At 40.3% G+C, this 70903-nt stretch overlaps 5 protein-coding genes across 10 annotated transcripts in view; 3 read left to right on the top strand and 2 right to left on the bottom strand.

The window, feature by feature from the left end:
• gmeb2 (glucocorticoid modulatory element binding protein 2) overlaps positions 1–9005 on the bottom strand; it is a 10187-nt gene extending 1182 nt beyond the window's left edge. Inside the window, exons 1-9 of one of the 3 annotated variants that reach the window (XM_022213274.2) lie at positions 8683–9005; positions 6926–7120; positions 4721–4806; positions 4042–4169; positions 3822–3925; positions 1333–1490; positions 711–779; positions 480–590; positions 79–201 (exon numbers count right to left, since the gene is read on the bottom strand). In XM_022213274.2, coding sequence (XP_022068966.1) covers positions 79–201; positions 480–590; positions 711–779; positions 1333–1490; positions 3822–3925; positions 4042–4169; positions 4721–4806; positions 6926–7068 — 922 coding nt within the window. In that variant the 5' untranslated portion in view covers positions 7069–7120; positions 8683–9005. Of the gene's footprint in view, positions 1–78; positions 202–479; positions 618–710; positions 780–1332; positions 1491–3821; positions 3926–4041; positions 4170–4720; positions 4807–6925; positions 7121–8682 lie in introns of all 3 variants that reach the window. The other 2 variants (XM_022213272.2, XM_022213273.2) reach the window with 2 other exon arrangements.
• Positions 9006–9828: 823 nt separating this feature from the next.
• On the top strand, positions 9829–23014 carry tpk2 (thiamin pyrophosphokinase 2). Its single transcript, XM_022213276.2, has 9 exons — positions 9829–10131; positions 10209–10450; positions 16346–16409; positions 16490–16620; positions 16770–16888; positions 18034–18166; positions 18292–18388; positions 18497–18568; positions 19285–23014. Exons 1-8 carry the CDS (start codon positions 9843–9845, stop codon positions 18541–18543), a joined length of 1122 nt encoding a protein of 373 aa, XP_022068968.2. The 5' UTR covers positions 9829–9842; the 3' UTR covers positions 18544–18568; positions 19285–23014.
• A 1286-nt stretch (positions 23015–24300) lies between these two features.
• LOC110964518 (rho-related GTP-binding protein RhoA-C) lies at positions 24301–43283 on the bottom strand. 2 transcript variants are annotated; one of them, XM_022213282.2, is made up of 5 exons: positions 43159–43283; positions 36570–36725; positions 28819–28939; positions 28598–28728; positions 24301–28232 (listed from the first exon to the last, which is right to left on the bottom strand). In XM_022213282.2, the coding sequence occupies exons 2-5, from the start codon at positions 36723–36725 to the stop codon at positions 28059–28061; spliced, it is 582 nt and encodes a 193-aa protein (XP_022068974.1). In that variant the 5' UTR covers positions 43159–43283; the 3' UTR covers positions 24301–28058. The 2 variants fall into 2 exon arrangements, with proteins under 2 accessions (XP_022068974.1, XP_022068975.1); XM_022213283.2 differs by lacking the exons at positions 36570–36725; positions 43159–43283 and adding exons at positions 34537–34602; positions 34924–34981.
• Positions 43284–48303: 5020 nt separating this feature from the next.
• Positions 48304–64510, top strand: tpx2 (TPX2 microtubule nucleation factor). Its single transcript, XM_051949363.1, has 17 exons — positions 48304–48421; positions 48882–49012; positions 50888–51007; positions 51419–51539; positions 54981–55046; positions 55311–55403; positions 55952–56061; positions 56193–56341; positions 58441–58612; positions 58735–58870; positions 61097–61313; positions 61464–61559; positions 61674–61847; positions 61939–62085; positions 62176–62287; positions 62768–62934; positions 64166–64510. Exons 2-17 carry the CDS (start codon positions 48913–48915, stop codon positions 64274–64276), a joined length of 2091 nt encoding a protein of 696 aa, XP_051805323.1. The 5' UTR covers positions 48304–48421; positions 48882–48912; the 3' UTR covers positions 64277–64510.
• Positions 64511–70191: 5681 nt separating this feature from the next.
• LOC110964510 (uncharacterized) overlaps positions 70192–70903 on the top strand; it is a 21852-nt gene continuing 21140 nt past the window's right edge. For 2 of the 3 annotated variants that reach the window (XM_051949402.1, XM_051949401.1), the window contains exon 1: positions 70193–70259. In XM_051949402.1, the coding sequence (XP_051805362.1) occupies positions 70242–70259 (18 nt within the window). In that variant the 5' untranslated portion in view covers positions 70193–70241. Of the gene's footprint in view, positions 70355–70903 lie in introns of all 3 variants that reach the window. The other variant, XM_022213268.2, reaches the window with a different exon arrangement.

Here is a 70903-nt window from a genome sequence, read left to right as displayed (position 1 = left end):
TTGTAGCCTCAAAACACAAGATTTCATCCTGAGTACAGGAACTCTAATGAAAATACTGTTCAAGATTCTTGTACTGACTGGCAAGGCTGCGAGTGTACTGCTCTCTGTAACGGTCCATCTGGCATTTGTGACTGGCCAGAACCTTCTTCACCAAGTCCAGCATTCCAAAGTTCTGCACTATATTGTTGAGCAAAACAGCATCTGAAAATAAAAAAATATTTCATACTTAGGGAAACACTGTCAGATTGAATATTAAAGAGAAATGCATCAGATTGTACACACCATTGCATTTCCAAGTGTTGAGGAATACTCCAGTGGTGCAAGCTACTGGCTAGTAGGATATCACACATATTCCTGTCTAGATTGCTAGTGGTCCACTTGCATTTTAGGTGAATTGTTTTTTGTATTATTTTTAATATCATATTATTCTCTTTGTGATAGGAATCGGACCAAAACCCACCTCCGTGTCTGGTACTAACCTTGGACCTGTAGCGGTGGATCACACACTCTGTCCTGTAGTCCCTTCAGCACCTCCTGCAGCTCCTTCTGGAAGTCCTTCACAACTTCTTCCAGCAGCCCCGCCTCTTTCACTGCATGCCAGAACGTCACAGAATCCTCTGGATTTACACATCCAAATTATAAAAATTACAATAGTCCACTCTATTTGTTTCCACATGATGTTGAATGTGTGAATGCAGGTTGCTCATCACCTCCAATGGCTGTGACCCACTCTGAAGCTTCCTCTGTTGACTCAGGAAACACTGTTGCTGTTCCATTCACTACAATGCAAAACGGTGGTGCTTTACTCATCATCCTTTCTGAATCTTTTCTTCAGTGTGGCTTAATTTTGGGCACCATTTTGTTATCAGCCTAAAAAAATCATGTTTATTATTATCCAGCATTTCTTAATCTGGACTGAAATCGCACACCCTCTGTCAAGGCCAATGTTTTATGAGATGCTATGTGTTTCCATGGAGATGAACTGAAATTTTGGACACTTGAACTAATGGTTTTTCTTTCCTCAAGGTGTTGATATCATGCAACTCATGCATGGTATTTGGGAGACCATTGGCAGGAAATATAAAATATGTATATTGTTGACTACAGGCTAAAATCTTGAGGCACCTGATAACAGCAACATTCTAGAGTTGAGCATTTTGTTCCACTTTTAATTACTTTTGAACCTCTAAACCTTGTCACTTACACTGGACTGAAAATAGTTCAATGCATATGAAAATTAAAATGCAGTTTCTACAATGCATCCTGAAACAAACTCAGCTTTGGGATCAGAATGCCCCAAACTAGAACAATGGCTTAGTCTACATAACTTACAATCAGCCGATGAAGGGGTGGCTGGGACTAGATCAGCAGACTGATCACTGCAGATGGACACTTTTGTTCCCACCAGATCTATCTTGGTGCTGCGGCAGGTATTGGAACAGACCTTTGTGTGCTGGTAGAAGTCCAGTTCACCTGAGTCCATGATCTTCCTGTGAAATTAAATATGATGAATAACATTTAGGCGTTTAGTGTTTACTGACCACCATGTCTGAGGGAACAGTGACACCCTCAGGCAAATCTGTGAATTGCACAACAACCACTAAACAGAAGGAGGGAATGGAATCCCATTTCCATCCATCCATTATCTGTACACCGCTTAATCTTCATTAGGGTCGTGGAGGGGCTGAAGTCTATCCCAGCTGCTTTAGGGTGAAGGCAGAGGGCACCCTGGACAGGTCACCAGTCTATCTATATATCTCTCTATATATTTATATTTAAATTTTTATATACATATACACAAACACACACAAACACACACACACACACACACACACACACACACACACACACACACACACACACACACACACACACACACACACACACACACACACACACACACACACACACACACACACACATATATATATGTCTCTCTATATAGAGAGAGACAAACAAGCACACTCACATTCACACCTACAGGCAATTTAGAATTATCAATTAACGTCAGCATGTTTTTGGACTGTGGGAAGAAGCCAGAGATCCCGGTAGAAACACAGGGCACAGGGTGAACATGCAAACTCCACACAGAAAGAACCCCAGAAATCTTCCAACTGTGAGGTGACAGTGGTAACCACTGACACAGTCAAGATATATTTCCATAGGGCTGTACAGTGGTGTACAGCCCTATGGAAATATATCTTGACTCAAATATAAAATAAGTGATTTGAAGAATTCTGTTCAGTTTTCATTTATTTGCTGTGAAACATGAGATGCCAAACCACATCATTTATCAGACCAAAAAACAAGAGGAATCATCAGATTTTCAGCTTCCCAATAGTCCTGAAACCTATCAGACAGGACTCTCAATTTCATAAAGAAACTGAGACAAAATTCAGTTTAAATTGTGGCATTTCAGCAAAATCACTGTATTCTGCAAGTCTCGTTTAAAATTTCACCAAAATAAATTGTTTGCACTAGATGTAAAAAAATAAATAAATCCTGCACTCCTTAGCACAATCCAGAAGCCATGACAAACTCAGCTGTGGACAACAGTCATGACAAACATTCTGAGAGTTTCTGTTTGAACTGAGCTGAAATGTAAGTTGTGTTTGCACAGATCTTAAGTATAAAGAATCACAATTTATTTTTAATATTGGAAACAGCAGTGGGCACATGTACTTGTTGAATCCACTTCTTCCATTTTGTAGATAAAATAATCACAGACATTTACCTCTTGTCTTTTCTTTTCTTCTTTTTTTTTTTTTTATAAATATGGCATTATAATTTTGCTTGACTTCATACAAGACATTTCTGAATTTTTTCTTCTTCTAGTTGTGGTTGGGGCTGCACAGTGGTGTAGTGGTTAGCACTTTCATCTTGCAGCAAGAAGATCTCCGGTTCAAATCCCGGGGTGGGCCTGGGATCTTTCTGCATGGAGTTTGCATGTTCTCCCTGTACATGCGTGGGTTTTGTCCGGGCACTCCGGCTTCCTCCCACAGTCCAAAAATATGCTGAGGTTAATAATTGATGACTCTAAATTGCCTGTAGGTGTGTATGTGAGTGTGATTGTCTGTCTGTATATGTAGCCCTGCGACAGACTGGAGACCTGTCCAGGATGTCCCCTGCCTTCGCCCGAGTCAGCTGGGATAGGCTCCAGCTCCCTCCGCGACCTTTGTGAGAATAAAGCAGTGTACAGAGAATGGATGGATGGATAGTTGAGGTTGTGCTGCTTCCATAGAAGTGTAGGACTTTAAGTGAAAAATAAAAGCACAGTGAGGCAAAACATGATAAAAGCAAAGAAACAGCCATTTACTATTTGGAGTTCAGTAGGTTGACTTAGTGCTGACATATTTCCTCCAGCCATCTCATCAGTCTAAATCACAATATGATGGTATAAAACAGGAGAGGGTTCCATCTCACTGAGGAGTTGGCCATTCAGCCTGTTGTCCTCAGAAAGTAGTTGGCTACTTATACCGCCCTACTTGTTTCTAGTGGATTGATAAAGTGTGAAATCTACACTTAGATTGTTTTCTCCAAAACTCTTCTTTACGTAGCTTACGGTGTTAATGTTGGCAACATTCACACAGCATTAGCATAACTATTAGCATGAAAATACAGCATAGATTCAGAAATGTACTCATTGTGAACTGTTCCCTTCATAGAGCTAAATCATCAACGCATTACTTCAGTGTTCAAAATCCCATTCATCAATACATACTGTAAGCAACCATGTCTGCATTATTTATGATCTAATAATGAGCCTATCAAATTCCTGCAATATATGTATATCAAAGGAAGCAAAGGGTTAGACCCCAGACCTGAGCATGGTGCCGTTGAGGCGAATGGCTCTCTTCCAGTCCTTCAGAGTGGATTTCCCTGCCAAACATACAAACTCCTTTGGACTGATGAGCTGCTCATTGAACTGATCAAAGACGAAAGAAAACAAGTCATGTACTGCTACTGATCCACATTATCTTAAACTTAATTTATATTACTTTCATTGTACTGAGATTTAGATTTTGAGATGAAGCAGTGTACCTGGACACATTTCACATTAATCCCAGGGCAGACAAACTTCTTCCAAACCAGAGTGGCTTTAGCATCTCCACAAGTGATTGGGTAGAAGACATCAGCTTCCACGTCCACCTCTTCCGTTAACTTTACTGCTGAAACAAAGTTACAAATACCTTTGTACAACCATAAAGTAAAAGAAAGGCATAAAAAATATTGGCAAGATTTAAAAAAAAAAAGAGATTTCTTTTAGGTATTTTGCTTAATTATAAAGGACAGCAGAGGCAGGACTGGAAATGTGTAGAAAGAGAGCAGGGGAATGACATGCAGTAAAAGTATGGGGACCAGGTTGTCGCTGCTGACAGCATTTGCTAGGTACAAAAGTGATATGCACCCTCACATGGCTCTTGAGTCTCCCCACGTATATACAGCATTATAAAAATGATTATGTAATTTGAATTATAGAGATAGGAGCGACTGTGTTGAATGAAACATACAGCCATATGTCACTGAGTAAAACTCTAAACAAGTGAACACCACAGATAAACTGAGACATACAGAATTCAAAAAGACTGGAGTAAAAATGTGACAATCATCTTGAAAACAGTAGTTTCACCAAAGGGAAATGCCACAGCAATGGCAACAAAAGAAATCCATCTGCATTTTTACTCTCAAAAGCATATTAATGTGCTGCAAGGTACATTACCAATGACTGCTTCTTCCTTTGACAGTGAATCTGCTCTGCTGGCCTCTCCTTCTGCTTCCACTGGTGCAACTGCAAGGATATCCTCCCTGGAAGACCACCAGTTTTCAATTTAGCAAATTCTGTACTTGTTTTGCATCTCTGGGGGCATTTTGTATCTCTCTGTACTAGTTTTTTACTGGATTTTTTGCTCATGCTACTTGTAAGTAACTGGTGTAAAGTTACTGAAATTGATAGATCATGCACTTATATTGTGTATTTATGTTTCAAGCAAGGGCAGATAATGTAAAATAAGAATATCTGTTATTGGAGTGTCCACAGTGAAAGTTCTATTATGTTTATGAATCACACCTTGTCCTGAGGCTGTACATATATATATGAACAGAAGTTTAGATATACTTTAAAAGACTGTATGTATCATGGCAGTCTTGAGATTCCAATGACTTCTATAATTCAGAATGTTCTATGATGAAACCATTGAAACATTAGGTATTGTATTCTATGGGTTAAGGCCTTGTCTTTGCCACAGAAAAAAACAATCATGCATTTTCATTCTTTTATAGAGATATTAAAAGTCTTCTGGAAATATGATAAACTCTGCTGGGTAAAAGATATATATACTTTGACCATCTTTACCTCAACATGACACTTTTGGTAGCTGTCTGAGAGCTTTTACTCGTGTCTTTGACCGTTTCTAACAAAATTAGTACAGTTATTCTAATTTTTTTGGCTTTCTGACACAGACTTGTTTCTTCATTACAGTCTACAGATTTTTGATGGGGTTTAAGTCAGGACTTTTGAGAAACCAATCTAAACTCTTAATTCTGGCCTAATTCAATCATTTATTTACCATATCTGATATGTTTTTGGAGTCATTGTTTTGCTGGAACACCCAACTGTGTCCAAGACCCAACTTTCTGGTAAATGATTTTAGGTTTTCCTGAAGAATGTAGAGGTAATCCTCCTCCTTCCTTATTCAATGTACTTTGTGTAAGGCACCAGTCCCACTGGCACCAAAACAACCCCATAGCATAGTACCACCACCGTGTTTGACAGTAGGTGTTGTGTTCTATGGGTTAAGGCCTTGCCGTCTCTCCCCAAAATAATTTCTGGTCATTGTGGCCAAATAGCTCAATTTATGTTTCATCTGACTCCAGAACTTTCCTCCAGAAGACCTTTCCTTTGTCCATGTGATCAGCAGCAAATTTCAGTCAAACCTTAATGTGCTGCCTCCAGAGGAAGAACTTACTTTTTACATGGCAGCCTCCAAGCTTATGGTGATATAAAACACGCTTCACTGTGGACACTTACACCTGTTTTCCAGCAGCTTCTATTTCATTGCAGAACTGCTTTTTTTTTTTTTTTACTCTTGACCATCCTGACCAATTTTTTTCTCAGTAACAGGTGATAGGTTGTAGTTCAACACATGCCAAGATAATTTGATTAACACAGCTTTCTATATCAACAGAACTGATAATGAAGTTGCTGTGTGTATTTTTGACCAAGCGGATTTTGTCATATTTCCAAAAGACCTACAATAAATCTATGAAAGAACCAAAACTCATGATTGTGGCTGGGCTGAAGATGATCTGTTTCAGTGATTCCATCAAATAAAGTTCAGATTTATAGGAGTCCTTGGAAACTCAAGATTGCTACAGTATACATGGTCTATACAAGTGTATGGAACCTTTTGTTCATGCCTGTAAATTCATCCATTTTCTATGCAGTGTTATATTCTGTGGAGGGTGCACGGGGGCTGGCGGGAAAAAGGTAGGCTACATCCTGGAGAGGACCAGCAAGGGGAAACACACAATCATATACTGTCAATTTAGAATCACCAATTCACCCAGTATGCATGGACTGTGGGAAGAAGTCGGAGAACCTGAGGATTTCAACCAGGACCTTCAAGTAGTGAGGTGACAGTGGTAGCCAATTCACCACAATGCCGCCCTATGTAGATTCAGACGTGAGTCCCTTTTTGTGGTCATTTTGCATCTCTTTGAGTTCCTTTATGCCATTTTTGTAACTCCCTGTAGTCTTTAAACACATCTAGTATTGTCATTTTTGATCTTTTTGTGGTTGTTTTTAGTCTCTTTGTAGTCATTTTGTGTTTCTGAACAACTGAACAATCTCCTGAGAAGCTTGCTCTTCTGCTCAGTGTATCTTTGCTGATGATCACAAAGCATATGGGCAGTGTATATAAGTTACCCAGGTTGAGGGTTGAGCTCTGCAGTCACCAGCACTGCTTTATCCTCTTCCACCACAGAGGGGAGGTCCTCACCCATTGATTCTGGTATGGTGACGATAACAACTTCACTCATTTCCTGCATGCTGACCTCTGATGAAGCCATGGAGGACAGACAGAGCTTCACAAAAAGGAATATGCCAGCAGTGAGTGGACACCTGTTAATATGATAAGAAAGAATAATATTGGAAATTGTTGAGCAATTACAACCAAAGATTTCTTATAAATATTAAGTCTCAAAATAAATAAAGGCATTGTCTGTTAAGCAAATGAAATTCTGTGTGGAGTGCAATGGGCAGGAATGTGCAATACAAAGCAACTACAGATAGGGGGTACCTATAAAACTCATATTTAACAAAAAATATGAATGCAGTATGCAATATTTTATTAAATTATATCCATTCTTTTTAACATAGGAGAATAAGCATTTGACCATGAACATTTCCTATTCCAACAGACGGCAACTGCATTATATTGGAAATGATAAGAGTCAGAACAAGAGTGGGGTCACAGATGAGAACTCACAAGTCAGTAACAAGTCGCCCATGTGGACACTGAAGTGCCAGACTAAGGCCCTGACTGACATGCCAGCATCCAGCAAGCCTGTTATATGCATTTTAAGGTGGCCGTTAATATTCACGGTGCAAAGGAATGTCTATGTATCAGTCATGCTGTCTGATCAGTCCTTTAAAGCCACACCTGACTAGGTTGTGGATTAACTCAGTGAAGAATTTGTCACCAACTGAACATCTCAAAAACCATTCATATTCAACTGGCTAAATATAAAAAGCAAGCTCAATATACCCAGCACATATATTTGTTTTCTGCCATCACTTGACCTAACAACTGCAGTTGAGAAAAGCGGTCTTACAAAGCTGGTAATCAACTTAATCAACCCAAAGTTTCTCAACATTGCTGGGCACGTGTTCCCATGAAAAAAGCAGAGTGGGTAACTGATGAAAAATCAAACATTGACAGGTGTACTGCCACCAGAGTGACATATTCTATAAATGAAGAGAAACTTATACCAAGATTTTAAACACGTATTGCAGACAAGCAACACAGACACAGCAGCAAAGGCAGGTAGGAAAGCTGCAGAAAGTGTAAAGACAAGGTTAACAAACTTATCAACACCAACATAAATTTGTTAAGACACGAGCAGATTTAACCTCAATTGTGATTTCTACTAAATTAATGTATTATTTATGTGTGTAAGACAGTTTTAACCTTATTCTTTAAGCTGCAAACACGGTGGTGTTTAACATAATTCAAAGTGCCAATCAGGCTGAATCATACTGTATAGAAAGTTACAAGTTAGTGTATAAATTTATCATATCAGAAAAGTAACCTTTGTCCGAAAGACTACAATGTAGTCACTTTAATGGGTTGATAAAGCCATGTCTTAAGCCTGAAAAGGGCTTAAGATTATGAAAACAGTGCGCAGGGTGGGCATTCAGACACTGACAGGTCCAGTTACTGTCAGGTTAATGGAATGGGATGTATGTCTTAAAGGGGTTCAAGTTACCCTGGTTATCTAGCAGGTGTCACATTTTTCTAAAATCATCCCTGCCTTGCATCATTTGCAGTAGCAGCTTTATTTTTTTTACCGTCATATATTTTTATATTCCTCATTGCTTTCCTCCTATTTAGCAAATACTGAATGGGACGTGGTGAAGTTACGCATGAGAGTCAGGTCTTTTAGATACGGAATAAATCTCACCTTTTGCACTTTACAGTGTAAACAGTAGCTAACGTCTTCGTCGTATGTTGATAATCTGAGGGTTTGTTGTCCCGACAGCCAGGTTGCTAGCTAGCTCGCTGTATTCTTCACTGTTTCAGCAAGCTATACCGTAAAAGAAAATGCGCTAACAAATCCATTTATCTGACAGGTGCCTCTTTTATATTTTTTTAACAACACAGCCGTCCTATTCTAAAAGATTTTGGTGCCTACATAGGGTGACACAAACATTCAATCTCATACTTCCAAGACTTCAAACTTGTAGCTTGCCTAGCATTCTTCTTCGCTATGTATACGTAGGGGTCGTAAAGCGACGTAGCATGTGCGAGTGGCCACCTGCTGGAGAGAGAGAGCGAGTTCAGCTGTCATCAAATACATGATAACACGATTTCCACACATGCTGTAGGTTACTGTGATGCTGAGACCGTATTTTTTACTTTTAAAAGTTCTGAATTTATATGTAAATATAGACCTTTTTTGTTGCATATTTTCATACATTTAAAACCAAATGGCTTCAGTCCTTTTCTACTTTTGTATTATGTCAAAATCTTTTTTTCTGTTTGGCAAGTGGTTATTCATCTGCGCATGTTACTGTATTTAAAGGTTAGATTTGGTCCCTTCAAATCCACCAATTCGCATATCAGGCAAAGGATCCTATGGTATGTTTCCTTCTAACTGAAGTACAATACAATACAATAACTTTATCAATTCCCGAAGCAAAATTCAATTGTCTGGGTTCTCATCTGTTGACTTTGGAATTAAATAGTCTAATTGCTGATGCTAACAAAGATTTTCTGAATCTTTCTGTCCTGATAGGAGGAGCCGTGCACCACTGATGTTTCCTTGTTCATTGAGGCAGATATGAAGTGGATGATCCATGTTTGTCAGAATGGCTTCCATCTTGCTCAATGCACTTCTCTCCACCTCATCCTCCAATGTGTTCAATCTTATGTATGTATATGTGTGTGTGTGTGTCACACACAGAGACACACACACACACACACACACACACATATATATATATATATATATATATATATATATATATATATATATATATATATATATATATGAGAGAGAGAGAGAGAGAGAGAGAGACGGAGAGACGGAGACGGAGACAGAGTATTAGACAAACCAATTCGATGGAGAGGATTTCAGTGCTTTCTGTCTCTTTGGAGAAAGCTGTGAATACATCCGGTACGTACTCCTCACCAGGGCTAGGCGGTAATGCACCGACTCTAACCAGAAGTAGCAGTAGAAGAAGAGCTACAGCCGTCTCGTTAAAAAACAGGGACTTTTCCAACCGGTTGTTTTCAAAACATATTTTTTGTAGTGCTGATAACATACTGGAATTTAAAATGGCTAATCGGCTAGCCTGGTCAGAAAAAATACTCCAGCTCCTCCGGCGAATGAACAACTTTTATTCCGCAGGTAGGCGACTCTCAGTGTCACAAAGCACATAATATGAATGCAGTATTTAAAGTAATTTTTTCATTTTGTTCCCACAGAGTCCTGTCGAGCTAGCTGCTATAGGTTCGTAATAGACGGAGCACAAGTTGGTTGGATTCTTCCTCACGTAGCTTCTCTGTTGACCCGGTATCCAGAGGTGTTCAACCCGCCACACGGTGGCGTAGTGTCCCTTTGTCACAATTTGGACTCGTACCATAGCAGGTCTGAGGCTGTAGATGCTGTTCTGAAGGATCTTAGACAGGAGGCTGCTCTGACCTGTCTGACAGGATGGAGAGATGAGGTGAGGCACAAATCCAACACTGTACTTCTATATCACCTTGACCTTCACCTACAGCTAATTATTTCCTCTGATATAGAAACAGGTGGGTTTGTTTCAAAACTATGACTGCCTGAATCTGTGTCTTGAAGGTGGTCATTGATACACGGAGGTTTCAGGATCAAAATGCACAGCCATGACTTTGACTCCCTATTTTTTTCACATAATGTTTCTTCCAGCATATAAAATATACCATATAGACATGTTTTGGACAATGGAATTATTGTAACAAAACTGTCTGAGGACATCAGACAAGTTTGTTATTAAATTACTAAAAACCAAAAGCTAATGCTCAGTGGACCTAAGCTTTTTGTGTCCCCTGTGAGTATGGGGGCCCATCTCAGTTTGCCTAGTTAGCTTAGCCAGGGCTAAGCTAACTAGGGCTCTGAACTTGATTTAGTAAATAATTAACTGTGCTAATATTTATGTGGACTGTTTTGATATCATTAGTGTTTGTGATATTGTTCATTATGTTGGTTGGGGTCATGATTTAGAAAGTGGGGTTTGATAGCTAGTTCAGCGACACCCATAGGTCTTGTTATGTGTTTACGGGGAGGGAGAGTGTGAGTGACTAGCCATATTTTTTATTGACCATAACATCAAACCACTTCAGTTTCCTTTCATTTTTTTATATCATTTGTGCACTTTCTACTTCAGGTGTTTTTTTTTTTATTAAAAACTTGCTTAAAATACATTTTTGATGTCAGTAAATAAAACCTGGCCTAACCTCAGGTTCTCAGTGACTTTCAGTTTGTTTCCTGAAGTACAGTAGCTACACTTGGGTTTAATGGTCCTTAGGTCCAAACAGTGCCAAATTAGGGCAAGAGACCCAGAAAATCAGTGTTGTACATAAATTCATCGTCCATAGCAGCTGATTCTGAGTTATACTGGTGAGTAGTTAATCCCTTCTCAAGTGCCACTATCAAGCCAAAGGTTTCTGTTAAATAATCTTGTGGTCCTGGCACGTGTCTATAAAATTTATAGACAAGAAGACTGCATGACATTTTCAGGTTGTTTCAGTTGAATGTCAGTTTTTCATTATTAGTTTAAGTCTCACACAACTATAATTCATTCATTTTGCTTTGTAAACAAGAAATACTGCATTATGGGTGTGTATGCCTTACGCAATATCTAGTGTGTAGGTTAAACAGCAAATACACACGTGGACAAAATTGTTGGTACCCCTCAGATAAAGAAGGAAAAACCCACAATTCTCACTGAAATCACTTGAAACTCACAAAAGTAACAATAAATAAAAATTTATTGAAAATTAAATAATCAAAAACAGCCATTACTTTTGAATTGTTGATTAACATAATTATTTAAAAAAACAAACTAATGAAACAGGCCTGGACAAAAATGATGGTACCTCTATAAAAGATTGAAAACTATTTGACCAGAGTGACATGATTAACTCAGGTGTGTCATTTAATTGACATCACAGGTGTTTCCAAACTCATAATCAGTCAGTCTGCCTATTTAAAGGGAGACAAGTAGTCACCCTGCTGTTTGGTGAAAAGGTGTGTACCACACTGAACATGGACAACAGAAAGCGAAGGAGAGAATTGTCCCAGGACATCCGAAAAAAAATTATAGACAAACATCTTAAAGGTAAAGGCTATAAGACCATCTCTAAACAGCTTGAAGTTCCTGTGACAACAGTGGCTCATATTATTCAGAAGTTCAAGACCCACGGGACAGTAGCCAACCTCCCTGGACGTGGCCGCAAGAGGAAAATTGATGACAAATTGAAGAGACGGATCGTTGGAATTGTATCCAAAGAGCCCAGAGCAACCTCCAAAGAAATTAAAAGTGAACTCCAAGGCCAAGGTACATCAGTGTCAGATCGCACCATTCGTCGTTGTTTGAGCCAAAGTGGACTTCATGGGAGACGACCAAGGAGGACACCACTGCTGAAAAAAACTCATAAAAAAGCCAGACTGGAATTTGCAAAAATGCATGTTGACAAGCCACAAAGCTTCTGGGAGAATGTCCTTTGGACAGATGAGACCAAACTGGAGCTTTTTGGTAAGGCACATCAACTCTATGTTCATAGACTCAAAAACCAAGCATACGAAGAAAAGAACACTGTCCCTACGGTGAAACATGGAGGAGGCTCAGTAATGTTTTGGGGCTGCTTTGCTGCATCTGGCACAGGGTGTCTTGAAAGTGTGCAAGGTACGATGAAATCTGAAGACTATCAAGGCATTCTGGAGAGAAATGTGCTGCCTAGTGTCAGAAAGCTTGGTCTCAGTCGCAGGTCATGGGTCTTCCAACAGGACAACCAAACCATCCAAAACACACAGCCAAAAACACCCAAGAATGGCTGAGAGAAAAGCGTTGGACTATTCTAAAGTGGCCTTCTATGAGCCCAGATCTGAATCCCATTGAACATATGTGGAAGGAGCTGAAACATGCCATTTGGAGAAGACACCCATCAAACCTGAGACAACTGGAGCTGTTTGCTCATGAGGAGTGGGCCAAAATACCTGTTGACAGCTGCAGAACGCTCATTGACAAATACAGAAATCGTTTAATTGCAGTGATTGCCTCAAAAGGTTGTGCAACAAAATATTAAGTTATGGGTACCATCATTTTTGTCCAGCCCTATTTCATTAGTTTGTTTTTTTAAATAATTATGTTAATCAACAATTCAAAAGTGATGGCTGATTTTGATTATTTAATTTTCAATAAATTTTTATTTATTGTTACTTTTGTGAGTTTCAAGTGATTTCAGTGAGAATTGTGGGTTTTTCCTTCTTTAACTGAGGGGTACCAACAATTTTGTCCACGTGTGTACAATCTCAAGAATAAAGAATGCTGGCATGCAGAATAGATGCTCCCTCTAAAGTGGGCATGGTTTGAAATTCTCTGGCACTGTACTAAAATTTCAGTGTGAGGCCGTTTCAGATTAAAAACAGATTTTAAAAAAATATGTCAATGGAAAATACTTTTGCATATGTTTATTAACTGTCACATAGCAGTGGCTGATTTTGACAATGAAGTAGACCTGTTTTATTAATAAAAATCTTCATTGACCCTTTGGCTAAGTGAAGTGTTTGTTACTCTGCCAAGGAACGCAGCACAGTTATGACGATCGGTGTACGTTTGTCGGTATGTTAATCTGTCTTTCTGTGTGCAACATTACTGGAAAACGGACTAACGGATTTGGATGAAATATTCAGGGAAGGTCAGAAATTCAATTCAATTTTACTTATATAGCGCCAATTACAGTCAAATTGTCTCAAGACGCTTTCCAGAACCCATATGCCTGACCCTCAGAGCAAGCCCAAATGCGACAGTGGCAAGCAAAACCTTGAGCAGAACCCGACTCTTTATGTGGTGGGACCCATCTGCCTGCTGACCAGGCGGGTTGAGAGGGACAGAAGAGGTAGAGAGATGGAGGAAGAGAGGTAGAGAAGTAGAGGAAGACAGGCAGGGAGGTAGAGGTAGAGGAGGTAGAGAGGGGGAGGGGAACAGGGAACATAAAACACACAATTTGATACATGCATGATAAGACAGATGATACATACAAAGTAGAAGCTAACATTGAAACTGATTCATAGTTTACTGTTATGATGTACAGCTCTGGCAATAAATGTACTACATATATAGCTGGTAGGAAACTCAAAAATATGTAGAAGAGCATATCAAGTAAAGTGAGGGTGATGCAGAGTCTGCTGATGTAAATGGGCAGCTGGAAGCAGTGGACTGGAGGAAAGTCAGCAGCAGCATCCCACAGTGGACATTATGGAGACTAGACCAGTTGGTAGGACAGCAACCACAGATCTGAAGCATTCAGCTCTGGGACCAGGGGCACTCGGAGGAAGAACACAGGGACAAACAGAGTGAGTGTAATGCAATAACAATGTATATATTAAATATAAAGGTAGATAGAGAAGAACTCAGTGCATCAAGAGAGGTGGCCCCAGCAGCCTAGGTCTATAGCAGCATAACTAGGGGCAGAACTAAGGGACATCCAAGAGGAAGCCAGATGTGCCAATGGAGACACCAACTGACCCCCTCAGGATCACCCAAGTCAGCCCTAACTATAAGCCTTGTCAAAAAGGAAGGTCTAAAGCCTGGTCTTGAAAATGGAGAGGTTGTCTGTCTCCCGAACCCAAACTGGGAGCTGGTTCCACAGGAGAGGCGCCTGATAACTGAAGGCTCTGCCTCCGATTCTACTATTAGAAATTCTAGGAACAGCAAGTAAGCCTGCAGTCTGAGAGCGAAGAGTTCTGCTAGGATAATATGGTACTTTCAGGACTTTAAGATATGATGGAGATTGGTTATTAAGAGCTTTATGTGTGAAATGACACAAGGACCATCTGATTAGATTTTGGCAGTGATGCAGATTATAGTCTGGATCCACAGATTTGTTAAATATTTCTGTATCATTGCGAGATAGGGGCATAGCGTCACTGTAACAATGGCAACAAGTGAACGGTACTTCAGCTGCCTGCTGATGTTCTCATGGCTTGCTTATCGGGCGGACTTATCGGGACTTATCCAAATCATACAATGACTGAGCAGCCTTGGTGGAGTCCTGCACTCTGGTTTTCTAGTTTATCATTATTGATGTATGTTTTGGGCCATTGTCTCATTGGAACTGCGTCCAAGACCCAGACTTTTGATTGAATGATTTTAGATTTTGAGGTAGTCCTTCTTTTCCATTTTCCCCTTTGTTCTTCACCTGACCACAGAACTCCTTCAGAAGATCTTTCCTTTGTACTTATGATGAGCAGAAAACTTCAGTCGAGCCTTAAGATGCTGCTTCTAGAAGAAGAGCTTCCTTCTGTGCGTGTCAGCCTCTCAGCCCATGGTGTTGTCAAACAGGCTTGACTCTAGACACTGACATTGTATTACAGCAGCTTCTAATTCATTGCAGACTTGTTTTTTAGTGATTCCCGGACCACCCTTATCAATTGTCTCTCAGCAGCAAGTGATAGCTTGTGTTTTCTTTCTGATCAAGGCAGCAGCACATCTGTCCTTGCACTTTTCAGATCTGACGCTGCTTTGAAATGGCTCCTGGTGACTTTCTGACTTGTTCAAGTTAATGGTTTGTTTTCTCAGGTCTGTGCTGAGCTCCTCAGACTTGCACATTGTTGGTGTTTGTGGTCAAGTCTAATGTGCGTACAAAATCAGCTGTTGTCAATCGAAATCACTTAAACTGATAATTCAAGTTGCTGTATTTATATTTTTGGCCCAGAAGATTTTGTCATATTTCCAGAAGACCAATAATGAAACTGTGAAAGAACCAAAATGCAGAACTGTTTTTTGTGGCAAAGATGCATGCGTTTCATAGATTCCATCACAGAAAATAAAGAGAACCCACACAGCCACAGAGAGAACATGCAAACTCCACAAAGAAAGACCCCAGGCCAGAACGAAAACCCAGAACCTTCTACCTGTGAGGCAACAGTGCTAACCAGCCTGTCCTGGGATCTCTCTTTAGAATATTTCACAACAGTTTACACATCAAACCTATTAGTCTCGGGTCATTAACAGGCCATTAGTCATGTAACTTGGGGGTGTGAATAATTTTCTGGGACTCCCAACCAGTTAGAGCTGAGGTAGCCTCTTGGATGGGAGGTTAAACATCTTCAAGAACAAAGAAAGAATCTACTCGCCTTCGACTGACACACTTAGAATTACCATTACCTGGATGACTGATAATCTACACAGACATATTCAGGCTCTTCAGATGATGAATTCTGTGTCTCCTTGAGCTTTTTTTTGTTAATTCCATATCAAATTATTAAATTCTAATCTCCATTACACACCTGAGAAAATGAATGCTAATGGGTTTTTTTGTCATTTACCTTACCTGATGAATTTTAAGTCATTCTCATCTTTCAGAAGTACAGCGTGATGCCAAAATTCTCAGATAGTCCTTTGATGTGGATGGAAAGAGCCGCTACAAGTAGGTTTTGGCCCCCAGTGGTGCTTCATTTTTTTGTCTTTTTTTGTGTTGTGGAAGTTGACTGTGTTGCTATACTATAGGTCTCTTTGGTGTGAAGCGGTATGGAGTTCATATCAATGGTTATGTCGTCAGTGGCATTGGGGAGGTCAGCATGTGGCTAGGACGACGTTCCCACAGTAAGCAGACATATCCTGGACTACTGGACACCGTGGTGAGTACAGACTGTATCTAACACTGTCCTGACACACTGCCATAGTAGATAGAGCAAGGAGTTATAATAGATATAAATCTAAAAATCATTACAGCTTCTCAAATTCAAAGTTCTTCAAGTTCCACAAATTAATCAATATCTTTGGGCAGGCAGCAGGTGGTCTGGCTGCTCATGTTGGCATCAAAGAAACTCTAGTGAAAGAATGTCTGGAGGAAGCATGTATCCCAGCAGCCATTGCAGAGGAGGCTCATCCTGTAGGAACAGTCAGGTGAGGTTTATACCACTACTCATCTATAAAGGACCAGAGGAGTCACAGAAAGAGTCTGGGATATTTCACATTTTAATTCTTGTCAACAATTCACCTGAAAGTACATGGCCAATACCAATACCGAATCTTTCTTTTAACAAGTACTATGTGTGTATTCAGAGCTGGATATGTCGAAGAGTGTAGTCAGTTCCTTCATTTTGATGCAGGAAGTGGTATCATAAACAGTTATTTTCATCAAATATCCTTTTATTTTTGCTAAATGAAGTTTTCACTAAGTCGCAGTGTTCTGTGTTATTGTTGTCCAAAAAATGTTAAAAACACGAGTGAGAAATGCTATTGGCATGTTCCTTTATTGCCTTGAACTCTGTGACTACTGTTAGGCAGCAGACATCTACATTATATGGGCATAGAAGGTCTAGTGATGCACTTTCTACACTTATTCAAATTAGACAGTTGGACACGGGTCAGCACTATTCACTTAAAATGCAAGTAAAGCCTACGCCTTACAAGACATGACTGTTGTTTGTTTTTAGTTTCAGTGATGTCTTCATTTTATCCTTGTTGAAGATAGTTCTCACACATCTTTATTGAGCAGCTTCACATAATTTTTCAATTGTCTTTTAAAAGTCGCCTATTGACTGCCTAAACATGGAGAGGCCTAGGGACTAGATCCCAAATACACATAGTTGGTTGTCTTTTAGTTTGTTCAATGGAAAGTAAATATACTTCCTTAAAACACATCACAGGCGCATCATTGTTGTTTGTTATACTACTTTCTATTGATAACCCACAATTTTTACTGATGTCCAGCAGTATCTCCTCACTTGTTCCTTAACTGACAATGTGGATAGCAACTCTCGGTCACAAGTCTTGGTATGCTTCCTTTTCAGTTGCTGATAATCACTTTTATTGATATAAGGATATAAATCTCCTATATATTTGAAAAGGGGGCTAGTAATTGGTTAGAATGTACCACAATGGGTCTGTGAGGCTATATCAGAATCTGCCATTCAGGTCCTCTGAAAAACACCCTTCATGTAGGATGCCTTGCTGCTTGCAACAATGTTGTCAAAATGAAGTAAAATTAAATATTACAAATTTAAAAATAATTTTCTTTTAATATACTAATTGAATTTTGTTTCTAGTTACACCTACAGTAATGAAGAGGGTGTATTTCCAGAAAGCCAGTTTGTCTTCGATTTGGAACTTCCTTTGGAATTCAAGCCCAGAGTTGGGGATGGAGAGGTGCAAGAATTCTACCTCCTGCCCATAGATAAGGTTAGTACTGCTGACCTAATCTAATTCCGGTATTCCAGTACTCTAAAAGGGGACATTAAACGCACCAAGATGTGGATGTCTCATAAATATGAGTGGTATTATCTAAATGTCCTGTCTTGTTTTAGGTGAAGGAACTGCTGGCAAATGGTGACTTCAAACCAAATTCTGCCATGGTGGTTTTGGACTTCCTTATCAGACTCTCATTCATTGAGCCTGACACAGGTTTGTGGTTTTTCAACTTTTCTCAGCTAAAATCAATAATAACATTAGCTAAATGTAGCAAATCTTTTTTTTTAAAGTCTTGTGTTGATGATAAGCTTTTCATTTCAGAGCCATGCTATCAGGAATTTGTGACAGGACTCCATCAGACTTTGTAGACTACAGCTGAGGACGAAATCCACTGTAAGAGACAAGGCACAACATGTTGAGTGTTTCATTGTTGTTCAAATTTCTCCTGTCAAATCACCTCACAGAAGCCACACTATATTTTTTGTGCTCAATGGACTGAACTTGGTAACTGGAGTGAAACCAAACAAGCTGAGGGGAGTAGTCCAGATGTCTGTTAACAGGGTATTCCTGTCATCTGCTAAATATTGTGGGGGCACGTTGTGTGAAGATAGATGTCAAATTGTCTAATCTTCATGGCATCTTTAAAAGCTTTTTGTAGTTTTGTTAGATTAGATTATATTGAATGTTTACATACAGGTGTCCCTAAATTACCTCTACCCTGTATCTGCATTAAAAATATTCTATAAACACTTGGTTTGTGAGGAGACTGAGCATTTTGAAATTTGAATAGGCTTACTGATGATTTTAGCCGTGATGTTATTAGATATATAAAAACAATGCACAGTACTAGTCAAAAATCTGGACGTACCCATTTATTCTCTCACTTATCTTTACTTTGACTACAGTATAGATCAAAATTAAGGACAGCAAATGTCCACAGTAACACACATGGAATTACGCTGTAAACAAAGATGTAAAGAGAGCTACATCTTCTGCCCTGAGCTCTTGAAGGAGGCGGTCGCACTTTTCCTCTCTCCGTCTCTATCTCTGTTCTTCTCCCCACACCCTCATGTTTTCTGCTTGCTGCTCTTTTTGTCTCGTCTCGTCAGTCTGACTTGGAGCGATCGCTTGGCACTGGACCTTCGAAACACCGATCATGGAATTGATTAGCTGGTCTCTCAACGCGATTGACAAGATTGTCGCCACAAAGAGCACAGGCCTAGGGGAGCCTACCTGCTGGGAGTTTCGCCTCTGGTTACGTGATCGACGCCTGGGGAAAGTGGAAGGGGATCATGTGCCTGGCACCCCTATCCGTGGAGGATATGGAAGATGTTTTTATATTCGGATTTATGATGACAGGCCTGCTGATAATTGGCTTGATCGTGGGCCTGAGCTTCTGAAAAATTAGAATGGCCGTATATAGAAACGACGTCCAAACTCTGCTGGTCTTTGCAAACGATTGAATCAAGGCTGCTGGTGACGAACTCAAACATAAGATGAACAATTTGCTTGTTGTGACTATTGATTTGAGTCGCAAAGTGGATGCCATCAAGGTGAGGATCACCGCTGCTGAGGTCTAAAACAGTTGAGAGCAGCCAGGGGGAAGGTGAAATTGCTCCTCTCCCCCGCCTAAACAAGAAGGATACTGATAACATTCTGGCACCCCTGGAACGATAACAAACTCCTCTGGAAGTTTTCATGGCCAAGAGATAGCTCTCCTAAACCCTCCCCACTTTCTCAAGGACACCTGTTGACTTCTGGACTGGTCCATCTGAGGACGTCTCCATAGCAACCTGCTGTGTTATCGCGTTTCCACCCTTGCGAACTGAGACACTGGGGACTGGGACGGAAGGAGATTGGCTATACGCATACACACACACACTCAGACTCATGAACTGAGGACTGAGCTCACATTCACTCACACGTGCCCTTGCCCCCTCCAAGCCGCCTCACAAGCTTCCCTCTCGTGCACAGTGGGCAGGAATCCCGTGCATGCAGCGCGCCGCGCTATGGTGCAGCAGCTGTATAGGAGACCAACTACTGGGCTGAGCCCAGTACCCTTCATCCTATCCCAGTTAACCTTGTCTAATGTCATGCTTTGTCTGTTGCGGGTTTGTTTGTTTTTTTCAGGTCATTCTCAGATTGAATTTCCCATCCTCGGATGTTTCATTTGTTTAACGAACCTTTTTTTTCATTTTACCCTCTCCCATCCCTACCCCGATCCCAAATGTCTTTTTCTTTTTTTTTCCTTTCTTTAAGACAGACACGGTGCTGCGGCCCGAGCTGCCATTGGCAGGGCAGCTCAAATGAAATTTCATTGTATATGAAAGTGTGCAATGACTATAAAGGTCTGATTGATTGATTGATTGATTGATTATGTTTATATTTTAGATCACTCCAAGTAGCCTTAATGACCCTTTGCACACTGCTGGTAATATGTTAACCAGCTAAATGAAGATGGAATCTGGATTGGATTTCAGTAAATGTGAGCCTCATCAAATCAGCTGTTGGTGTTTCCATCCATCCATTCTCTATACACCGCTTTATCCTCACAAAGGTTGTGGGGGGTGCTGGAGCCTATCCCAGCTGACTCGGGCAAAGGCAGGGGACACCCTGGACAGGTCGCCAGTCTGTTGCAGGGCTATATATACAGACAGACAATCACACTCACGGGCAATTTAGAGTAACCAATTAACCTCAGCATATTTTTGGACTGTGGGAGGAAGCCGGAGTGCCCGGAGAAAACCCATGCATGCACAGGGAGAACATGCAAACTCCATGCAGAAAGATCCCAGGCCCACCCTGGGATTTGAACCGGGGATCTTCTTGCTGCAAGGCAAAAGTGCTAACCACTACTCCACTGTGAAGCCTGCTGTTGGTGTTTCTTACTTCTAAATACATGTGAGGCCATGAGTTGAGGGCTGAGGTAGTGTTGGTATACAGTCAAAAGCCTTATTCAACCATTCTACCGTAACTAATCTATATTATGGCAAGAACCACTCAACTATGCAACAAGAGTCTATTGTTACTTGAAGACACGAATGTCAGTCAATTTTCAATATATCAAGAATTTGAAAGTGTCTAAAATGTCAGTCAGATCAAACTCTGCCTTTCATGAGGACTGCACCAAGACGAAGAGTTCCCTCTGCTACAGAGGGGAATACAGTAGTTACTGGCCTCAGAAATAAACAATTGCAGCACCTCAGATTAGAGTCTACATCAGTGCTTCGCAAAGTTCAAGTAGCATACTCATATCAATGTCAGTTGTTGGTAGAAGACTGAACGAATCAAGTTTTCATGGTGGAACTGCTGTGAAGAAACCATTAGTGAGGGATAGCAATAATTAGAAGAGAACTTCTTAGACCAAGAAACACAAGAAATAGATATTTGATCAGTGGAAACGTGGACTTCGGTCTGATAACACTAGTTGTGAGGTAGTTAGCTCTAGCCAAATTGTGTGCAGAACTCGCTCAGGAACTGTCAGAAACCGCCACTTGCCAGACTCGAGTGTGGCAACTTGTATCTCAACTTATGCTGTGGACAAAATGTGGCTACTTGGTACAAGGTGTTTGGTTTTGTGCAGGAGCGAACTTAGAGAAATATTAATGTGGTGACAAAGGGGTGACATACATTTTAGGTGGTGGCGTGTGTGTACATATATGTGTAAATGTATGTACAATAATGTGTGTGCTTGCACACACATTGTCCCTCCATGGATATGCCTTCCCACACCATTACTGACCCACCACCAAACCAGTCATGCTGAACAATGTTACAGGCAGCATAACGTTCTCCACGGCTTCTCCAGATCCTTTCATGCCTGTCACATGCGCTCAGGGTGAATCTGCTCTCATCTGTGAAAAGCACAGGGCACCAGTGGTGGACTTGCAAATTGCTGTGTTCTATGGTAAATGCCAGCCGAGCTCCACGGTGTCAGTCAGCGAGCACAGGGGCCACTAGAGGACATCAGGCCCTCAGACCACTCTCATTATATCTCTTTCTGATTATTTGATCAGAGACATTCACACCAGTGGTCTGCTGGAGGTCATTTTGTAGAGCTATTGCAGTGCTCATCCTGTTCCTCCTTGCACAAAGGAGCAGATACCTGTCCTGCTGATCGGTTGAGGACCTTCGACAGCCCTGTCAAGCTCTCCCAGACTAATTGCCTGTCTCCTGGAATCTACTCCATGCGCTTGAGAATGTGCTGGGAGACACAGCGAACCTTCTGGCAATGGCACGCATTGATGTGCCATCCTGGAGGAGTTGGACTGTCTGTGGAACTGTAGGGTCCAGGTATTGCCTCATGCTACCAGAAGTGACACTTACCCTAGCCAAATGCAAAACTAGTGAAAAACAGTCAGACAATATTAGGAAGGAAAAAAATGTCAGTGGCCTTCACCTGTAAACTCATTCCTGTTTTGGGGGTTGTCTCATTGTTACCCCACTAGTGCATCTGTTGTTAATTTTATGAATACCAAAGCAGCTGAAACTGACTAAAAAGCCCCTCAGGTACTTACTTGACCAGATCAGTATCCCACATGTTTCACTGATTTGATGCAATACTTAGATTAAAAAATGTTCCTTAAATTTTTTTGAGCAGTGTATATTTCAGTTAGGCGTGCTGCTGCAGTCTATTTTTGGGTTGAGAGTTTTCTTTGAAGTAGTTATTTGTTTGTATTTCTTTTTCAGCTGGTGTACTATCGGCTTCAGAGTAAAGCTCGCCTTTTGTTATGTTTATTTCCTTGCTGCTGGTAGCACCCATTTGCTTTTAATCCCCTCAGTTTTCTGTATCGTTTTTGTTTCCATATCCACCTTTTCAAAATAAATCATCAACTTCCACTCTGTTGTTTCGGTTTCTTTTGTTATGGTCCGGTTAACCTAGACAGCTGGGTCATAACAACATGTTACCTGTACTGAATAGACTGAGAATAGAAGAAAGTGTAAATCTCCGGGGCACAACTGAGCAAGAGGACAAGGTCATCGAAATCTCTATTCCTGAGAACAGTGAAGTGACACGATGCTGGCCATTTAGACAGAAAAATCCACATCTGCTCATCTTCTGTCTATAATGGAGTGGGATCTCATTCCTATTAGGGGAACAGCCAGACAGTATGGATCCCCATCAAACCAGTCCAACTTGCGAGAAGTGAAACTTCTCCAGATTACCTCAACAGACTGACAGCTGGAATGCCAAAGTTCTGATTCTTTGAGGAAAGTAAAGTTTGAGGGATAGAATTATTATTTCAAGAAAACAAAGGATCATTTCTTACCTTATCAACGTATAGACTATATTTCCTACTGACTTTGCAGTAAAAAAGGTCACATTTTCAGGAGTCAACAGTTTCTTTTCCAAGCCCATTTGTCAAGTATTGTGTACTATCTTTCATTTGTAAGGTTTCATGTGGGCTGCACAGTGGAGTAATGGTTAGCCCTTTCGCCTAGCAGCAAGAAGATCCCCAGTTCAAATCCTGGGGTGGGCCTGAGATCTTTCTGCATGGAGTTTGCGTGTTCTCCCTGTGCATGTGTGGGTTTTCTCTGGGTACTCCGGCTTCCTCCCACAGTCCAAAAATATTTTGAGGTTAATTGGTTACTCTAAACTGCCCATAGGTGTGAATGTGAGTGTGATTGTTTGTCTGTATATGTAGCCCTGCGATAGACTGGCGACCTGTCCAGGGTGTCCCCTGCCTTCGCCCAAGTCAGCTGGGATAGGCTCCAGCACCCCCCGCGACCCTAGTGAGGATAAAGCGGTGTATAGAGAATGGATGGATGGAAAGCTTCACGTCTTCATTTTTAACTCAGCTTTTTCTTTTTTCCTGCTGTGGTATTTAGAAAAAAGAACACATCACCAATTTTACCTCTAAGTGTAAACAGAACCCTAATTATCATAACTAATAACAGAAAGAATTTGGTTTGTGTGTGTGGTCTGATATATTCTTTATGACTACAACTGTATCTTTAAAATCTTGAAATGGCAATATTGAACATTTTAGACACATTTCCCAAAGTCCAGTCTATCAGATTTTGTATCAAAAATCAGTGGGGTTGATCAAACTTTAGCTTTGTAGTGTTGTGTAACACTGTAATTGCATAAAGAGGACAAAGAATGTAAGAGGTGATGCCAGTGGTAAAATTCAATCATTATGTTAAGTTTATTTCCATTAGGCATTACATTAAAACATTAGAAAAGACACATGGAGGAATATGAGGATATATTTGTCTGTGAAAATAAGTATGAAAAACTGACCAACACCAGTTGCATTTTGAATCATGTTTTCAAAGTGTATACCACACTGATCTTCATGTGTGCAAATAATTTGAGGTTAGTCAGTAGACTATCACATAAAAGTAAAATAACATACAAAATACAAAGCAGAAAAACAATAGTTGTCCTGTGAGAGGAGATAAAACATACATACGGGTGCACTCTAAATGTTCAAATAAAAGCTTATATTTAAATAATGGGAGAGATTCTACAACTGTACATCTCACACTAAAATTTTGAATAGTGTACATTTCCACAGTATTTGTTTTATTAGTACAGCACAAGCATACCAGTATCTCTTGAAAAGAGATTCTGTTTTCCTTCACCAGTTGTTTGCAGTTACTTCTTTGCTTTTTTTGATGGCTGTTAGGTTACTGACCCTGTACTCCAAATCATATACTTTTCCTTTTTCCTTTCAGCACATACTAAAGCTGCCTTTACAAAGTTCATACTGTTTTATGCAGTATCACACAATTGGGACATCGTACTTAGTCACAAAATTGCACCTTAAGCTGTAACCATCTGGCTCAGATTTTGTTGCAGTCTGTGGAGTAAAATTACCTGTTTCTGCACTCTCAAAGAGTGTAGTAGGAAATTCTAGTATTTTTTGCTTACTGGTAGTGGAAGACTTTTTTAAAATGGAGAAATAAAAACCCACTTCAGATATGGGAAATGGAACTTTGCTGCCTTTATCAATCCATTAAAGTGACAGCATACTGGTCCTTTATTCATAGGTTATGTTTTCATGCAGAGATACTTCCCAAAGTGCCAAAGAGAGATGTGGTACGCATGTAAAATTAGTCATTCATGTAAGATTATACCATGTGATGTAAAATGCACAATACTACAATAACAAGTTAAATCTAAAGTAACAGTTTACCCAAGTGTTTAAATAAATACCAGCCCAATTTACTTCTAACATTTAAAACTGAAGCGAAGGACTTAACCTGAGGACTGCTGCACTTGGACAAAAATTTTAACTGCAGCTGACAATCTTTGATTCATTGCTTAGCAGTTCACCTGTCTGAGGTGAAGAAAAGTACTGATACGGACTGATCCTTTTCCATGACATAAATAATTTATATTAAAAACTAATTAATAAAAGTGCTGCTGTTGTTACATGTGTAAATGTGTGCAGCACTCTCTTTCGAGATACATGCTGATTCTATCGCTGTCTGATACTCCAGGTATGCAATAAATAAAAATAGTCCTAAACAGCTGGAAACTAAACTGCGATTCTGTGTGTGACACATCTGTCTGATATGAAAACTCATAAGCCTACAGCATGATTTGCTGTCAGATCCTGGACTGGATCTGATCATCCAGATGGTCTCCATGCTCTCTCTGTTATAATTTTTTGATATTGTATACATTAACTGAAGTTACCAGTGCTGCTGTTGACCTTGTGCAAATGTGCGCATCTCGCGCGCTCTTTGAATATGTGCATATGGATCCTACTGCAGCCTGATACTGCAAGTAATTAAAATCTTCAGAGAGAATAGTTATAAAAAGGTGAAAGCAACAAACTTTAGTTTCTGTTAACATCTTGTTAGAGGGGAAAAAAACTTGGATTACATTCATCATTGGTGAGTTTCATTAACGTTTGATCTGTTGTCTGTTTTCATTGCAATAAAATAGTACTTTAATGAACATTTAATTCTGTAGCACCAGATTTGAAATTGTAGAGCAAAATGAGTGAGAGGAAAGGTGTGTTGTGAATTTGACACACCAACTGTTTATTAAGCATCTGATGTTTTTTGACTAATATTGGAGCTGAATGTGGAAAAATTCTTCTCTAAATCTCTCCACAGAACTTGTGAACCCATGTTTGTGTGTGTCTATCCATTAATGTAATGGTTAAGTTTGGGCATGTACTGTGTTGAAAGTGATACAGAATTGGTCGGACAGTAACTTGTACAGACACATGACTAGGGTGTGCATTCAGACATGAAACTGACTTTTAAACTTGCCATCAGATTAACAGAGCAGAGTGCATGTCTGAAAGGGGCTTAGGTGTTTTGTTCAATGATGGTAGTGATAAAATAATACCAAAACCTAAGTGAATGAGGAAAAGTGTCTGAAATGGAAAAGAGAAGATCTGACATGACAGTATACCTGTCCTGTATTTATGCTGTGAAAATGTGTATTATACCTCAAAGCATAAAGGCATGTGATGGAATACACTTGCTTTTCTGGTATCTAATATAACTCTGTTTGATGGAAAAATCAGAAACTCTGTGTTGAGAGATAAATTAGGGCTCTGCTACTATCTGAGAACTGTCTAGAGGATAATACACTTTTGGTACCTCCTTGAATACCCAACTCAGTACAGTGTGTTACTGTCCACATCAATTAAATCACAGTTTTCTGGCTTGAAAGGTAAGTTCAGGTCAAATAACTTGAAATTCTATAAAACACTTTCCATGTCTGTATTCATAGGTCAATAGGATGTAGATGCAGCTCTGTTCATACTTCAATAGAACCATGCCAGTCTGCTACGCAGCTGGTTGCATTTCCCCTCATATTGAACATACAAAAGCACAAGAAACCAGCAGCTGACATTGTAGCAGCCTATCAGTGATTATTCCTGAAGTGTGCCAGGCATAGTGTGTCAACGCAGCAAAGGATTTTTTGATCCCCCCAAAAATGGAGAACTTAATACCATGTCTGGACTCCGTCAATAAAAGCATGTACAAACAAAACTCCTCCAAAGTCCGATAACGACTAATTAAAATTTTTTTAACAATAAATTGGTGTGGATGACAGAAAATCTCCTTGTAGAGTCTCTCTTTATACCAAGCATTTATTTTAATCACTGCTTGTTTTCTTAACACATGTGTAGTAGACATGCTTGTAGTGTGGACTGTCCAGGCGATCACAAAATTTAGACTACTGATGGACTTGTGACTGATGACATGGATGCAGTAAGCATGAATTGGCCTCAAGTTGGTCTTATAACCATCATGCATTTATCTTAAAAAATGAATAATCTCATTTTGGATCAAATACTACATGTTCATAAAAAAACAAAAGCAGGTCCGTGTGATTTTAAGTTGGTCTCTTCTGGGAAATAAGGGCAAGTTGAAAAAATTACAAAACAGTAGGGTATAAACTACAAGACAAGCACAGTTACACTGAATGCCTTCCAGCAGTTAAGTAGGCATTCATCGGTGGGTGTACTGAACACCTATGACTTGTTCTGGAGCTGGTCTCAGCCACAAATCATAGAACTATGGTTTAGGATGAAGGAGACCATCATATTCAACTTAGACAAATGGAAATCTTACTTAAAGACCAAAACCAACCACACTTTAACAAGTATGACAGAGGGATGTACCCTTCTTTCTGTTTTTGCCTAATGCCAGGTCTAATCCGTGCTAAAGCACAAGATTAAAGCATTTGCATTTGAAAGCTAAAAGTTATAGCCGTGGACATTAATGTATATGCTCCCCTTTTTGTTGTTGTTTTTTTCTCCTTCTTTTTCCTTTTGGCCTGGTTTGACTTCTTTCCTTCATCCCAAAAAAGGCCCTATTGAATTCTGCCTGCCATCACAACAAAGCAGACACAATAGAAGTGTTTGAGTTGGACAGGTTATTTTCCCCTTTAACTCCCTAGCCTGCTCTATAGCAGGAGGCAACCACTCTTCTTGCCTCTTCTCTTGGCCTGCAGTGCTGCCCTGGTGGCCATCTCAAACACCTCCCTTACACCGTCCTTTGTCTTGGCTGAGCATTCCAAGTAACCAAACGCATTGATCCGGTTAGCCATCTCCTTTGCTTCATCTGACTTCACTGGTTCCTGTTAGAATAAATCACAACCACGAAGGAAAATGAGTCATTCAACCCACTGACAACAGGATATACATTAGTGTGTAGTTTAGTATAGAAAATATTTTTAAAGCCTTCATCAAAAATGCGATCGCATCACTATAAGATCTACAAGCCAGTAACAACTTTGCCTCTTTTGAGTAGTTGGAATATGAAGATGATGTAACCTATAACCTATTTGAACAGACGTCTGACCTGATTCCTGCTTCGTTCTTCATCCTTCTATGTAAAGCAATGGAAAACATGCCTTAAGTGTAATTTCTGAGTGAGTGCATGACTTCACGGCCTTCAAATTTTTAAACACATCTGGATATGCACCATAAAGGAAAAACTGACCTGTTTCATTTTGGTTAATTCTCGGCGTGTGTGCTCATCATTTCTCAAGTCTTTCTTGTTTCCCACAAGAATAATGGGCACATTGGGACAGAAGTGCTTGACCTCAGGAGTCCACTTCTCTGGAATATTTTCTGTATGAGGGACAAAGTATACAAGTTAAAGATGGAGAAGAAGCAAACAGAATGTTTAAAACAACAATGACAACAAAGAGGAAATGTCACCTAAGCTGTCAGGGCTGTCAATGGAGAAACACATCAGAATGACATCCGTGTCTGGATACGAGAGAGGCCTCAGTCGGTCATAATCCTCCTGACCCGCTGTGTCCCACAGAGCCAACTCCACCTGTAAGAGCATAGCGCAATGAGACTAATTTTACTGCCAAGGGGCCTCATTTATAAAGCTTGCGTACCCACAAAACAGGGCTAGAAAGTGGCGTACGCCACTTTCTACGCAAAGGTTGTGATTTATAAAAACAAACTTGGCATGAGAATGTGCGCACCGGTGCGCCAACTTTGATGCTTGCTTAAGCACATTTTGGAGACAGAGGGAACGGGAGTGCCGGAGGGTGAAGTGGTGAACTGAAACCAGATTGATCTCAAACCTTTATTGTTATCACATATTAGACTTGTAGAGCCGGATAATCATAAACCCTCATTGTTGTAGATGTTCATATAGTGCGCCATTCGGCCTACGACTGTATTTGCAGAACTATGTTCATATAATGTATATGCTCCCCTTTTTGTTCCATCTTCAAATGATATAGAGCGGTGAGTGGCACTGATTGATTACTAATTTGGAAAAGGCATGTGACAATCAGTCCAATCGCTGATCAAGCGGATAAATAGCGGGTGACAGCCGTGCGTAATGTGGCACAATGGATGCGCTGGCATTGCTGGAAGATCACGTTAAGAATAGAGAGAGATTTTAGGGATCACAGGGATTTGCCCATGACGATGACTGGCTAATAAGCCGATTCAGATTCCCTAGAGCAGTACTCTTGGATCTATGTGCTGAACTGGGCCGTCTTAAGACAGACCGACCCGCCGAAACCATGCCATCCCGGTACAGACACAGGTGCTGACAACTCGGGAGTTTCTGGCGTCCGGCTCCTTCCAGCGGGAATTGGTCGACAGGTATGTGTTTTATATGAAGAATATATGAGGTTACATTTGATGTCTAAATCCCGTTTGGGTCTGATATACAGTTAAATGATTTCCTTTAGGTCGAGGATATCACAACCATCCCTCAGCGCAATAATACCAGCTGTTTTGGATGACATTATAAACATGACCAGTCAATACATCAGGTTTCCTTACACTGTGGGTGAACAGGCCAACATTAAACGGCAATTTGCAGCAATGTCCGGTTTCCCAAATGTAATCGCCATAACTGACTGCACTCATGTTGCTGTAAGGACTCCGAGTGAAAATGAATTTGTCTATGTGAACCGAAAAAATGTACATTCAATCAGTGTACAAATTATTTGTACATCGGACATGATCATAACAAATTTAGTGGCAGGGTGGCCTGGGTCAACACATGATTCATTCATCCTGACGCAGGTAGGGAAAAGACTGCAGGCCGGCGCTGAAAAATGCCGTGGATCCAGCAGCTTATTTATATACAGATACATTCATGAGTTACTTTGCATTGACCATTCATGGTAAAATGTGGGTGTGTTGTGGGCGGAATGTGAGGTGGATCCACCTGTGCAATCTTCCAGCTGGTGTGTGATTTATCAAGAAATTGCATGCAGCTGTGCTTACTCAGTTTTATAAATCAGGGGCAAAGGGCATACGCCCATTTCGTATTTTCGGCGTACACAAACTTTAGTATGGATCCTACGCAATGTTTTATAAATGAGGCCCAAGGACTTTACTATAGCCATACATCAGTGTTTTTAAGGTTAAACTTCACTGGCTCAGAGGCATAGGTAAACAGTAACAGTGTGTTAGTCAGACACCCATGATATGTACTGAGAAGCATGGCTCTCTAATATACACTACTATTCAAAACTATGGGGTACCCAGGCAATTTCATGTTTTCCATGAAAACCCAAACTTTTAGTCATGTGCCATCATAATTGCACAAGGGTTTTCGAAACATCAATTAGCCTTTCAACACCACTAGCTATGTAGCATCAGAATACAGGAATGATGGTTGCTGGAAATGAGCCTCTGTACCCCTATCGAGATTTTCTATTAAAAATCAGCCGTTTCCAGCTAGAATAGTCATTTACCACATTAACAATGTCTTTCCCCCATTTAAATGTTTAAGATCATCAAACAAATTGTAATATTAGACAAAGATAAACACAGTAAACACAAAATGCAGTTTTTAAATGATGATATAATGTTTTAAGGGAAAAAAATTCATCCAAACCTACCTAGCCCTATGTGACAGAGTAATTGCCCCCTTGTTAAATCGTAAATTAACGGTGGCTAATGACATTTTTCACTTAAATAGACCATGTCTGACACAATGAAGTTGGCCAAAAGATCTCAAAAAGCTGGAATAAAATGCTGCGATCCAAAGAAATTCAGGAGTAGATGAGAAATAAAGTAACTAACATCTATCAGTCTGGACAGGGTTACAAAGCCATTTCTGAAGCTTTAGAACTCCAGCTAACCACGGTGAGAGACATTATCCACAAATGGAGAAAACATGGAACAGTAGGGAACCTTCCCAGGAGTGGCCGGCCAACCAAAATTACCCCAAGAGCACAGCAACGACTCATCCAGGAGGTCACAAAGAAACTGCAGGCTCAGTTAAGCTCAGTGTTCATGACTCAACAATAAGGAAGAGCGTGGACAAAAATGGCCTCCATGGCAGAGTTCCAAGGTGAAAACCACTGCTGATCAAAAAGAAAGGCTCCTCTTACAAATAACATCTGAAAACTCACCAAGACTTTTAGGAGAATATTCTATGGACTGAGGAGATGAAAATTATTATTTTTGGAAGATGTGTGTCTTGTTACATCTGGCATAAAAGTAACACAGCATTTTAATAAAAGAATATCACATCAACAGTCAAACATGGTGGCAGTAGCGTGATTCCGGGGCTGCTTTGCTGCTTCAGGAACTGGATGACTTGCTATGATTGAAGGAGCCATGAATTCTGTTCTGCACCAGAAAATCTTGAAGAGTGTTCAGCCATCAGTTCGTGACCTCCAGATAAAGCATACTTGGGTTCTGCAGCAGGACAACAATCCAAAACACACCAGCAAGTCGACTTCTGAATGGCTTGAGAAAAACAAAATGGAGGTTTTGGAGTGGCATAGTCAAAGTCTGGACCTGAATTTTTTTTTTTTTTTTTTTTTACACAGGGCCAGGTAGCTTTGAATATTGTTTTTTTCCTAAATAAATAAAATCATCAATTAAAAACTGAAACTTCATTTTGTGTTTACTTAGGTTATCTTTGTCTGATATTTACATTTCTTTGATGATATTAAACATTAAAGTGGGGGAAAATACGCAAAAAATTTGAGAAGGGGGTACAAACTTTTTCACAGCACTGTAGATCCCAAGTGGAAACAGGGAAAAAGAGATATCGGTATGCCAGGTGATGTTAGCTTATTGCTTATATGTCTGTGTTGATGCATGTCATATAAGTAACAAGAAATTGCAGTCGGGTACAGATATTCCAAACTAGGATATAGTTATATTCTTGTACTTGTTGCTGTAAATTGGAGATCAAATATTACACACACACACACACACACACACACACACACACACACACACACACACACACACACACACACACACACACACACACACACACACACACACACACACACACACACACACACACACACACACACACACACACACACACACACACACACACACAGGATATAAAAAGTCCACACACCACTGTTCAAATGCCAGCTTTTTGGGATGTAAGAAATGACACCAAGATAAGTAATTCTCCTCTTTTACCACCTTTATTGTGACCTATGACCTGTACATTGCAATTGAAAAATTAACTGAAACTTTTCATAGAGGTGAAGCAAAAATAAACAACTAAGATCATGAGGTTGCACAAGTATGCACACCCTCTATAACTGGGGTTGTGACTGTGTTTAGATTTAACCAATTACATTCAAACTCATGTTAAATTGGAGTCAGCACCCACCTGTCACCATTTAATGTGCCTCTGATTAACCCCAAATAAAATGTACCTGTTCTAGTCAGCTTTTCCTGACATTTTTGTAACCACATCTTCCAGCACAAGCCATGGTCCACAGAGAGCTTCCAAAGCATCAGAGGGATCTCATTGTTCAGAGATATCAGTCAGGTGAAGGGCACAAAAGAATTTCAAAGGAAATAAATATACCATGGAACACAGTGAAGACAGTCATCATCAAGTGCAGAAAATATGGCACAACAAGGATATTACCAAAAACAGGACGTCCATCCAAAATTGATGATAAGACGTGAAGAAAACTGGTCAGGGAGGCTGCCAAGAGACTGACAGCAACATTGAAGAAGCTATAGGAATCTCTGGCAACTATTGGCTGCGTAGTACATGTGACACAATCTCCTGTCTTCTTCATATGTCTGGGCTATGGGGTAAGGTAGAAAGACGGAAGCCTTATCTTACCAAGAAAAACATCCAAGTCAGGCTTCATTTTGCAAAAACACATTTGAAATCTCCCAAACACGTACAGGAAAATGTGTTATGGTCCGATGAAACCAAAGTTGAACTTTTTGGCCATAATTTCAAAAGGTATATCACCAAAAGAACATCATACCTACAGTGAAGCATGGTGGTGGCAGCATAATGCTTTGGGGCTGTTTTTCTTCAACTGGAACTGGGGTTTTGGTCATGGTGGAAGGAATTATGAACAGTTCAAAATACCAGTCAGTGTTGGCACCTTCAGTGCTTTTTTCCCCAACACTGACTGGCTCGGATAGTCTCAACGAGTGTCCCACAACATACTAGAGATGAGAAGTGAACGAAAACCTCCACATTACCTGGCGATCGCTCTTTGTTGTGGTCTGTATCCAAAGCTCAGGACGCTAGAAAGCAAATCTCGGTTTTGGCGTGAGCTATGGCGCGATTTCGGAACGATATTTGCTTTCCTGAGCTTTGGATACAGACCACAACAAAGAGCGATCGCCAGGTAATGTGGAGGTTTTCGTTCACTTCTCATCTCTAGTATGTTGTGGGACACTCGTTGAGACTATCCAAGCCAGTCCGTGTGGGGAAAAAAGCATGTTAGGGCGGACTTTGACGCGGGTGGGGGCAAGTTGCCCCATACTTTTCGCTAGCTGAGCTGCTATGCTGCCTGCCTGGCTAAATACTGGAGCTATGTCGAAAATTCATTTCTCCATCACTCACATGTATGAAATGACATATGAAAACAGATTCCAGGTTGAAAAAAAACGAAGTTCCCCTTTAATGTTACTCCATAACAACACATGCAGTGAGTTGCTGTTACAGCCAGTGTAACCTTATAGTATTTTCTGAAAGTAAAACTAAGAGTGATATGACATCATGACGGCTGTTGAAGACAGACAGTAATATTAATCATTTTAACTTTTCGTGCCTGCACTGAATAAACCCCTTCCCTCCGTGTTCACATTGCTCCTCCTTAAATGCGCCCCTAAACGCGGATGGGGTGATGAACAGTTGTTCTGTACTCTCAAGTATTTTGTACACTTATGTTATTTCTGCAGTTACTTACTGGCTTTTAAGCTGTTAGCTAACACTATGCTAGGTCGGCATAACTACAGCGATGTTATTGCTAACATAAATAGACAGGGAGTAACTTAAGCTAAGTTGGCACAAGTCTAACAATACAACATAAATGAAAAGCATGACCGACACAACGAAGCACTCGTCATTTGTCATGACACATGGCAAAGAGAGTTAAACTGAAACGATAGACATGTTGAGTCACTGTTAATTTCACAACGTTGTTATAAATTTACCTGTCGCAAGCTCCACTCAGCCCAGTCCTGTAATGTTGCCTGGCTGCAGCTTACTCCTGTATGTTACTAAGAAAACAGCGGTGAGGACTAAGGATTGAATGGCATCAGGGTTCCACGTATTGGACAAACAATACGTATCATTCTATGCAACTCTGACACTTAACAGCATTTACTGTTTAATGGGAAATTAAGAATATATCGGTCTTTAATCAGCAAAACTCTGGTTGGATCTTATGGCAAGAACCAGTCAGCTAAGTAAAGACAAACGATAGTCCATCATTACTTTAAGAACTGAAGGTCAGTCAGTTCGGAAAATTGCAAAAACTTTGAATGTATCCCCAAGTGCAGCTGCAAAAACCATCAAGTGCTATGATGAAAATGGCTCACATTTTGGACCACCCCGGGAAAGGAAGACCAAGAGTCACCTCTGCTGCTGAGGACAACTTCATCCGAGTTACTAGCCTCAGGAAACGCAAGTTAACAGCACCTCAGATTAAAGCCACAAGCAGAAGAGAATTGTTAGGGTCAGGAACACAAGGAATGGACATTAGACTAGTGAAAATCTGTGCTTTGGTCTGATGAGGCCAAATTTGAGATCTTTGGTTCCACCAGCCATGTCTTTCTGTGATGCAGAAAAGGTGAACAGATGGTCTCTACATGCATGTTTCCCACCATTAAGCATGGAGGACGAGGTGTCATGGTGTGGGGGTGCTTTGCTGATGACACTGTTAGGGATTTATTCAAAACTGAAGGCACACTGAACCAGAATGGCTACCGCAGCATCCTGCAGCAACATGCCATCCCATCTGGTTTGTGTTTAGTTGGACCATCATTTATTTTTCATTTTTAAACAGGACAATGACCCCAAACACACCTCCAGGCCGTGAAAGGGCTATATTTGACCAAGAAGGAGAGTGATGGAGTGCTGCGTCAGATGACCTGGCCTCCAGTCACCTGACCTAATCAATCCAGATGGTTTGGGATGAGATGCACAGCAGAATGAAGGCAAAAGGGCCAACAAGTGCTCAGCATCTCTGGGAAGTCCTTCAAGGCTATTGGAAAACCATTTCAGGTGACTACCTCATGAAGCTCATGGAGAGAATGCCAAGAGTGTGTAAAGTAGTAATCAAAGCAAAGTGTAGCTATTTTGAAGAATCTAAAATATAAAACATGTTTTGACTTATTTTACACTTTTTCTTTATTACATAATTCCATGTGTTCATTCATAGTTTTGATGCCTTCGGTGAGAATCTACAATGTAAACAGTCATAAAAATAAAGAAAAACCATTAGATGACATGGTGTATCCAAACTTTTGATTGGTAGTGCACGTATATTATCTACATTGGGCTGCTTTCTACATGCAGAGCACAATACAGCACTCAATCATGTTGGTTTAATCATGAGAACCCAAAATCATGACTGGTCATTTTAACTGAACATAGTGCTATTCCTCATTTACTGGTCCAGTCAGTATCTCTCTGCCTCCCCTTGCACTCTGATCATCAGGTGTATAGGAGTTAGAGCTCTGTCACTCCTCATTTTGTTCATTAGAATACCCAGTTATATCAATTTATTATCAGATTCACTTGACCTTAACCCCACTGAACATTTATGGAACAGCTGAAGACTGAGAAAGTCAAACACTCACACTTAGGTGAATAGCTTGTGTCACACATCAGGCAGGACTCAAGAAGAAAAAGCATAATTTTCCATCACTATGGTTAATGTCACTGCTTCCCACGGTGGTTAGAGGACCACTAAAACAGTATAATGATCATACACTGGCATGAATGAGACCACCTGAACTGTAAGTCTTAGACTCTTACAAAATGGTTGCATATGCAACCCCTTATGACAGACTGTAGCCCTGACGAGTAATGAAACATTTTATGTATTACAGTAATTTCAATGAATGAATCTGAAAATGTTTCTGGGCTCCCTGATAGTGTGCCACTGTAATGGACTCAGTCCAATTACTGGACTACTTAACTGTGTAAACATAACAAGTTGGCATTTTAATAAACATCTTACCTGTTTACCATCCACTTCAATATCTGCCACGTAGTTTTCAAACACCGTAGGCACATAGACCTCAGGGAACTGATCCTTGCTGAATACTATGAGGAGACAGGTCTTGCCACAGGCTCCGTCACCGACTATTACTAGTTTCTTTCTGATTGCAGCCATCTGAAAGAATAACAGAATGTGGTATTTACCAGTATGCAAGATCAGGGAAATTTACTGGACAGTTCAGGCTGGTTAGAAATGGAAACTTATTAAGGACAGTGGTATCAACAGTTTTCTTTGAAAAACAAAACTGCTGAACCATGACATTTGAGTAGGTTCAATGATGAGTGCAATCACTGTGAAAACATTGTGCAAAATAACAAATTTGCCGTTTCATATTTCAGAAGACATTTCCATTCAATGGAGAGCACATGAATCAACTGCAATGAGTCATTACAACATATTTTCAAAAGTTCAAGTTTTTAGCTCTGCTCTTTGGCAACAATGAGATTGTCCTCTCCTGTCTCCTCAGGTACTGCAATTCAATGGATTCTGCTGGTGTTACCAGCCTATACATTCATTCAGACCAAAAACAACTCTGTAACAACATAATGCATACGTATGGGTGCAGACGTAGAACAAAAATGACCAGCAAGATAATAAAATTGATGGAGGAAGGCTGAATGGCTTACAGATCTATGAGTTTTTATTAGGGCTGGGACTTGAACGCGTTGATTTCAATTAATTAATTACAGAGCAAATAATGCGTTAAATAAACGCATTTAATCTTTTTCAGTAACCTAATTTGTGGAACACTGGTAAAACTGATGAACAATCCAGCCCAGTAGATGGCGGTAATGAACCTAAAGTTTGTCTGCAGCATACCATCTATGGTCTGCAGCGAAGAGGACACATAGCCCACAAGGAGGTTTGGTAAACAGCAAAGGAAGGAAGGAAGGAAGGAGAGGGGGAGGATGGATGGATGGATGGATGGATGGATACTTTATGAATCCCGAGGGAAATTTAAGTGTTCAGCAGCCTTACATACAACAACATAAAATAAAATAAAAAAGCAGATTAGTAACATTAACAGTTGAGGTTAGTATATAAAACTGAAATTACAGTTCAATATACAGTATTTACACATTTCAAGGCACAGAAGTATAAAATTAAAGTGAACGTAGTGATTAAAGTGGTGATTAAAAGTAGCTTTGACAGGTAGTAGGAAAAAAACATAAAAGTTATATCGAACCACCTAAGGTGCATGGACATTCTACAATAATAATAACATAGGTCCAAATGTGACTACGGGAACCCCGACCACTCAGTGATGAGTTATACAGTCTGATGTCCAGGGGCACAAAAGAGTTTCTGAGTCTGCTGGTGGAGCAGGTTGGAGACAGCAGCCTGGAGCTGAACACATTCCTCTGCCTGATCACAGTCCTGTGCAGAGGATGCTGTGGGTTGTCCAGGATGGAGAGAATCTTTTCCAGGGTCCTTCTCTCTGCTATTGAAACCAAAGAGTTCAGCTCTGTGCCCACCACTGAGCCAGCTCTCCTCACCAGTCTGTCCAGCCATGCAGCATCCCTCTTTTTAATGCTCCCTCCCCAACAGACTACAGCATAAAAGGGAACACTGGACACGACAGACTGGTAGAACATCTGCAGCAGTTTCTTGCAGATGTTAAAGGACCCCAGTCTCCTCTGGAAGTACAGAGTTGTCTGTATTTCCTGAGGAGACTGGGGTCCGGGGGACAGCATCTACAGTCTTGCTGTCCGTGTTGACTGACCAGTCCAGTTTACTGTCCAACTGCAGTCCCAGGTACTTACAGGTCCTGACCACCTCCACGTCCGTGCCCCTGATGGAAATAGGTTGGGGATGGGGTCTATTCCTCCTGAAATCCACCACCATCTCCTTGGTTTTGGAGGTGTTCAGCTGCAGGTGGTTTGAGCTGCACCATCCCACGAAGTCCTCCACCAGGCCCCTGTACTCCCCTTCCTGTCCACCCTCCACACATCCAACAATCACAGTATCGTCCGAGTACTTCTGTATGTGGCAGAGCTCAGACTCATACTGGAAGTCAGATGTGTATAGTGTGAACAGTACAGGGGAGAGAACAGTGCCCTGTGGCGCCGGGTGCTACTGACCAGAGTGTCCGATGTGCAGCCACCCAGCCTGATGAACTGTGACCTGCCAGTGAGGCAGTCCCCAATCCAGGAAACCAGGTGTGGGTCCACTCCCATGCTGCACAGCTTGTCTCTCAGAAGATGAGACTCATTGAGCTTGTTGGGAGGAAATTTTTCTTTTAAAAATACTCCTGATGTCAGCTTGGATAAAAGTGTGGTTGTTTGTAAATTGTGCAAAGAGTTTTCTTATCACTACAGCACTTCAAGCCAACAGTATCAACTCAATATAAAGTGTGTTGCTGTTAGCACCAGTGCTAACGTTAATTATAACAGTCCTGTTAAGGGCTGACGAAGTAGCTATCCCATAATGGACCACTTTAGAGGTTGGGGGCGGCATGGCTCAGTGGGTAGAGTGGCCGTCTTGCAACCGGAGGTTCGATCCTTGGCCCGGAGAGCTCATGTCGAGGTGTCCCTGAGCAAGACACCGAAGCCCTAATTGCTCCTGGTGAGTCGTGGTTAGCGCCTTGCATGGCATGGCAGCTTCCACCATCAGTGTGTGACGTATCTTGTAAAGCGATTTGGGTATCTTTCAGGTATAGTAAAGTGCTATAAAAATACAGACCATTTAGAAGACACTGAAAGTGCTTTAGTTTACAGAAAGTTATAAAATGTTGAATATACCGCATTTTCCGCACTATAAGGTGCACTTAAAAGCCTTTAATTTTCTCAAAAATCGATGGTGCGCTTTTTAACCCAGTGGGTCTTATGTGTGCACTGAGTTCCAAAATCTGACTGTCAGACCAATTCCCGCCGACCTAGGGACGTAATACGTACACTACACATGCTGGCAGCGATAAACCTATTAGAGAACATTACATAAAGCTACGTACAGTACTGACTATTGTCCGAGCTTTCGCGGAAGTCTGCATCATTGCTGGCATCGTTCTGCTCAGGCGGTGGTCGACACGGTCATTTCTCCAAGCCACACCGTCTGTCCATTCACCCCAGCACAGCCACGCTTCGCGGCCCCGGTCCCGCCCAGGCGCCGCCACCCAGCTTTACGCTCGGCGTGCACCGCACGCTCGTCCCGTCTGGACTATCTGGTTGATCCTGCCAGTAGCATATGCTTCTCTCAAAGATTAAGCCATGCAAGTCTAAGTACACACGGCCGGTACAGTGAAACTGCAAATGGCTCATTCAATCAGATATGGTTCCTTCGGCATCATTGCCGGCATGGTTGCAACGAGACTGACTCCGACAATGAAGAGAGTGAACCCGGCATGTTTGATGTCGAAATTGCCCAGCTGTTCAATTCAGATACAGAAGATGAGGACTTTCATGGATGTGTGACAAAAGATTGATCAAAAAAAATGTGAGTGTGTTTTTAAATGTGTAGTAGAATAAAGTTCAACCAAACTCACTGTTTTGCTTCCGTTTCCTTGTTTTAGCCGGGCCCAATAATACGGTGCGCCTTATATATGGCTTAAGTACAGAAATAAACCCCGTAATCGAGACTGCGCCTTATGGTGCGGAAAATACGGTAATTGCATTTTGAGTTTGCAGTAATCTGTGAATGTAGCAGACAGATGAAAAATGCAGATAAATAGAAATGAAACAATTGTCAGTTTAAATTATTAGACTGCCAAAGAGGCGGAGCCTCGGCAGAGTAATAAGTTTAACCACAAAAATGTCTTTTAATAACTTAATAATAAACTTTTAGTTTATGAAAAAACATTGTTCATAAAGAAAAATGTATATTAATAAAAAAAAAGTACCATCAAAATTCCACCATTTATCAAACCTAGAAATTATGAAAACAGAATGAACCTGTGGATTTTCTACTTTCTGAAGGTCCTTGAATTACTTATGCGGATGTTATCTGAAACGCAATGGGAAAAAAAAAAAACTAAATCCAGGCCTTAAATCATCAAAAATCACTTTTTTCCCTTTTTTGTCCCATTTTAACATTTTATTAATTTCATATATTTTAAATTATAAACATGTGTATGCCTATTTATTGATTCAACTGTCAACCAAAATTTATTTGAATTGAAATTAATTACTAATTGTGTCAAATATTGCTGTTTGACAAAAAATGTGTTAACAGTGACTGATTAATTACAAAGCCTGTAATTAATTAGATTACTTTTTTAATCGCATCCCACCACTAGTTTTTATGTTTACTAGCACATTTGATACTCAAAGAGAAAACTGAGACACTATTTTTTCTATATTGTGATCATTCCAAGATGCTACAAAGGTAATCTGCCATGGCTTTGAGCATATATTTGGTTAAAAATTGCGCTGTAACCAAAGTCAAGCCATGTTAAACTTTATCACTGGAGACCTCTGTGCAGATAATTCTGCTGTGCAAATACAGTGGCCTTGGGCTTGTAGCATGGGAACGCGTACAGATTCTGGTCACCATAGAGTGAAAAATGAAGTACCTTGAAATATTTAATGTTATATACCATTTTAAAGGGTGTTGTCTGGGGTATTATCCAGTCAAGTTTCAGAGCTTATATGGCATGTGTCTAAATCAGGTCCAATATGCAAAACACAAAAATGTGACATACACAAAAACGTGACATATTGGGACTGAGACATAAGAGGCATTTGTTGAAACTAAAGTTACTATTTGTAGTGCTGAAGACAATATTTTTTTGTGAGTACCAATCAATAGTACACACTAACTCATGACATGATTCCAAGCTGGTTCTGTGACATCTGGAAAGCTACAGAGCGTGACGTACACAAAACGTGGCGTACTATGTCTGCGTATCATCAATAGACCTGGTATCAGATATATTAGAAGAAATAGTTGACTATTTAATGACTAAATCTAAATACAATAAACAGCTGGCCTGTATCATTGGTAAGCCATCCCTTGGCTGCATGCTTTGTGACGTACCGAAATGTGACCTACTCTGTAACATGGTAACATGGTCCACCGCAACAAGTCTATATGTTGTAGGATGACCATGTTGCACAAATACATCAATCTTGTCACATGTGATCATATTCTGTGGAAAAATCTTGCATGAACCAGCTTTGTTGGTATTACTGATAGATGTAAAGGAAAATATCGTACTCTGTAACATCTAGTGACAGCAGGGAAAGGCTGCTTTTTTCATGCTAAATCAGTGTGTGCAATCCCACAGAATGAGCAGAACCATAGGAAAGTATATATCAGCTTGATCGTAGTTGAATGGGCTATCACCTTATATAAGTTGCCAAAATTAAAGATGAATATTGACAGATATATAAGCTAGAGAAGGAAACCACCAGTGGCATGTTCCCATGCAACAAGCCCTTGTTTAATCATGCAGTATTGTTGGCAGTCTGAACACAGCCCTAATCTTAAAGAACTTCCACACATGCACTGTGTTAATCTGACAGCAACTAAACAGGCCCAGCTGCATGTCTGAATTCTGGTCGCTTATCCATGAAAGCTGCATCGACAATCTTACTAAGTCGGACATAGTAACATTTCTGTATAACTTTCATCATGGCACAGGTGTGAACTGAACAACCGCATTAACAAATAGGCACACACAAGCAGCAGTACTCTGAGTTGTGTGACATGATTTAAAAAAAGATTTGTCCACATTTCAGCCCAAATATTCATCTGAAAACATCACAAACGCTTAATACATAGTTTGTGTGCAAAAGTCACAACAAACAGCCTTGCACACATTTGCACACTGAACAACAGCGCTGCTAACTTAATGAAATTCTTTTAATTATACATCATCATTGAGAGAGCTCAGAGAGTGTTGTGTTGAGTGTCCAGACCAGGATCTGACAGGAAGACCTACTGTTTTCACCTACGTGTTTTCATATCAGACAGATGAGCTGCCACACACAGAATCACAGTTTAGTTTCCAGCTGTACGGGACTATTTCTTCATAGCTTATTACAAACCTACATCATCGTCCAGATTCTTACTTTTATGGGAAGATTTCCAACTAATAACCATTCAGATTACATCAATCCTGATAGTCTTTCTGTATCCACTGCCATGAATTTTACAGAATGTAGTGGGCTAACACACTGCCAGCAAAGTGGCAGACGCCACCAAGTTATGGCGTATTTGAGAATTTTGCACGTTAGCGTCACAGTATAACTTCACTTCCTCAGCAATTTACCTTGGATGTTGTATCTATCAGCTTAACCACTGGTGAACTGCTTTAAGTTACACTTAATTTGCCACCCCCGTGTCAACCTAATTTTCATGTGTTAATTTTAGCCTCTGTTCCTCGCGTAAACAGTGGAGCACAGGGCTGACTTACAACTAGCTGCAGTTTCCATTCCATCTACGGAAGCTATTTATTAGCTTGCCAACTTTGCCTTGTGCTCCCCTCTTGTCAGGCTGGACACATACTATTTTATGACCAAAGCGTATTGCTTAATTATAGCAGCTCCACAGAAATACAAAGCAACGAAGCAGAGACCGACTCAAAGTAGTAACGTAAACATAATTTTACCGTTTTATTGGAAATACTGCCTCTCTGTAGTTTCTGTCGTACCCAACAGCGCACACCCCACCAGTGTCACGAAGATTACGCCCGCCCATACTTCCAGTCAATGGCACACAGCAAAATCTTGACTGACCCGGAAGATAGCCAATCAAGATAGTTGTCTTCCCGACTAGACATAAAGAAATACGTACTGCTTCAAGAGCTCTTTGCCCTGGTGAACATATTTTAAAAATCATTATCGTAGAAAAAGAATATTTAGGTCAAAAAGATCTAAGGTAATTTTCTCTTTTTAAAATAAAGGATTGTCAAAATAAAAGCAGTAGACAAAGAAATTCCTTGTATACTGTATTTTTCCTGGGAGAAAATCGTGTATTTTTGTAAATCGTGCGTTTCCACAAATGCCATCCAGCGTCTCTCGATGAAGGGTGTAAAGCGAGACTGACGGCTTTCTCAAGGTGTTGGTGTTAACGTATTATTTGTTTTCCCAACTATTGCCAAAAACAGAGCCGAAATCTTATATATATATATATATATATATATATATATATATATATATACCGAAAAGACAGACTCTCTGTATCATTGCTTTTTTTCACTGTCCATGTATACTGAAAATCAAGTGGAGCAAAATCAAGAAACAGTTCATTTTTCATTTGGTTTAACTTCTATTTTTCAATTCTACCTCCTAAAACACACCTCCTCTTTTTTCTTTAATTTCATGACTGTTTGCCTTGTAGATTCTCATGGAAGGTATTATGTTGAAGGTATTATGTTATGTTTATCATTGTATTGTTGTCTATTGTTGCTTATTGTTGCTCTACTGTATGATGTATGCTGCTGTAACATGGGAAATTTCCCCAGACACGGAGAGTAATAAAGGATTATCTTATCTTATCTTATCTTATCTTATCTTATCTTATCTTATCTTATCTTATCTTATCTTATCTTATCAAAACTGAATGAACAAATGTGGAACTATGTAGTAAATAAAAAAAGGTGTGAAATAAGTCAAAACATGTTTTATATTTTAGATTCTTTAAAATAGACATCATTTGCTTTGATTACTGCTTTACACACTCTTGGCATTCACTCCATAAGGTAGAAACCTGAAATGGTTTTCCAACAGTATTGTAGGAGTTCCCAGAGATGCTGAGGACTTGTTGGCCCTTTTGCATTCACTCTGTGGTCCAGCTTATCCCAAACCACCTTGATGGGTTTAGGTCAGGTGACTGGAGGTCAGGTCGTCTGACACAGCACTCCACTCTCAGTCAAGTAGGCCCCACAGCCAAAGTGTATTTGGGGTTGCTGTCCCATTGAAAAACAAATGGTCCAACTAAACAAATTAGACGGTATGTTGCTGCAGGATGCTGTGGTAAGGTAGCCATGCTGGTTCAGTGTGCTTTCAATTTTGAATAAATCCCCAACAATGTCACCAGAAAAGCACCTCCCCCTCCATGCTTCATGGTGGGAACCATGCACACAGAGACCATCCATTCACCTCTTCAGCTTTGCACAAAGACACAACTGGTGTAACCAAAGATCTCAGATTTGGAGTCAGACCACAGATTTCTACTAGGCTAATGTCCATTCCTTGTGTTTCTTGGCAAAAACAATTCTCTTCTGCTTGTTTCTTTTCTTGAGTAGTGCTTTCTTAGCTATTTGACAATAAAGGCCTGTTCTCTGAACAGTTGATACAGAGATGTGTCAGCTGCTGGAACGGTGTGGTATTTAGCTGGGCTCTAATCTGAGGTGCTGTCAGCTTGCAGTTCTTGAGGCTGGTGACTAATAGACTTATCCTCAGCAGCAGAGGAGACCCTTGATCTTCTTTCCTGGGGTGGTCCTCATTTGAGCCAGCTTTGTCATAGTGCTTGGTTTGTGACAGCACTTGGGATACATTCAACGTTTTTGCAATTTTCCAGACTGAGCTTCAGTTCAAGTATTGATAGCCTATTCCTCTTAGCTGATTGGTCATTTCCATAATATGGAATCTATACTGACAGTCAATCGAAACTTTGAGGTAGAAATGTACGCAGAATTCTACTTGTAGGGAGGTTGTAATTATTCATTGTGGATTTACTGATGATCTAGTGCCCTGGTAGTTGAGATAATGATGAGTTGTCATTTTGTCATGATTCATTGCACATGGGTTGGTCACTTTGCAAAAGTGAACCAAATACACACCAAGCAATACTCAGTGAGTATCTGCACAATTTGAGAATGGGTTTTGAAGGCCTATATAAAGGCCCAAAAAAGGCCATCATTGTTAGTCCAGTGAACAGCATCATGCCGCGTCTATCACATGAACAGCGTCTCCAGGCACTGGGTATGGTGGAGGCCGGTTTGAGCTACAGTGATGTAGCCAGGCGTATGGGCTGTTCCCAACCCACAATCAGAAGCCTGGTCCAAAGCATGCGCTGACGGATTGCTGCCTGCATCGAAGCAAATGGAGGCCATACTCGGTATTGACTGTTGTGACTTTGTGTTTGGAAGGTGCCGTTTTCTTTTGTGAAATTCTTTATTTTGAAATCATTCTTGAAACTTTAGATTTTTGTTTCTGTATGCCAATATGCTAAACAAATGATTGGTATGAAGAAAATACAGTTTTGGGCTTCAAAATAAAAATTATGTTGAAAAATATGGTCTCAAAGTTTCTATTGACTGTCAGTGTACTTTTCTGCTAAATATTGGAATCTGCCTTGGCGGAAAAAAACAAACAACAAAAAAAAACCACACACACACAAGTATTGGTCAGACCCCAATCTAAACAGTTGTCAAATAGGACTGTCAACTGTGTACCAACCTGACTTCTGCACAACATGGCTAATAGGTCCCAACCCAATTAAGGAGGCAAGAAATTCCACAAATTAACCTTGACAAGGCATACCTGTTAAGTGAAAACCATTTCAGGTTACAACCTCATCGCTCATTAAGAGAATGCAAGAGTGTGCTAAAGCAGTAATCAAAGCAAAGGGTGGCTATTTTGAAGAATATATGACATGTTTTCACTTATTTCACACATTTTACTACATAATGTGTTCATTCATAATTTTGATGCTTTTAGTGAGAATCGGTTACGGTTTCAGAGAGGCTCAGTTGCAGGATGTGAGACACGACACAAGGAATGTAGAAATATAAAGCTTTTATTTTACAATGCAAATATAACAGGACAAACTACAACCGTAACTAGTTGACTACAACCGGAAATGACAACAGGTCACAACAGACAACAGGTCACACCGCTTAAGGTGGCTAGGTGAACAGGAGCCCTTTAGTGGGCTGGCAGACATAACAGCAGACTGTAGCAAACAATTGCTAAACAAAAGCCATGACAGGTAACACCCAGGCAGGCAAAATAACACTACTAATGCTATTCGCCTGAAATACAAAGTGATAATTTAACAACTCAAATACTGACCTACGAGACAAAACAAGAGAACTACACATCCAAATACCAGCCAGGCATAACAGGGCAACAGAACACAAAATACTAACCTAGAATAACAGTACAACCTGCAGGTTAGTTATTCTGTTCAATTAATGTAATACAATGGTGGCTTTAGTGGTAGCTTCTCTTCTTCTTCTGCTGACACATCTTTTTTGGAGGCCATCTCTGTTTACATTAAAGCTGTTAAGCTTTAAACTTCACGTATTTAAACATGATATTACACTGAAATGCATTTAGGTCTGACACTGTCCCATAATGCAGGCTAACCCTAACCCTAACCCTAAACAGAAAAACACGAGGTTGCAACGGGCTAAGGAAAAGCAATCGTGGACTGTGGATGACTGGTTGAAAGTCATATTCAATGACGAATCGTGAATCCGCATTGGGCAAGGTGATGATGCCAGAATTTTTGTGTGGTGCCGTTCCAATGAGATTTATGAAGATGACTGTCTGAAGAAAACATGCAAATTTCCACAGTCATTGATGATATGAGGCTGCATGTCAGGCAAAGGCACTGGGGAGATGACTGTCATTACATCTTCATTACATCTTCAATAAATGCACAAGTTTACGTTGATATTTTGGACACTTTTCTTATTCCATCAATTACAAGGATGTTTAGGGATAATGACAATTTTTCAAGATGATAATGCATTTTTCCATAGAGCAAAAACTGTAAAAACTTTCCTTGAAGAAAGACACATAAGGTCAATGTCATGGCCTGTAAATAGTCCAGATCTCAATCCAATGGAAAATCTGTGTTGAAGAAATTTAAGAAAATGGTCCATGACAAGGCTCCAGCCTGCAAAACTGATCTGGCAATAGCAATCAGAGAAAGTTGGAGCCAGACTGATGAAGAGTACTGTTTGTCAGTCGTAAAGTCCATGCCTCAGAGCCTCAAGCTGTTATAAAAGCCAGAGGTGGTGCAACAAAGTACTAGTGGTGTGTTGTTGTGGGTTTTTTTTTTTTTGTCTGTTTGGTTTTCAATATTCCATATTTTTTTCCTCAGAATCGAGTGATTCCATATTTTTTACCTCTGGTTGATCTAAAAAAAGAGCAATTGTTATTGACTACCACATTTTTTTATTTCTTTTAATGTTTCTTTAAAGCCAGAAAGTTGCCATTTTAAATGACTTCAGTTTTGTGGCATGTCTGTGATCTGCTTTTTTTTCTATAAAATTAAACAACTAAATGAGCATTCTCCAAGACTGGTGATTCCATAATTCTTGTCAGCGGTTGTATTCAATAAAAGGCCATGTTGTAAGTAGCAAAAACAATGGCAAACTTCTTCTACTCTAGCCATGTGTGATACTGTAACGGTTTCAATCAGTAGTTTTAGTAACGTACATTTTGACAGATAAAACAATTCCCCTCAGCTGAAAATCTGTATCACTTGCAGAAAAATAGTCAGGAAATGATTTAGGGAGACGCTTCTTCTTCCAGTTGATTTCAATCCGAAACTCTAAACAGAGCCTGCCCTGGACAGGTTCGCCCCACAACAGTTACCATGGAGATCTAAAAGAGAGCCACTTTCGTGGTACCGAAAGCTCTGATTTCATCATAATTCATCATAATTCACTAACCCATTAATTTCGCTTTGTAGCACACCCCTCAGATATCCAGAGTTTTATTTTGAAATATGTGGTGATCACGTGGTAAGGACACAGGAAAAGGCACTGTATGAGCCAATAAGCGGCGAGTGGGAGGACATTAGCGATTGGCTGGTTCAAATGTTAAACGCCATTTAAACGTGAAGTAACGCTAACGTTTAGTTTGCGCGGCGACTACGGTTTGAGTTAGATCGCTGTGGAAAAGGACAGCCTGGTAAGCTTGGCTTTGCAGTGTTTTTTTGTGTAGTATGTCAGTGATTATTTACTTATTTTCAAAGTTCATGTTTATTGCACTAAGTTAGTAAAAGGTGGTAGTTTGATTCGTATGATTTTCCAGACGAATGTTCATGAAGATACGTGTAGCTTCAGTTTGTCTCCCTGGGTAACTTCACCCTTATGTAAAACTCATTAAAATGTAATACTCAATGCCATTACTATCGTAACGTTACATTGCAAGAGAAATGTGCTTTCTCTTAATGTCTAAATATTTCTGTTGTTAAGAGTTTTAAGAGCAGTTGCCAGTCATCATCCCATTGAACAAACAGCTGTAAGATGCGACCTAATGTTCGGTTAGTTCAAATGAAATATGTCGCGAAGTTAGTAGTTTTATTGAACACTCTTATCAGAAGTCCATTTAACTTACGAATTACCGTGTTTAATGGTGTGTTTCTAAGGTGAGTTTGCGAACGAAGACCTCCTCTGATCATGGCCGACGGCAAAGCTGAGCACTACGAGTTTGATGCTCCGTGCCACGTCGTTGACTTGAATGAGCTGGTCAACTCAGAAAACGACGACAAGTGGTTCGGTAATTCTTCAACAATTAATTCGGCTGTGTTTTTGTTTTGTGTTTTAAGTTGCAAGAAGGGTGAGAATGTGTGAGTGAATGAATAATGATCCATTGTGAAGTGCTTTGAGTGTCCAGAAAAGCGCTGTATAAATCTAATCCATTAAGGGTAGAAACGGTGTTGGGAACGTTACTGTTAAAAAGTAATTAGTGACTAGCTATTTCTCCCAAAAAGTAACTGAGTTACTCTACTATAAAAGTAACTGGTTACAGAGACTGTAACTATTGCGTTACACTTCTTAATCTAAGATTTTTATTTTATAAACGGGTTTCACCAGCCAGTTGCACAGAGTTATATATTCCAATTCTTCAACACCCCTTTTGAGCTCGGCATTCATTTTTGCGTACTCTGCATCTATATATTTAGAAAATGTCTTTCTGCGTGGCTGCTCTCCCAGGTTTTTTGCCAGTGAGGGTTCTGAAGGAGTCTGAGTCAACTGTTGATAACGGGAGCATGTTCTCAGCACATACCTGCCTATCATTCCATTCAGTTCAGTCTGTTACAAGTTTTTGTGAAGCTGGAGCAAAAAAAATCCAGCTTTTGCCGCTTGGACGGCGTGGCTCCGTGTCCTTTGTCAGCGGTGCTCACATTAACCACACCCGGCCTGTTGTTGTCATCATCAACGGTGTTTATGGCCACTAGTTTTGTAGAAGCGTGTGCCTTGGACAGATACTTAATGAGATTAGAGTTGCTTACAACGGACGTGGACAAACGCTTCGCTCCGGGACATAATGTACACTTAACATGTACGTTCTTGCCTTTACCTCAAGGAGAATAAAATAGTGTCTGTACTTGCACTTTGAAAACGTGAACTTTCCCTCCATATTTGCATTGCTGAAGCTTACTTCGGCTAGTTTGGGTGTGTGGGGCTGCTGTCTGCGTGTTTTTGTGTGTAAACCGATCCCTTCCTCTGATTGGCTTACCGTGAAAGCTCCCTCTACCTTAGCCAATCATCATCACGTAAGCGGTTGTCTCGTCCCTCCCTCACCAAAAAATAAAAACAGCTTTTTCAGCTCCCGTGGCTGAAATAAAGTCTGATACCTAGAGACTTAATGAGTATCTTTAGTTTATAACGCATCCTCTTAATTGTCGGTAACGGCGTTATAACGATGGAAATAGTAATTAGTTAGATTACCCGTTACAGGAAAAGTGTCGCCGTTTATTTTAGCGCCGTTATTCCATCACTGGGTAGAAAACATCTGATGCTTTGTTTCGTCAGCTGCTTGATTGTCTCTATGAATAGCAAGCATCATGTGAAACTGTATGGCATGACTGCTTTTGTCCAACCACACGAAATGTTTTAGAAAGGAAACTACTTCCTGTCATGTTGGTATAGTCCTCAGAAACTGACTTTTTATACAAACAGTTTAGGGCCACTAAAGGTTTTTGTTTCTACCAACTTTTCTCCAAAAATATGCAAACCCACTTGGTACATTTAAGGAAGTAAGCCTATACCTAGAAACTTAAAACCTTTTCACTAAACTCTTTTGGCTCTAAGTACACATTACATGTGCTCTTCTCTTGCTTCTGGATTGTTATTTTCATAAAAGTAAATGTTTGTTTAAAATTAACAACACCCAGGGTCTGTAAAGCATCGCAGCATCTTTAGGATTAGGAAGTTATCATTTTCTTGATGCTTGTATTATAGTTGAAGCTGTGATTTTTATTTATTTTTTTAATTTCAGCACTTGCTGTTATAAGCGTCTCAAATGTGCCAACTTGATTCTTTATTCATAAATGATGGAAAATAGAATATTTGATTTGGAAATGGAACATCACCTTTGCCTGTTGAATTATTGTCAATATTAACATTGGACTTTCTCTCCAACCAACAGAACAACGTGATGGGGCAGCGGATGGTCATCTATTCACTCCATGTCGACCAGACCAGCTGTTTATAAGTGGTGATAATCCCAGTGCTCCTGTAAATCAAGTCCAGACAGATGTGGACTCTGGTTAGATTTTGAGTTATTCTCCTGCTTGTTCTTTTTTGCATCATTGTTAACAAAGGCCAGTTCTTGCTTTCTATGTCTGCAATGGTACATGTGACGCAAATTTCATTAACCACTATAATTGGCAAATGTTCTCACAAACTCTTCATAGCTCCAAATTTTCTCCAGAAATCCTGTTTGAAACTCCTCAGGAATAGTTCCTGACATGTTGCCCAGTCAAATTGTCCATTTTTTTTTTTGTGTGTGTTTGATTAAAGGAGAAATGAGAATATCTGTGCAGACCTATTGCAGTGTGCACCGCTTCACATGTTCACTGTCTGCTTATCGGACTACCCACACAGCCATAGAAAGCATCATGAGTGCGCATGCATGATTTTATTTTCTCATGACTTGAACACCTCTGGAATGATTTAGGTCCAAGCAGATCCAAATCTCCACCTTCGAACAGTGTCACATCCTGCAGTGCTGAGACTAGTGCTAAAAATGATACCCGGCCAGTGATGACTACTAATCAACTCCCTGCACAGCCACGCAGGTACATCCCTTATGATGACTTTCCTCATGCAGTATTAAAAATAATTATTTGTATGATTTCTGTACATGAGTGAATATTTTTGTAATGCCACTTCTGAAGTAGCACAGACTTGGTCTCAAAATATAATTTGCCTGTTACTATGTTGCTTTTGCCCCAGTTGTAGGTTTATGTTTGAAGATTACACATTTTAACAGAAACTTGAGCTGGTCTCCAGACAGCTATCAAAATGGTCACATATGTGAGCATTTTTTAAAATTGTGTGAGTTAAGATTTCACTTGACCACATTTGAGCAAGTGCATAATGATCTTTAGGCTGTTTTGCTGCCCTTCTAGCCAGCATGGCTACTGCATGAGACATTGTGGTTGAACATAGTTCTTGCAGTGGCCAAAGCACTGCAGCCTAGTCCACTGTTCAGGCAGGCTTCACCTTGTTTCCCACGTTGTTTGCTGTGACACAGACTTCATGTCTCTCTTCAAGAACCCAAGCAACAAATGTTTGTTCCTGCTGCAATGTTCTCATTTGTTTGATTATTTGAAGAAAATGCAAATGGCAACTTCTCACTGAAAGTCATCAAATTGGCAGTCTTAAGTTAAATTCATGTAGGGCTCCTCTGTCCAGATAGACCACAAGTCTGTTATTGCTGCAAAACTTTTCATTGTGACAGCTTTTCTTCAGATTGTGCCTTACATTGTCCATCCATCTCTGGGATGGAATCTTGAGGAAAAATAGCACACCAATGTGTGGTGTTAGATATTGTTTGTCATACAACAGGCCACATTTATTTAAACAGTCTTGGGTAACTGTTAAATGGTATCCCTTTTGCAAGGTGAGGTTACTGGATCAGTTATTTCTCTCTGCTGTTTGGAACCTTTCTCATACAATATTGTTATACTATCAAAGGCACCTAAAAATAGACTTTTGCTTTGGATGGCTACAGATTTGGTTTTGCACTCATTGTACATAACTTAGTAGTGCTAATTTAGATGACCAAACAAATGGTTGTGTTGCCTTGTGTAGTGGCAACAGTTACAAGAAAGAGTACCTGTTTTTGGTCATTTTCCTTTCTGCATTTCCATTTAATTGATGAATTTCTTTTCAACCAGATGTTACTTTTCAGTGTTGGTCTTCTGTTCCTTGTCAGTTTTGCAGCCCTAGGGTTTTACTGTGCACAAATGGAGCCTGTATGTCAAATTTCTGGCTCTTTCAAGTTTTATAAAATTGTCAAGAATCCAAGTTTAAATAAATTTTGTTACTTCAGTCATACTTTTCTTATGCACATTTTTGTACAGTGGGTAGAGAAAGTATTCATACCCCTTGAAATTTTTCACTTTCTGTGTCATTGCAGCCATTTGCCAAAATCAAAACGGTTCATTTTATTTGTCATTAATGTACACTCAGCACCCCATCTTGACAGAAACAGAAATGTAGACTTTTTTTGCAAAGTTATTAAAAAAGAAACTGAAATATCACATGGTCAGAAGTACTCAGACCCTTTGCAGCGACATTCATATTTAACTCATATGCTGTCCATTTCTTCTGATCCTCCTTGAGATGGTTCTGCTTCTTTATTGGAGTCCAGCTGAGTTTAATTAAACTGATTGGACTTGATTAGGAAAAGCACACACCTGTCTATATAAGACCTTACAGCTCACAGTGCATGTTGGAGCAAATGAGAATCATGAGGTGGAAGGAACTGCCCAAGGAGCTCAGACAGAATTGGCAAGGCACAGATCTGGCCAAGGTTACAAAAGAATTTCTGCAGCACTCAAGGTTACTAAGAGCACAGTGGCCTCCATAATCCTCAAATGAAAGAAGTTTGGGACGACCACAACTCTTCCTAGACCTGGCCGTCCAGCCAAACTGAGCAATGGTGGGAGAAGAGCCTTGGTGAGAGAGGTAAAGAAGAACCCAAAGATCACTGTGGCTGAGCTCCAGAGATGCAGTCGGGAGATGGGAGAAAGTTCCATAAAGTCAACTATCACTGCAGCCCTCCACCAGTCGGGGCTTTATGGCAGAGTGGCCCGATGGAAGCCTCTCCTCAGTGCAAGACACATGAAAGCCAGCATAGAGTTTGCCAAAAAAACACATGAAGGACTCCCAGACTATGAGAAATAAGATTCTCTGGTCTGATGAGACCAAGATTGAACTTTTTGGTGTTAATTCTAAGCGGTATGTGTAAAGAAAACCAGGCACTGCTCATCACCTGCCCAATACAATCCCAACAGTGAAACATGGTGGTGGGAGCATCGTGTTGTGGGGGTGTTTTTCAGCTGCAGGGACAGGACGACTGGTTGCAATTGAAGGAAGGATGAATGCGGCCAAGTACAGAGATATCCGGGAGGAAAACCTCTTCCAGAGTGCTCAGGACCTCAGACTGGGCCGAAGGTTCACCTTTCAACAGGACAATGACCCTAAGCACACAGCTAAAATAACAAAGGAGTGGCTTCAGAACAACTCCGTGACCGTTCTTGACTGGCCCAGCCAGAGCCCTGACCTAAACCCAATTGAGCATCTCTGGGGAGTCCTCAAAATAGCTGTCCAACAATGTTCACCATCCAACCTGACAGAACTGGAGAGGATCTGCAAGGAAGACTGGCAGAAGATCCCCAAATCCAGGTGTGAAAAACTTGTTGCGTCATTCCCAAGAAGACTCATGGCTGTACTAGCTGAAAAGGGTGCTTCTACTCAATACTGAGCACAGGGTCTGAATACTTATGACCATGTGATATTTCAGATTTTTTTTTTTTAAATAAATTTGCAAAAATTTCTACATTTTTTGTTTGTTTTTTTTTTCCTTCTGTCAAATGGGGTGCTGAGTGTACATTAATGAGAAATAAAATGAACTGTTTTGGCTGCAATGACAGAGTGAAAAATTTCAAGGGGTCTGAATACTTTCCGTACCCACTGTATGAGAAGGAGCAAAAAATTATTTAGTGTATTTGAGTTACTTTGCTTTATATTCCCTTTCCACTTCCTGCAAAGTGATTGTGTAGTTTGTATATAATGATTACGTAATTTCCAGTCGGTGCTTTTTGTCATGAATTTTATATTCCCGTTGCTGTCCATCCTGCTGACTGAAGCAGCTGCACACAATCGGTTCATTTTGTGTGGGAAAACAAGTCAAATGAAGCATTAAACACTCCTGGTTGTGTGGATGTTTGAAGCACAAAATCTGAGTTAAAGAATGTTGAGAACCACCTTCATGTCTAAGGTCTTAGTTTTTGTCAAGCCGACTGAGACAGTCTATCAGACTGCCTCCGTAATTCAATTCTTTGCTCTACTAAAACAACAGTCAATACTAGAAAAGCTTTAGGTGAAATTGAATTCCAGTATTTGTGTGTGTGTGTGTGTGTGTGTGTATATATATATATATATATATATACACACACACACACACACACGTCTGTTTTTTTTTTTTTGTTTGTTTTTTTCTTAACAAGGGTTTCCAAACGTAATGAGAAGATTACCACTGGTCCAGCTGCACCACCTTCAAAGAAATACAAAAGGTAAGTGTCATGATTTACTTTTTTTTTTTTTTTTAAATTGCTTAAAATGTTCTGCCTTGTACTTGCTGAGACATATGGTCCATCTCAAAGTCCTGTGCTGACACAAACTGCTTCTCATTTAAGCATTTACAGAAAGCTCATGTATGTGTGTGTATATATATATATATATATATATATATATATATATTTTTTTTTTTTTTTTTTTTTTAAATCTTCTGTTTTTCTTAGCTTTTGCTTTTCAAGTTTTCATCTGACTGTTTGTAGGAGTCCTGTTGCCCAAAAATCAAGGAGTGACCAACTGGAATTGGGGACTGCACATGAACCTCACCCAGCCACTACCAGCTCTGCAAACATTCAGTAAGTCTGTTGATGCCAGTATTGGCATTAATTTTTCAAATACCGAGGTTTGGTGCTAATTGTACTTTAGAAAGTAAGAAGAACTTTTTTTGTTGCACATTTTATCATCACCATAAGGTAGGTAGGTCAACTAGCCGGTCACTTTTGCTTTCCCAATCTAAAATGGTGTTCACCAACTGAAGGGCAGAGCAGCTCTGTCACTCAACTGCAGCTGAGTGCGACAAACACATGGGACCAACATTCAATAGTGTGACTATATTCCACTACAACAGATGCAGAAAATGTTGCTGCAGGTGGTCTTGTATGAGCCTACTGATTTCCAAAACGGTTAGGCAACACATCTTAGGAGCTGCTTTGGATGGACCATGAATTGGCTCATATATGCATGTTACTGTTGACTATCACATTATAACTTCGCTGTGGCTCCCAGCTAAAAGGGGGGGGGGGGGGCTAATATTGTTGCATCAACAAGGCTGAGATGGTCATGAGAAAATATGAAGCAATATTGTTGCTTATTATTCATGTCTACATTAAATGTGTCCAAACAGGCAAAGTACTTCTGAAGAACAGGAGCTGGAGCGCATCAGGAACTTGCAGGAAGAAGTGGCTCTACATCGCAGAAGGAACGAGGCAAACTACAAGGCTGCTCTGGCTGGCAGTGAGTAAATGTTACCAAATTTTATTTGGTTTCACCAATGTGTTAATGTTGGTCTGTTAGTACATTCATAGGATCTGAATGTTTAAAGTTGACTTTACTTGTGCAACAACAATCTTGGTCAATGTCTTCAGAAGTTCGACCTAAGAAGATGGTGCTGCCCACAACTGTGCCTAAAGACTTCAATTTCAGCACAGACAAACGTGCTCAGGCTTCTACTTCATCCAACACATCCCACAAGGTTGTGGACTTCATTGATCAGCTCCGCAAACCCTCCTCCCCTGTAAGTAATTCACATATGCTAGCTTGTAGCGGTTTAACAAAATTACTTTTGACTTAAGAGTCAAACCCGACCAACGATTGGCGTTCACAAATAAAGACAGTTGAATGTTTATTAAATTAGTCACATTTTGGGGCTTCTTTCCTTGTCAAAGTAAAATGAATAACTTTGGGATCTGGACAGAAAATTTACACTACTCACAATAAATTATGGATATTGTGAGGTCCTCAGTGGATTTTTGTTTGTTTCACTTCAGTGATTTTTTTTTTGGGGATAGGGAGGCAATTGTATTGGGGTGCTAGACACAGCTCATTTTGTGTTTTGCACGTAATGGTCTCACTGTGTACGTTGTGCCTTACATATTGGGGCCAATACCAAAAAATACAAAGACAACCCTTTTCAATGTGGCATCAATTTCAACATTCTAGGGGTATAAAAAGCTGGTATTGTCAGTAAGTCATTCCCAGTTCATCATTCAAACAGCCATGAACACATGACATCACTTAACGGATGAACAGCACTGCCTGGCTATAGCGCGCCTTCAGGTTGGTAGAAGGCAGTCAGATGTTGCTCGTGAACTTGGTGTGTCTCAGAGTGTCATCAGCAGACTTGCAGCAAGACACAGAACTACTGACAGTGTTCGTCACAGACCCAGGAGTGGAGCCCCACGAGTGATGGACCGCAGTGATGACCAGTACCTAAGGACCTATGCACTGAGACACCGCTATGCAACTGCCACACAGCTGCAGGCCTGTTTACAAGAAGTGAGGGGTACTAGAGTTTCCAGACAAACCATTCGCAACAGACTCATCGCTTTGGCTTGACGACCGTTCCAGGTGACTCCAGTGACACCAAGACACCGCTGTGACCGTCTACAGTGAACACAAGACCATATGACCTGGACAATGCAGTAGTGGTCTACCGTCCTGTTCACTGATGAGTGTCGGGTCACCTTTCACAAAAATGATGGTCGTCGGTGTTGCTGGAGAAGGAAAGGTGAGCGATACGCTGAGGTCAGCATGGTCTCCAGGCTTGGCTTTGGTGGAGGAGGTGCAACAGTCTGGGCAGGCATCACCAGTCAGCGCAAAACAGATTTGGTGATTGTACATGGCTCAGTCACTGCATGTTCTTACCTCAGACATCATAGAATCCATCATCATTCCTCAATTCTGTCAGCATACCCCAACTTTCTGTTTATGGATGATAATGCTCCACCACATGGTGCCAGAATTGTCATAGCTTGACTTCAGGAAGTCGCAGTGCCTCATATGGTATGGTCAGCAATGTCCCCTGACCCGAACCCCATAGAACACATCTGGAAGCAGTGACTGGATGCTCGTACCCCACCCCCACATGACCTGGCAGAACTGCGTGTCGCGCTTGTGGAGTGGAACACATTGCCTCAGAACAACATGAGACTAGCTGGAAGCATAAGATGTTGCTGCCATTGTGTCAAATGGTGACTTTGTCAGTTTTGGTTATTTGGGAGCTATCTTTGTTGTCTAAATTGTTGGGGTAATAAATATTGCATAAATGAAAATGGTGCTTCTTCTCATTCATTAATAGTAATATCAAAGGGAACTATTACTTATTCATTAAAATTCAGACCAAATAGGAAAAGCACTCATGTAAACAAAAATATCCCAAACTTATTGTGAGTAGTGTATATACATTTGTTATCTTGGCCTTTGGTTAGCACTGACATTTTTCACAGATTTTAGACCAAACGACTCATTAGTTAATCAAGAAAATAACTAACATTAATTGAAACTTAAAGCTGCAACCCTAATGTACAGTCTACTAAAATATTGAGTCAGTGATTTTTTGTTTTTTGTTTTTTTTACATTTTTCTGTAGTCAGCAGTGCTTGCTTTCCTACATCATTAACATATTTCACGATGGTATACATTTTCAAACAGCTTAGCTTGTGCACATAATTACTGAAACTCTTTTAAATGTGTAAACAGACCCTGTGTATATTTCTGTGCCTCCTTCCTTCCCAGTTACCATTTAAAACCATAATATAGTGGTTAAGTCAATCAAGAGAAAATTAATCGAGCATCAAAATGTAAATACTGAAAGAATTTCTTTGTTTTTGATTAGGCAAAGGCTAGGAAAGGTGCCACAGTGCCCAAGCCATTCAACTTGTCAACAGGCAAAAAGAGGAAGTTGGGAGAGTCTGATGGCTACGTGCCCATGGCTCAGCAGGTAGAGCAGTTCCAGAAGCGAACCCCTACCCGCTACCATTTGCGAAGTCGCAGAAGTCAAGAGAGAGGTGTGTGCAAGTCATTTTCTTTTTTAAACATTCAGTCCTGTGCTTATTCTTTAGACAAAGGTAATGTTTCTGCACAGTAGGGTTTCACTTTCTCTAAAATCTCAAACACTTGTTTCTGTCAGGGCCACCCCGAGAAAAAAGCAACCTGAAGCTCACCCAGCCTCACCCCCCACACCTGGTGACCCAGCAGAGGAGCCGTCCACTAACTGTTAAGAGCAGTGCTGACCTGGAGGCTGAGGAGCTGGAAAAACTTCAGAAGTAAGAGCCTTTTACTTTAGTTTTTCTAACTTTATAAAACTTTCACAAATTTTTTTTTTTTTTTTTTTTTTTTTTTTTTTACAAGGTGGGGAGGTGTATGTTCTGTTCAGGAGTTTTATTGTTGAATGTATAAATTTGGTTGCTAAATGGCCAATATACACTAATACTATGCAGGTGCTGGTCATACAATTACAATATCCTGAAAAAGTTTATTTATTTCAGTAATTCCGTTTGAAAAGTGAAATTTGTATATTGTATTCATTCATTACACACAGACGGATGTATTTCAAATGTTTATTTCTCTTAATTTTGATGATTATACCTGAATACTAATGAAAATCCCAAATTCGGTATCTCAGAAAATTAGAATATCAAGACCAACACAAAAACGATCTCTAGAAATGTTGGCCAACTCAAAAGTATGAGCATGTACAGCACTCAATACTTAATTGGGGCTCCTTTTGCCCGAATTACTGCAGCAATGTGGCATGGCGTGGCATGGAGTCGATCAATCTGTGGTACTGCTTGGGTGTTACGAGAGCCCAGGTTGCTCTGATGGCAGCCTTCAGCTCTTCTGCATTTTTGGGTCTGGTGTATCGCATCTTCCCCTCCACAATAACCCATAGATTTTCTATGGGGTTAAGGTCAGGCGAGTTTGCTGACCATTTAAGAACAGGGATACCATGGTCCTTAAACCAGGTACTGGTAGCTTTGGCACTGTGCAGGTGCCAAGTCCTGTTGTAAAATTAAATCTGCTCTCCATAAAGTTGGTCAGCAGCAGGAAGCATGAAGTACTCTAAAAATTCCTAGTAGACGGCTGCGTTGACCTTGAACCTAAGAAAACACAGTGGACCAACACCAGCAGATGACATGGCACCCCAAACATCACTGACTGTGACTGACTGTGGAAACTTTACACTCAACCTCAAGCAACGTGGATTCTGTGCCTCTCCTCTCTTCCTCAAAATTCTGGAACCTTGATTTGTAAAGAACATGCAAAATTTACTTTCATTAGACAACGCAACTTTGGACCACTGAGCAGCAGTCCAGTCCTTTTTGTCTTTAGCCCAGGTGAGACGCTTCTGACACTGTCGCTTGTTCAAGAGTGGCTTGACACAAGGAATGCGGCAGCTGAAACCCATGTCTTTCATACATCTGTGCGTGGTGGTTCTTGAAGTGCTGATTCCAGCTGCAGGCCACTCTTTGTGAATCTCCCCCTGCATTTTTGAATGGGTTTCATTTCACAATCCTCTCCAGGGTGTGGTTATCCCTATTGCTTGTACACTTTTTGTTTCTACCACATCTTTTCCTTCCCTTCGCCTCTATTGATGTGCTTGGACACAGAGCTCTGAACAGCCAGTCTCTTTAGCAATGACCTTTTGTGTCTTGTCGTCTTTGTGCAAGGTGTCAGTGGACGTCTTTTGGACAACTGTAAGGTCAGCAGCCTTCCCCATGATTGTGTAGCCTACAGAACTAGACTGAGAGACGATTTAAAAGCCTTTGCAGGGGGTTTCATTTAATTAGCTGATTAGAGTGTGGTACCAAGTGTCTTCAATATTGAACCTTTCCACAATATTCTAATTTTCTGAGAAACAAAATTTGGTATTTTCATTAGTATAATCATCAAAATTAAGAGAAATAAACATTTGAAATAAATCAGTCTGTGTGGAATAATGAATGAATATAATATAAAAGTTTGACTTTTTCAATGGAATTACCGAAACTTTTTCATGATATTCTAATTCAAAAAGTTTGGGGTCAGTCAGACAACTTCATGTTTTCCATTAAAACACTTTTATTCATGTGCTAACACAACTGCACAAGGGTTTTCTAATCATCAGTTAGCCTTTTAACACGATTAGCTAGCAGTGTACCATTAGAACACAGGAGTGATTGCTGGAAATGAGCCTCTGTACCTCTATTTAGATGGGGACATAGGGAGTGAGTTCTGTTCTACAGATTCTGTTATGTTGTTGCAACACGATTGTACAGTAACTTAAAATGGACAAACCAAATTCTGACTTTAGTGGGGGCCTTTGGTATTTACATTGAATTGGCAACCAACTTCAAAATGCCTGGAAACGGAGCATTGAGGTCAAGAGTATTTAGTCGCTTACGATCTGATGCCTAGCCACTAGATGTCCCTAGATCCTATTCACTGATCTTTAGTGTAATGGATATATATTGGATCTCTGGGGTCATTTTCATTTCATATGCCATTTACAGTTTTAAACTCAAGGCCCTGGAGCTAAACAAGAAGATCTTGGAGAGTGCAGAGGACCTAAAAAAGCCAGCAGTAAAGGAACCCACAGTACCTGAATGCTTTCAACTGGAGACTGAAAAAAGGCTCCAGGAGAGACAGGCCACCAAAAAGCCTCAGGAAGAGGAGCCCCATAACTTTAAAGCCAAGCCTCTGCCTAAAAAGATCCTGGAAGGTGTCCTGGTGAGTCTAAACCTGCTGAGCTCAGTGTCCCATGCAGGAGTTTACTCTGAAACTGGCTTTGTTTTTCTTGTGGTTTTGAGACGATATGAAACTAAAACGGACATTTTGCAAAGAGAATGAAGTGAAAAGAGGATGTGCTCCTGTCAACAGGGTTTGCCAGAGAAGAAGGTAGCAGATCCAACCGTGCCAGAGTCTCCTGCATTTGCCCTCAAGAAGAGGGTGCGTTTGGTCTCCAAGCTTCAGGAAGTAAGGGCATATTCTGTGTTAAATTCAACTTTATCTTTGCACTCACTGCACAGACATACTGTCAGTTCAACTGTAATATGAAGAATGATTGATTGGATTGACTGATTGGCATAGGAAAAACAGATCTCACCTGTCAAGGCCCCCCCAGTGCCTCACTTGGGCCTCCCCTTCCAGCCCCGACTACCAGGGAACCATCATGTGGAGGTCTGCCCTTTCTCCTTTGAAAAGAGGGAGCAGGAGAAAAGGGCACTGAAAGAAAAGAGGCTGGAGGAGAAGCAAAATGAAGAGGTAAAATCTCATGTTCAGAATCTATGATCTTAGATCACAAATCTAAATCACAACTATTAAACCACTTTTTGTGTTGCCTGAATGTTTACAGGTACCACAATTTAAGGCCCAGCCACTGCCCGACTTTGACACTGTGGTTCTTCCGGAGAAAAAGAAGCAGGAGCCCACAAAGCCTGAGCCTTTTAGATTTCTTGTCGATGAACGAGGAGCTGTAAAGACCAGTCGCTGGGAAACGATGGTATGCCCTAGTCTAATGTATAAGCAGTTTTTATTGTGAATAATGGTAGTCTTTATGTTGGAATTAAAACATGACCTCTGTGTCTTGCAGGTAAAAGAAGAGCAGATACATCAAGAGGAAGCAGTGATATTCAAAGCTAAGCCCAACACAGTCACTCAAAAAGAGCCTTTCAGGCCCAAAAAAGAGGACCGGCCTGGAGTGGGTAAGATAAGCCCCTATTCATCCTACAATGGGGAGATTTACATTGTTATAGAGGCATAATGTAAATGAATAGGGAACATCAGTAGAAAATACAAAAAAAATACGCAAGTGCTGATTCTGTGTGGATAATTAGATATGTCACAGAAAAATCCTTGAATGTGGATATGTTGCAAATATGTTATAGCTCAGATTGTTTAAGTGATGTTAATATTGCACAGATTTAATCTGTTCCACAATTTGTAAATGGAAAAAAAATACTTGAGCTGCAACAATTTTTGTATATGTAGAAAAACTATTATTGCACGTAGCTTTTAAATGTAAAAAATATTCATAATGCTCAGGTTGAATGTGTTGACATTGCACTAGAGTGAGATGCCCTTTTCTCCATATGCAGTTTATTGGGGGCAGAGGTGGTTGTGTTCCTGTTGTCTTCACTATAATCTCTTGCGGGACTCTCTCAAAGGCATTCATTTTTCCACAGTTGTCGAGGCCTTTGAGCTGGCGACAGAGCGACGGGCCCGGGAGTGGCAGGAGTACGAGCAACTGACCGTTGAGAAGGAGGCTCTCAGGGTGCGCATGGAGACAGAGCAGCGACAAGAAGAAGAACAAAGGGAGAAAGAGGAGATTGCCAGACTGCGCAAAGAACAGGTCACTTCAAAGCAAGCGGTGCTTTTATATATAGTATTATACAATCTGATTCTGCAGTGTTAAGGGACTTCTGATGCCATGTAGGATAAACGGCTCAGTATTTAAAGCTGTACAGTTTAGGGTTCATATGGATGCGGCAGGTTCTTTGAGTAGTAAGATTATAAATTAATTTCTAAGTGTGCCAAGATTGACCACTTTCTAAGTCTCCCACTTAGTTGCCATCTATACATAACAGAACCATTCGTGCATACTTTGGAAAGCTGACGAGTGATATTACACGTGTAGATTGTGAATGTGTCACCAGACTGTAAGCCTGCTGAACTAGTGACACCCAGCAAAACTGAAGGGTAGTTGTTTGCATATAAAATATATCTGGCTGACATGAGTCTAATTGTCTGGCAGTGTTTTTGTTTTGAGCATAAAAATATAAATAAAAACTTGTTCTGTTTACACTTTTTTTGACACATTCCCTGTATATACTCTAGCACTTAGTAGTCCATTTCCTTTTAAACTGCATTTCTTGATTACATGTTTGTGGAACAAAAGCAGTTGTATTTGTTCCAATTTTAATGCTGCGATGATGCCAGACTTAATTCTGATCCTGTTTGTCAGACCTAGTATTGTTGGGCTTGCACTCGGCTTTCACACAGGGCTGCAAAGTCAGGTGTCAATTAAGAGCATCCATTACTGTTCCAGTTTTTTGACCTTGTTGTAAAAGGCTTGGCTTTATGTAAATAGACTGACACAATGCAAGCAGACAAGGAGAACACTGGTTTTTGCCCTGAAGAAGCTGAACACTGCTTCTGCAGATACTGGACTACATTGCAGTTATGCTAGCTCAGGAGCTTGTTTATTTACAGTAGTTTCAACAATGTGTGCAGTGGCTACACCTGAACACAACTGTCCAGCTGCACCAGAAAAGGCAAATGATGTGTTCAGTGCTACAGCTTCAAAAGGTCAGACTACTTTGCATCTGTATGTGTGAACATAACAGCATTTCTCAGATCAGTGGCACTTGATCATGATAGGACATGTCACAGTTCAGGTGTGACTTTACACTGACCAAAACAAATACAAACTAGAAGGTGTGCTAGAGCAGCAATGCAGTTCTATTACTCGAACCAGACATTTGAAATAATTTTATTGTCTCATCAGTGCAGTAAACATAGATTTTGACTTGGCCAATCTGTGTTGTAATATGCACTGGCTAACTGATTCTTCTCCTCTGCAGGTTCACAGGGCTCAGCCGATCAGACACTATAAACCTGTAGCAGTGAAGAAGAGTGACACTCCTCTCACAGTCCCAGAGTCTCCAAACTTCTCGGCCCGCTTCCGCTTCTGATCAGCTGTTGCTTCACTAATGAAATCTGTGCATTTTATTATTCATATTTTTTTCACCTAAATAAAGTTTTGTCAAACACACCAGTGAGTCTGAACATGTAATTAGGACTCAGTGGTCCTATTTTAAGGTTCTACATGACATTTTGAATACTGTTGTAGTAAACAAATATTTGTAAGTGAAGCTCAAACTCAAGAAATAAAGTCAATGGGATGTCGCTCGACTTCCTGAATGTAAGATGTGGGTATAAGTCACTGCTCATTTCAGTTAGTTGTGAATTTCCTACCTGCGTTTTCTTTATGATGGGGAAATGACAGCAACCTGCAACACTGAAAACTGTAAGTTTACTTTTATGGGAAGATGACTAGCTAATGACCATTTAGAATACATTGATCCTGGTAGTTTTTCTGTACCCACTGCCATGAACTTTACTGAATGTAGTGGGCTTACACATTGCCAGCAAAATGGCAGACAAACGCTTAAGCCACTTGGTTATAGCGCATTTGAGATTTTAATACATTGATGTCGTAGTGTAACTTCACTTCCTCAGCTATTTACCTTGAATGTTGTATCTGTCAGCTTAACCACTGGTGAATTGCTTGAAGTTGCACTTAATTTGCCACCCCTGTGTCAACCCAATTTTCATGTTACTTTTGGCCTCTGTCAAAAATAACGTCCTTGATTTGACAATTGTTGCGTCGCGGGTTTACTCAAAACGGGACTCAAATTGTTCTGTATTTTTATAAATGCCCCATACATGTCTGTCACAGACTCATCAAAAGTGTATGATGAATAAAGTAAAACATAGTCAATATTAAGGGCAGCCAATTTAAACTTCATAGGACCTATGTAGAGGACCTGATGCGAGGTCCAGTGGATAGACCTGTGTCCTGTCCTGCCTGGTTGCCTGGTTGCAGATGCTACAGCACTTATTGTCAACACCTGAAACTCCACCACGTCAAAAGTACAGAAGTGAGTGAGAAGACTTGAACCTCTCGCAGTGGGTACAAGGCAGACTGTGTTTTCTGTTGCTCATGAACTAACTGAAGTAAGGCAGCATCAGGGGACCAACATGTAAGAAACATGAGATTAGAGAGGACCCAAGCAGGTCAGTTTATCATCCCCCAATCATCTCCTGAAGTCAGTGTGGTAAGGGACATCAGTATTTGGTTGTGAATTTACTAGAGGATGCTTATCATGCTGAAGTGGCCGTAGACTCTAGTGTTCTTGTGACTTAATAAATGCCTAAGTTGTTTTTTTTTATGCTTTTTAGTTTTTAATAAATATTTATATAATGGCCTATATGTAATCAATAAATGGCCTTTGTCTATCTAAAGAAAAACTCTCAGAAGTCTGTTAACAGTGCTAAATAAATATATCAATAAATACATGCATACACATAAGTACATTACATTAATTGTGTTAAGATAAGACTTGCATTTCGCTGAAATAAAAATGTCTGTAGAGAAGTTCTTTGTACACTACAAAATTTTGAGTTTCATGTTAATAAAGCATTAAGTATGGCTTAAGTGCTTTTTTCAAAATTAAACGCCACTCCTTGGGTGGTAGTGGCCTGAGTTCAGTAAAGTTGGAAATATATATTTACAGATTTGGACTTCTGGCATTAATAACTTATTAGAAATAGGTTGTCAAAACAAACAATGCCTCCTTCCCATCTTTGCAAGGTAGACAATGTGCTACAAGCCCAGTTTTATCAAAAGTAGCTGTCTTTCAAAATAATATTGATGTCTGTGGAGTGCACAGGGACCATCTGCAAATTGCAAAACCGCTGCAACAGTAATGAGAGACATAAATATTCAATAACTTCAAGGGAGTGAGGAGTCAGACATTGCCAAGATGGCAACACCTTTTTTTTTTTGGTAATTTAATATAAAAAGGTAATTTTTCATATATTTTCATTATGTGTGAAATGAAATGTTTTATGGCTTCTTTTCATTTTAATTTTCATGATCATGGCTGATGAACTATAGTTCATGAAAATTCAAAATCCATGTTCTGATATTATTAGAATATTTCCTCTACCACAAATTACCGCATCAATGTGGTGTGCAATAGAGGAGTTCAGCCTGTGGCACTGCTGAGGTGTTGCCCAGGTTGCTTTGATAGTAGTCTTGGGGTTGTGTCTTTAAGTCGGGTGTTTGTCCTCCTTCTCTTGGCAATACCCCATACATGGTTCTGCAGGGTTCAAGTTAGGTGGGTAGGCTAGCCAATCCATCACAGTAATGTCATAGTCAATAAACCATTTGGTAGTAGTTTGGGCTCTGTGGGCAGGTGCTAAACCCAGTTGTAGCTTGTTTTCTGAAGAGATCTGAGTGGTGGCCGTCTTACAGAGAAAGAGCACTTATACCAGAGTACTTTTCATCGACTTCAGCTCAGCTTTAATCATCCCACAGCAGCTGGTGGAAAAACTGATGCTGCTAGATGTGGAGACTGCAACCTACAACTGGGTACTGAGCTTCCTGACAAAGTGGCAGCATACGGTCAAGGTCACATCCCATTGCAGTGAACACAGGCTCACCCCAGGACTGTGTCCTGAGCCTGCTGCTGTTAAGCCTGCTCACACATGACTGCACAGCTAGATTCAGCACCAACCACACTGTTAAATTTGTGGACGATACAACAGCGGTTAGTCGCATAATTGACAATGACGAGTCCGCTTACAGGATGGAGGTGGAGCTGATCCCAGTATGGTGCAGATTCCACAATCTCAAAACAAAAGAAATGGTAATTGATTTCAGTAGGTATGACAAAGATCCCCACACAAAGCTCACTTTAAACAGTGCCACCATCGAGCGGGTCAACAGCACTAAGTTCCTGGCAGTACACTATGCTGATAATCTGTCCTTCTCCATCAACTCCACAGAAGTCACCAAAAAGGTAAAAAAAAAAAAAAGCACCTCAACTCCCTCTGGAGACTCAGAAAAGCAGGACTCCCTATACCTCACCTCATCACATTTTACAGAGGCACCTCTGAAAACATCTTGACTCACAGCACACATCCCGGTTAAGTAGCTGCAGGGCCCAGGAAAAGTGACAGCTCCACAGGACTGTAAAGACTGCCAGCAAAATTATTGGTGCCCCTCTTCTGTTCCTGGAGGAGATCTACCAACAGCGCTGCATACACAGAGCAACCTCTATCATTAAGGAGCCCACCACACCTGTCAGGGCCTGTTCTCTCTCCTATCGTCTAGCAAGAGGTACAGGAGCATCAGCTGCAGGACTAGCAGGATGTGGAACAGCTTTTTTGCACAAGCTGTAAATCTGATAAACAGACTGTGCAACAAGTACAAACATGGACTTCACAGATTAAAAAGTCTTCTGCACAGTCAGTGCCAGCTGTGTACTTTTTTTGTGTTCGATCACTTCACCTTACTCTAACAGGGACACCTACTACTACGACCTACTACTAATCAAAGAAAAAATCATTAGACCGCCCTTGCTTTCTTCAATTTCTTGTTCATTTTAATGCCTGGTACCACTAAACATATATTACCTGAAGAATACAATGAACACGACAAAAGCTGCAGTTGATTACATAACACTTTATGTCCTATTTGACATGCTTAAGCTTAACTGTATTCCCAGGGTATATAAGAGGCCATTTCATGTCATAGTCAGCACTGCACATGCAAGGGCCAAGAGTGGATTTCTGCTAACATTCAAGCCACAGCACAACTCAGACGTTGTCAGCTCTCACATATTGCCTAAAATGAAATAATTATGTGAAGCCTCAAAGACACCTATCTCGGCACTGCCGGAAATTGACATGAGTGAGAGACAGGTAGTGAAAAAAAGAAGATCTCCAAGACAGCTGTTCATTACACCAAGAAAAACAAGCAGAACATGGTACTACCAAATTGCTAGCTGGTCGTGGCAGGAAACATTTTTCTACCCCACAAGATGACCGTGCACTCATCTGTTCCTGGGCCAAGGTTCCCTTCAGTAACTAGAAAAGCACTCGGAGAGTGCATACCTCCGCCATGCCGTTTGTCTGTCTGTCCGTCTGTGTGTGTGTGTGTGTGTGTGTGTGTGTGTGTGTGTGTGTGTGTGTGTGTGTCTGTTTGTCTGTTAACAGCATAACTCAAAAAGTCATGGATGGATTTTCACCAAATTTTTACAGGATGTCCGGAAGAGCAAGAGTAAGAATCGATTAGATTTTGGAGATTCTCTTCAAAAAATTCCTGGATCCAGACGGTGATTCGGATCACCTCCAAAATCTAATCGATTCTTACTCTTGCTCTTCCGGACATCCTGTAGAAATTTGGTGAAAATCCGTCCATGACTTTTTGAGTTATACTGTTAACAGACAAACAGACAGACAGACAGACACACACACACACACACACACACAGACGGACAGACAGACAAACAAACTCCGGTGATTACATAACCTCCTGGCGGAGGTAATGAATCCAGTTTTCAGTTGATGCTCACTCCAGGCAGCTTACTGGTTAGGGGGAAGCCTGGAGAAGCCTACAAACCAGACTGTCTTGCTCCTACAATAAAACATGGGAGTGGATCAGTGACGATCTGGGGTTGTTTCAGTATGGGTGGAACAGGGCAAATGCAATTCTGTGAAAGGTGAATGAACCAGATCATGTACAGGGCTGCTCTTGAAAATAGTCTCATCAGCAGGAAAACTCTTTCCTGCCTTGAGTGACTGGATTTTCCAACAAGACAATGCTACTTGCCACATGACATGGTCAGTTAAAACCTGAATGGAGAACCAGAACATTCCAACCATGCCTTGTTCTGCTCAATCACCAGATGTAAATCCAATTGAAAACCTGTGGGAAATCATCAAATGCAAAATGGAGAACCAGAAGCCCAAAAACAAAGCAAATTCATGAAACAAGAATGGGCTTCTCTGACAGCAGAACAATGTCAGAAGCTGGTGGTTATGCAATCAAGTACTAACTCCTGTGTGTATCATGTGACTAAAATAGACAGAAAAGAAAACGTGGAATCCCAAAAAGCACTATTCTTGGCAGTACAATACCATAACTACCGATGTAATAATTTAAGTGATTTTGATTATTATCAAGAAAGCCATAGAAAATGTCTAGACATCAGCTTTTAAATTAAACTCTTGTCAGCTATTTTTGCTATCATTATATTTGTCCATACAAATGTACTTTATCTTAATCTATTTTTTGCATTGAAAATTTATATCTGGATTTGTTTTAATCTTTGAATTCAAACTAATTTTCTAACTAAATTTTTGAAAGCTGATTGTCATTTTTTATTCTTCAAAATTCTGAATCAAACAGAATAATAAATCAAACCAACGTCCAGCTAATTAAGTTATGTTCTTTAATTCATGTGACAACAGTGCCTAATAATATTACAGGAAGGCAGACGGCAGCAACAAACTCAAACAATGGCTCTTCGGTTCGTGTATTAACCAGGCGTGAACTAACCGTGACGTCACCCGTTGGTTTCAACGCCGAGAAAATGAAGCCCGGATTTAAAAAAAAAAATGAAGCCTGGATTTTGCTACTTCTTGGTCGCCGTTTTGGATTTTTTGGAGCCAGTGACGTAAAAAGCGTCATCAAACAGGCTGGACCGGAGAGCAACTTGGGGCAGGATTGGCTGAAGACTCTCTTATCCCGCCCACATTTTACTGCAGAGGCTTCTGTTTATGTCTATCAAGTATAGCCACGCCCCTGACTCCGCCAACTTTAATGATTTATTTAAAATTCAGTATTGATTTATTTTAAGATCGCCCACCTGATCTCTCATTTTGACCATGAAAACTAACGGGAATTTGTTGTTTATGTATTGTATTAAAGCGTTTTTTTTATTTGTCAGTGAATGAAATATAAACTAACAAACTAAATGATGGTGGGAAAGTAGTCGTTAGACGAAGCTTTTATTCTGGCGAAATTAACCCGGAAGTACGCCGAAATGCAAAAAGCGCAACACACACTGCGGTGAGGTCGTTCAAATGCACTGTAGGATCAAGGTACCTAGTTGATGTTATCCTTATTATACATAACGTATCGGAAGCACCAAAGGGCGTTTTCATAGAAGTGCGACTGCTTGTTTGACATTATTTGGGTACGTATCGGTGCTGTTTGTTTCTTTGGAAAGCCACTGTTTCAGTTCTCCGTCGAGTCAGATGCCTAGTTATTAAATGGTACTTTAGTTGTGTGCTAATTAGCTAGCTAGGTACGGAGGCCTACTTATGTGACTGTTTCATGCAGTGCAACCTATCAATAAATAGATATAGTAGTGTCACTTTAAAAAGACAAGTGTAAATAGCCGTTTTGTCGTGCACTGTTTTCTGAATAGGGAAAACCTAACTAGTCAAACTAGTTTTTTGGGGTGTGTCGAGAAAGAACTTTTCACTCAGTGTGTGTTTCACAATGTAGGTTATGCTTTTTTATTTTATTTTTTTTTACAGCAGCCATTTTATCGGTCGTTATTGATTCATCACCAAATTAAGCTGTGGCCAGCCTGCGACCAGTAGCAGGGAACAGAGACAGAAAAGTGTCAGAGAAGACCCCTTTCAGCAGAGAAATGATTCATGAAATTTGTCACTCAATTCAATCTGTAGCCTAGTCAGTCTTCATTTTATATTGTATTTATCTGCATTTGTATTCTGTT

Source organism: Acanthochromis polyacanthus, chromosome 6, assembly GCF_021347895.1.
Source record: "Acanthochromis polyacanthus isolate Apoly-LR-REF ecotype Palm Island chromosome 6, KAUST_Apoly_ChrSc, whole genome shotgun sequence".
Taxonomy (NCBI): domain Eukaryota; kingdom Metazoa; phylum Chordata; class Actinopteri; family Pomacentridae; genus Acanthochromis; species Acanthochromis polyacanthus.
This window is presented reverse-complemented; position numbering and strand designations above follow the sequence as displayed.

What these genes read in the sequence shown, in the direction of transcription:
- tpk2 (XM_022213276.2), top strand. Translation starts at nt 9,843, where the DNA reads ATGGAGAGGATTTCAGTGCTTTCTGTCTCTTTGGAGAAAGCTGTGAAT. An exon ending in CATCCTGTAGGAACAGTCAG is followed by an intron (nt 16,889 to 18,033) that starts GTGAGGTTTATA and finishes TTTTGTTTCTAG; the next exon opens with TTACACCTACAGTAATGAAG. An exon ending in ACCTCCTGCCCATAGATAAG is followed by an intron (nt 18,167 to 18,291) that starts GTTAGTACTGCT and finishes GTCTTGTTTTAG; the next exon opens with GTGAAGGAACTGCTGGCAAA.
- LOC110964518 (XM_022213282.2), bottom strand. Translation starts at nt 36,725, where the DNA reads ATGGCTGCAATCAGAAAGAAACTAGTAATAGTCGGTGACGGAGCCTGT. An exon ending in TTGAAGTGGATGGTAAACAG is followed by an intron (nt 28,940 to 36,569) that starts GTAAGATGTTTA and finishes ATGCTCTTACAG; the next exon opens with GTGGAGTTGGCTCTGTGGGA. An exon ending in TGACAGCCCTGACAGCTTAG is followed by an intron (nt 28,729 to 28,818) that starts GTGACATTTCCT and finishes TCCCTCATACAG; the next exon opens with AAAATATTCCAGAGAAGTGG.
- tpx2 (XM_051949363.1), top strand. Translation starts at nt 48,913, where the DNA reads ATGGCCGACGGCAAAGCTGAGCACTACGAGTTTGATGCTCCGTGCCAC. An exon ending in CAAGGCTGCTCTGGCTGGCA is followed by an intron (nt 56,062 to 56,192) that starts GTGAGTAAATGT and finishes CAATGTCTTCAG; the next exon opens with AAGTTCGACCTAAGAAGATG. An exon ending in AGAGGACCGGCCTGGAGTGG is followed by an intron (nt 62,288 to 62,767) that starts GTAAGATAAGCC and finishes ATTTTTCCACAG; the next exon opens with TTGTCGAGGCCTTTGAGCTG.